General features: G+C 53.0%; 1 protein-coding gene across 1 annotated transcript; it reads right to left on the reverse strand.

Annotated features, from left to right (window-relative positions):
• Positions 1–23578: 23578 nt before the first annotated feature.
• bbs1 (Bardet-Biedl syndrome 1) lies at positions 23579–31182 on the reverse strand. The gene is made up of 7 exons (XM_079260876.1): positions 30972–31182; positions 28793–29226; positions 27437–27619; positions 27035–27166; positions 26816–26922; positions 26608–26728; positions 23579–24765 (listed from the first exon to the last, which is right to left on the reverse strand). Exons 2-7 carry the CDS (start codon positions 29168–29170, stop codon positions 23935–23937), a joined length of 1752 nt encoding a protein of 583 aa, XP_079117002.1. The 5' UTR covers positions 29171–29226; positions 30972–31182; the 3' UTR covers positions 23579–23934.
• Positions 31183–72089: the final 40907 nt, after the last annotated feature.

The following is a 72089-nucleotide window of genomic DNA, read 5'->3' on the forward strand; positions in this document are numbered from 1 at the left end:
ACCAGGTGGAGGTCAGTCTTTCAGGACCCTAGAGACCAGGTGGAGGTCCGACTTTCAGGATTCTAGAGACCAGGTGGAGGTCCGTCTTTCAGGGTCCTAGAGACCAGGTGGAGGTCCGTCTTTCAGGACCCTAGAGACCAGGTGGAGGTCAGTCTTTCAGGATCCTAGAGACCAGGTGGAGGTCCGTCTTTCAGGATCCTAGAGACCAGGTGGAGGTCCTTCTTTCAGGACCCTAGAGACCAGGTGGAGGTCCGTCTTTCAGGATCCTAGAGACCAGGTGGAGGTCCGTCTTTCAGGATCCTAGAGACCAGGTGGAGGTCCGTCTTTCAGGATCCTAGAGACCAGGTGGAGGTCCGTCTTTCAGGATCCTAGAGACCAGGCGGAGGTCCGTCTTTCAGGATCCTAGAGACCAGGTGGAGGTCCGTCTTTCAGGATCCTAGAGACCAGGTGGAGGTCCGTCTTTCAGGATCCTAGAGACCAGGCGGAGGTCCGTCTTTCAGGATCCTAGAGACCAGGCGGAGGTCCGTTTTTCAGGATCCTAGAGACCAGGTGGAGGTCCGTCTTTCAGGATCCTAGAGACCAGGCGGAGGTCCGTCTTTCAGGATCCTAGAGACCAGGTGGAGGTCCGTCTTTCAGGATCCTAGAGACCAGGTGGAGGTCCGTCTTTCAGGATCCTAGAGACCAGGTGGAGGTCCGTCTTTCAGGATCCTAGAGACCAGGTGGAGGTCCGTCTTTCAGGACCCTAGAGACCAGGCGGAGGTCCGTCTTTCAGGATCCTAGAGACCAGGCGGAGGACCGTCTTTCAGGATCCTAGAGACCAGGTGGAGGTCCGTCTTTCAGGATCCTAGAGACCAGGTGGAGGTCCGTCTTTCAGGATCCTAGAGACCAGGTGGAGGTCCGTCTTTCAGGATCCTAGAGACCAGGCGGAGGACCGTCTTTCAGGATCCTAGAGACCAGGTGGAGGTCCGTCTTTCAGGACCCTAGAGACCAGGCGGAGGTCCGTCTTTCAGGATCCTAGAGACCAGGTGGAGGTCCGTCTTTCAGGATCCTAGAGACCAGGCGGAGGTCCGTCTTTCAGGATCCTAGAGACCAGGTGGAGGTCCGTCTTTCAGGACCCTAGAGACCAGGTGGAGGTCCGTCTTTCAGGATCCTAGAGACCAGGTGGAGGTCCGTCTTTCAGGATCCTAGAGACCAGGCGGAGGTCCGTCTTTCAGGATCCTAGAGACCAGGTGGAGGTCCTTCTTTCAGGATCCTAGAGACCAGGTGGAGGTCCGTCTTTCAGGATCCTAGAGACCAGGTGGAGGTCCGTCTTTCAGGACCCTAGAGACCAGGCGGAGGTCCGTCTTTCAGGATCCTAGAGACCAGGCGGAGGACCGTCTTTCAGGATCCTAGAGACCAGGCGGAGGTCCGTCTTTCAGGATCCTAGAGACCAGGCGGAGGTCCGTTTTTCAGGATCCTAGAGACCAGGTGGAGGTCCGTCTTTCAGGACCCTAGAGACCAGGTGGAGGTCCGTCTTTCAGGATCCTAGAGACCAGGTGGAGGTCCGTCTTTCAGGACCCTACAGACCAGGTGGAGGTCCGTCTTTCAGGATCCTAGAGACCAGGTGGAGGTCCGTCTTTCAGGATCCTAGAGACCAGGTGGAGGTCCGTCTTTCAGGACCCTAGAGACCAGGTGGAGGTCCGTCTTTCAGGATCCTAGAGACCAGGTGGAGGTCCGTCTTTCAGGATTCTAGAGACCAGGTGGAGGTCCGTCTTTCAGGACCCTAGAGACCAGGTGGAGGTCCGTCTTTCAGGATCCTAGAGACCAGGTGGAGGTCCGTCTTTCAGGGTCCTAGAGACCAGGTGGAGGTCCGTCTTTCAGGACCCTAGAGACCAGGTGGAGGTCCGTCTTTCAGGATCCCAGAGACCAGGTGGAGGTCCTTCTTTCAGGATCCTAGAGACCAGGTGGAGGTCCGTCTTTCAGGACCCTAGGGACCAGGTGGAGGTCCGTCTTTCAGGATCCTAGAGACCAGGTGGAGGTCCGTCTTTCAGGATCCTAGAGACCAGGTGGAGGTCCGTCTTTCAGGATCCTAGACACCAGGTGGAGGTCCGTCTTTCAGGACCCCAGAGACCAGGCGGAGGTCTGTCTTTCAGGATCCTAGAGACCAGGTGGAGGTCCGTCTTTCAGGATCCTAGAGACCAGGCGGAGGTCCGTCTTTCAGGATCCTAGAGACCAGGCCGAGGTCCGTCTTTCAGGATCCTAGAGACCAGGTGGAGGTCCGTCTTTCAGGATCCTAGAGACCAGGTGGAGGTCAGTCTTTCAGGGTCCTGGAGACCAGGTGGAGGTCCATCTTTCAGGACCCTAGAGACCAGGTGGAGGTCCGTCTTTCAGGATCCTAGAGACCAGGTGGAGGTCCGTCTTTCATGGTCCTAGAGACCAGGTGGAGGTCCGTCTTTCAGGACCCTAGAGACCAGGTGGAGGTCCGTCTTTCAGGATCCCAGAGACCAGGTGGAGGTCCGTCTTTCAGGATCCTAGAGACCAGGTGGAGGTCCGTCTTTCAGGATCCTAGAGACCAGGTGGAGGTCCGTCTTTCAGGACCCCAGAGAACAGGTGGAGGTCCGTCTTTCAGGACCCTAGAGACCAGGTGGAGGTCCGTCTTTCAGGACCCTAGGGACCAGGTGGAGGTCCGTCTTTCAGGATCCTAGAGACCAGGTGGAGGTCCGTCTTTCAGGATCCTAGAGACCAGGTGGAGGTCCGTCTTTCAGGATCCTAGAGACCAGGTGGAGGTCCGTCTTTCAGGATCCTAAAGACCAGGTGGAGGTCCGTCTTTTAGGATCCTAGAGACCAGGCGGAGGTCCGTCTCTCAGGATCCTAGAGACCAGGTGGAGGTCCGTCTTTCAGGATCCTAGAGACCAGGTGGAGGTCCGTCTTTCAGGATCCTAGAGACCAGGTGGAGGTCCGTCTTTCAGGACCCCAGAGACCAGGTGGAGGTCCGTCTTTCAGGACCCTAGAGACCAGGTGGAGGTCCGTCTTTCAGGACCCTAGGGACCAGGTGGAGGTCCGTCTTTCAGGATCCTAGAGACCAGGTGGAGGTCCGTCTTTCAGGATCCTAGAGACCAGGTGGAGGTCCGTCTTTCAGGATCCTAAAGACCAGGTGGAGGTCCGTCTTTCAGGACCCTAGACACCAGGTGGAGGTCCGTCTTTCAGGACCCTAGAGACCAGGTGGAGGTCAGTCTTTCAGGACCCTAGAGACCAGGTGGAGGTCCGACTTTCAGGATTCTAGAGACCAGGTGGAGGTCCGTCTTTCAGGGTCCTAGAGACCAGGTGGAGGTCCGTCTTTCAGGACCCTAGAGACCAGGTGGAGGTCAGTCTTTCAGGATCCTAGAGACCAGGTGGAGGTCCGTCTTTCAGGATCCTAGAGACCAGGTGGAGGTCCTTCTTTCAGGACCCTAGAGACCAGGTGGAGGTCCGTCTTTCAGGATCCTAGAGACCAGGTGGAGGTCCGTCTTTCAGGATCCTAGAGACCAGGTGGAGGTCAGTCTTTCAGGATCCTAGAGACCAGGTGGAGGTCCGTCTTTCAGGATCCTAGAGACCAGGTGGAGGTCCGTCTTTCAGGATCCTAGAGACCAGGTGGAGGTCCGTCTTTCAGGATCCTAGAGACCAGGTGGAGGTCCGTCTTTCAGGACCCTAGAGACCAGGCGGAGGTCCGTCTTTCAGGATCCTAGAGACCAGGCGGAGGACCGTCTTTCAGGATCCTAGAGACCAGGTGGAGGTCCGTCTTTCAGGATCCTAGAGACCAGGTGGAGGTCCGTCTTTCAGGATCCTAGAGACCAGGTGGAGGTCCGTCTTTCAGGATCCTAGAGACCAGGCGGAGGACCGTCTTTCAGGATCCTAGAGACCAGGTGGAGGTCCGTCTTTCAGGACCCTAGAGACCAGGCGGAGGTCCGTCTTTCAGGATCCTAGAGACCAGGTGGAGGTCCGTCTTTCAGGATCCTAGAGACCAGGCGGAGGTCCGTCTTTCAGGATCCTAGAGACCAGGTGGAGGTCCGTCTTTCAGGACCCTAGAGACCAGGTGGAGGTCCGTCTTTCAGGATCCTAGAGACCAGGTGGAGGTCCGTCTTTCAGGATCCTAGAGACCAGGCGGAGGTCCGTCTTTCAGGATCCTAGAGACCAGGTGGAGGTCCATCTTTCAGGATCCTAGAGACCAGGTGGAGGTCCATCTTTCAGGATCCTAGAGACCAGGTGGAGGTCCGTCTTTCAGGACCCTAGAGACCAGGCGGAGGTCCGTCTTTCAGGATCCTAGAGACCAGGCGGAGGACCGTCTTTCAGGATCCTAGAGACCAGGTGGAGGTCCGTCTTTCAGGATCCTAGAGACCAGGTGGAGGTCCGTCTTTCAGGATCCTAGAGACCAGGTGGAGGTCCGTCTTTCAGGATCCTAGAGACCAGGCGGAGGTCCGTCTTTCAGGATCCTAGAGACCAGGTGGAGGTCCGTCTTTCAGGACCCTAGAGACCAGGTGGAGGTCCGTCTTTCAGGATCCTAGAGACCAGGTGGAGGTCCGTCTTTCAGGACCCTAGAGACCAGGCGGAGGTCCGTCTTTCAGGACCCTAGAGACCAGGCGGAGGTCCGTCTTTCAGGATCCTAGAGACCAGGTGGAGGTCAGTCTTTCAGGACCCTAGAGACCAGGTGGAGGTCCGTCTTTCAGGACCCTAGAGACCAGGTGGAGGTCCGTCTTTCAGGATCCTAGAGACCAGGTGGAGGTCCGTCTTTCAGGATCCTAGAGACCAGGTGGAGGTCCGTCTTTCAGGACCCTAGAGACCAGGTGGAGGTCCGTCTTTCAGGACCCTAGAGACCAGGTGGAGGTCCGTCTTTCAGGATTCTAAAGACCAGGTGGAGGTCCGTCTTTCAGGGTCCTAGAGACCAGGTGGAGGTCCGTCTTTCAGGACCCTAGAGACCAGGTGGAGGTCAGTCTTTCAGGATCCTAGAGACCAGGTGGAGGTCCGTCTTTCAGGACCCTAGAGACCAGGTGGAGGTCCGTCTTTCAGGACCCTAGAGACCAGGTGGAGGTCCGTCTTTCAGGACCCTAGAGACCAGGTGGAGGTCCGTCTTTCAGGATTCTAGAGACCAGGTGGAGGTCCGTCTTTCAGGGTCCTAGAGACCAGGTGGAGGTCCGTCTTTCAGGACCCTAGAGACCAGGTGGAGGTCCGTCTTTCAGGACCCTAGAGACCAGGTGGAGGTCCGTCTTTCAGGATCCTAGAGACCAGGTGGAGGTCCGTCTTTCAGGATTCTAGAGACCAGGTGGAGGTCCGTCTTTCAGGGTCCTAGAGACCAGGTGGAGGTCCGTCTTTCAGGATCCTAGAGACCAGGTGGAGGTCCGTCTTTCAGGATCCTAGAGACCAGGTGGAGGTCCGTCTTTCAGGACCCTAGAGACCAGGTGGAGGTCCGTCTTTCAGGACCCTAGGGACCAGGTGGAGGTCCGTCTTTCAGGATCCTAGAGACCAGGTGGAGGTCCGTCTTTCAGGATCCTAGAGACCAGGTGGAGGTCCGTCTTTCAGGATCCTAGAGACCAGGTGGAGGTCCGTCTTTCAGGATCCTAAAGACCAGGTGGAGGTCCGTCTTTTAGGATCCTAGAGACCAGGCGGAGGTCCGTCTCTCAGGATCCTAGAGACCAGGTGGAGGTCCGTCTTTCAGGATCCTAGAGACCAGGTGGAGGTCCGTCTTTCAGGATCCTAGAGACCAGGTGGAGGTCCGTCTTTCAGGACCCCAGAGACCAGGTGGAGGTCCGTCTTTCAGGACCCTAGAGACCAGGTGGAGGTCCGTCTTTCAGGACCCTAGGGACCAGGTGGAGGTCCGTCTTTCAGGATCCTAGAGACCAGGTGGAGGTCCGTCTTTCAGGATCCTAGAGACCAGGTGGAGGTCCGTCTTTCAGGATCCTAAAGACCAGGTGGAGGTCCGTCTTTCAGGACCCTAGACACCAGGTGGAGGTCCGTCTTTCAGGACCCTAGAGACCAGGTGGAGGTCAGTCTTTCAGGACCCTAGAGACCAGGTGGAGGTCCGACTTTCAGGATTCTAGAGACCAGGTGGAGGTCCGTCTTTCAGGGTCCTAGAGACCAGGTGGAGGTCCGTCTTTCAGGACCCTAGAGACCAGGTGGAGGTCAGTCTTTCAGGATCCTAGAGACCAGGTGGAGGTCCGTCTTTCAGGATCCTAGAGACCAGGTGGAGGTCCTTCTTTCAGGACCCTAGAGACCAGGTGGAGGTCCGTCTTTCAGGATCCTAGAGACCAGGTGGAGGTCCGTCTTTCAGGATCCTAGAGACCAGGTGGAGGTCAGTCTTTCAGGATCCTAGAGACCAGGTGGAGGTCCGTCTTTCAGGATCCTAGAGACCAGGTGGAGGTCCGTCTTTCAGGATCCTAGAGACCAGGTGGAGGTCCGTCTTTCAGGATCCTAGAGACCAGGTGGAGGTCCGTCTTTCAGGACCCTAGAGACCAGGCGGAGGTCCGTCTTTCAGGATCCTAGAGACCAGGCGGAGGACCGTCTTTCAGGATCCTAGAGACCAGGTGGAGGTCCGTCTTTCAGGATCCTAGAGACCAGGTGGAGGTCCGTCTTTCAGGATCCTAGAGACCAGGTGGAGGTCCGTCTTTCAGGATCCTAGAGACCAGGCGGAGGACCGTCTTTCAGGATCCTAGAGACCAGGTGGAGGTCCGTCTTTCAGGACCCTAGAGACCAGGCGGAGGTCCGTCTTTCAGGATCCTAGAGACCAGGTGGAGGTCCGTCTTTCAGGATCCTAGAGACCAGGCGGAGGTCCGTCTTTCAGGATCCTAGAGACCAGGTGGAGGTCCGTCTTTCAGGACCCTAGAGACCAGGTGGAGGTCCGTCTTTCAGGATCCTAGAGACCAGGTGGAGGTCCGTCTTTCAGGATCCTAGAGACCAGGCGGAGGTCCGTCTTTCAGGATCCTAGAGACCAGGTGGAGGTCCATCTTTCAGGATCCTAGAGACCAGGTGGAGGTCCATCTTTCAGGATCCTAGAGACCAGGTGGAGGTCCGTCTTTCAGGACCCTAGAGACCAGGCGGAGGTCCGTCTTTCAGGATCCTAGAGACCAGGCGGAGGACCGTCTTTCAGGATCCTAGAGACCAGGTGGAGGTCCGTCTTTCAGGATCCTAGAGACCAGGTGGAGGTCCGTCTTTCAGGATCCTAGAGACCAGGTGGAGGTCCGTCTTTCAGGATCCTAGAGACCAGGCGGAGGTCCGTCTTTCAGGATCCTAGAGACCAGGTGGAGGTCCGTCTTTCAGGACCCTAGAGACCAGGTGGAGGTCCGTCTTTCAGGATCCTAGAGACCAGGTGGAGGTCCGTCTTTCAGGACCCTAGAGACCAGGCGGAGGTCCGTCTTTCAGGACCCTAGAGACCAGGCGGAGGTCCGTCTTTCAGGATCCTAGAGACCAGGTGGAGGTCAGTCTTTCAGGACCCTAGAGACCAGGTGGAGGTCCGTCTTTCAGGACCCTAGAGACCAGGTGGAGGTCCGTCTTTCAGGATCCTAGAGACCAGGTGGAGGTCCGTCTTTCAGGATCCTAGAGACCAGGTGGAGGTCCGTCTTTCAGGACCCTAGAGACCAGGTGGAGGTCCGTCTTTCAGGACCCTAGAGACCAGGTGGAGGTCCGTCTTTCAGGATTCTAAAGACCAGGTGGAGGTCCGTCTTTCAGGGTCCTAGAGACCAGGTGGAGGTCCGTCTTTCAGGACCCTAGAGACCAGGTGGAGGTCAGTCTTTCAGGATCCTAGAGACCAGGTGGAGGTCCGTCTTTCAGGACCCTAGAGACCAGGTGGAGGTCCGTCTTTCAGGACCCTAGAGACCAGGTGGAGGTCCGTCTTTCAGGACCCTAGAGACCAGGTGGAGGTCCGTCTTTCAGGATTCTAGAGACCAGGTGGAGGTCCGTCTTTCAGGGTCCTAGAGACCAGGTGGAGGTCCGTCTTTCAGGACCCTAGAGACCAGGTGGAGGTCCGTCTTTCAGGACCCTAGAGACCAGGTGGAGGTCCGTCTTTCAGGATCCTAGAGACCAGGTGGAGGTCCGTCTTTCAGGATTCTAGAGACCAGGTGGAGGTCCGTCTTTCAGGGTCCTAGAGACCAGGTGGAGGTCCGTCTTTCAGGACCCTAGAGACCAGGTGGAGGTCAGTCTTTCAGGATCCTAGAGACCAGGCGGAGGTCCGTCTTTCAGGATCCTAGAGACCAGGCGGAGGTCCGTCTTTCAGGATCCTAGAGACCAGGTGGAGGTCCGTCTTTCAGGATCCTAGAGACCAGGTGGAGGTCCGTCTTTCAGGATCCTAGAGACCAGGTGGAGGTCCGTCTTTCAGGATCCTAGAGACCAGGTGGAGGTCCTTCTTTCAGGATCCTAGAGACCAGGTGGAGGTCCGTCTTTCAGGATCCTAGAGACCAGGTGGAGGTCCGTCTTTCAGGATCCTAGAGACCAGGCGGAGGTCCGTCTTTCAGGATCCTAGAGACCAGGCGGAGGTCCGTCTTTCAGGATCCTAGAGACCAGGTGGAGGTCCGTCTTTCAGGACCCTAGAGACCAGGCGGAGGTCCGTCTTTCAGGATCCTAGAGACCAGGTGGAGGTCCGTCTTTCAGGATCCTAGAGACCAGGTGGAGGTCCGTCTTTCAGGACCCTAGAGACCAGGTGGAGGTCCGTCTTTCAGGACCCTAGAGACCAGGTGGAGGTCCGTCTTTCAGGATCCTAGAGACCAGGTGGAGGTCCGTCTTTCAGGACCCTTGAGACCAGGCGGAGGTCCGTCTTTCAGGATCCTAGAGACCAGGCGGAGGTCCGTCTTTCAGGATCCTAGAGACCAGGTGGAGGTCCGTCTTTCAGGATCCTAGAGACCAGGTGGAGGTCAGTCTTTCAGGATCCTAGAGACCAGGTGGAGGTCCGTCTTTCAGGACCCTAGAGACCAGGTGGAGGTCCGTCTTTCAGGACCCTAGAGACCAGGTGGAGGTCCGTCTTTCAGGACCCTAGAGACCAGGCGGAGGTCCGTCTTTCAGGATCCTAGAGACCAGGTGGAGGTCCGTCTTTCAGGATCCTAGAGACCAGGTGGAGGTCCGTCTTTCAGGATCCTAGAGACCAGGTGGAGGTCCGTCTTTCAGGATCCTAGAGACCAGGTGGAGGTCCGTCTTTCAGGATCCTAGAGACCAGGTGGAGGTCCGTCTTTCAGGACCCTAGAGACCAGGCGGAGGTCCGTCTTTCAGGACCCTAGAGACCAGGCGGAGGTCCGTCTTTCAGGATCCTAGAGACCAGGTGGAGGTCCGTCTTTCAGGATCCTAGAGACCAGGTGGAAGTCCGTCTTTCAGGATCCTAGAGACCAGGTGGAGGTCCGTCTTTCAGGATCCTAGAGACCAGGTGGAGGTCCGTCTTTCAGGACCCTAGAGACCAGGCGGAGGTCCGTCTTTCAGGATCCTAGAGACCAGGCGGAGGTCCGTCTTTCAGGATCCTAGAGACCAGGCGGAGGTCCGTCTTTCAGGATCCTAGAGACCAGGTGGAGGTCCGTCTTTCAGGATCCTAGAGACCAGGTGGAGGTCCGTCTTTCAGGACCCTAGAGACCAGGTGGAGGTCAGTCTTTCAGGACCCTAGAGACCAGGTGGAGGTCCGTCTTTCAGGACCCTAGAGACCAGGTGGAGGTCCGTCTTTCAGGATCCTAGAGACCAGGTGGAGGTCCGTCTTTCAGGATCCTAGAGACCAGGTGGAGGTCCGTCTTTCAGGACCCTAGAGACCAGGTGGAGGTCCGTCTTTCAGGACCCTAGAGACCAGGTGGAGGTCCGTCTTTCAGGATTCTAGAGACCAGGTGGAGGTCCGTCTTTCAGGGTCCTAGAGACCAGGTGGAGGTCCGTCTTTCAGGACCCTAGAGACCAGGTGGAGGTCAGTCTTTCAGGATCCTAGAGACCAGGCGGAGGTCCGTCTTTCAGGATCCTAGAGACCAGGCGGAGGTCCGTCTTTCAGGATCCTAGAGACCAGGTGGAGGTCCGTCTTTCAGGATCCTAGAGACCAGGTGGAGGTCCGTCTTTCAGGATCCTAGAGACCAGGTGGAGGTCCGTCTTTCAGGATCCTAGAGACCAGGTGGAGGTCCTTCTTTCAGGATCCTAGAGACCAGGTGGAGGTCCGTCTTTCAGGATCCTAGAGACCAGGTGGAGGTCCGTCTTTCAGGATCCTAGAGACCAGGCGGAGGTCCGTCTTTCAGGACCCTAGAGACCAGGTGGAGGTCCGTCTTTCAGGACCCTAGAGACCAGGTGGAGGTCCGTCTTTCAGGACCCTAGAGACCAGGCGGAGGTCCGTCTTTCAGGATCCTAGAGACCAGGCGGAGGTCCGTCTTTCAGGATCCTAGAGACCAGGCGGAGGTCCGTCTTTCAGGATCCTAGAGACCAGGTGGAGGTCCGTCTTTCAGGACCCTAGAGACCAGGTGGAGGTCCGTCTTTCAGGACCCTAGAGACCAGGCGGAGGTCCGTCTTTCAGGATCCTAGAGACCAGGTGGAGGTCCGTCTTTCAGGATCCTAGAGACCAGGTGGAGGTCCGTCTTTCAGGATCCTAGAGACCAGGTGGAGGTCCGTCTTTCAGGATCCTAGAGACCAGGTGGAGGTCCGTCTTTCAGGATCCTAGAGACCAGGTGGAGGTCCGTCTTTCAGGACCCTAGAGACCAGGCGGAGGTCCGTCTTTCAGGATCCTAGAGACCAGGTGGAGGTCCGTCTTTCAGGATCCTAGAGACCAGGTGGAAGTCCGTCTTTCAGGATCCTAGAGACCAGGTGGAGGTCCGTCTTTCAGGATCCTAGAGACCAGGTGGAGGTCCGTCTTTCAGGACCCTAGAGACCAGGCGGAGGTCCGTCTTTCAGGATCCTAGAGACCAGGCGGAGGTCCGTCTTTCAGGATCCTAGAGACCAGGTGGAGGTCCGTCTTTCAGGATCCTAGAGACCAGGTGGAGGTCCGTCTTTCAGGATCCTAGAGACCAGGTGGAGGTCCGTCTTTCAGGACCCTAGAGACCAGGCGGAGGTCCGTCTTTCAGGATCCTAGAGACCAGGTGGAGGTCCGTCTTTCAGGATCCCAGAGACCAGGTGGAGGTCCGTCTTTCAGGACCCTAGAGACCAGGTGGAGGTCCGTCTTTCAGGATCCTAGAGACCAGGTGGAGGTCCGTCTTTCAGGATCCTAGAGACCAGGTGGAGGTCCGTCTTTCAGGATCCTAGAGACCAGGCGGAGGTCCGTCTTCCTAAAGGCTCTGGAAGGAGGTGACGTACGTCCACCATCCCCCACAACATCTGCATGAGCAGCGGTGACCTTCTGGAGCCAGATGATGATGATGATGAAGATGATGATGATGATGATGATGATGAAGATGATGATGATGATGATGATGAAGATGTCAGGAGGGCAGCTGGGGAACAACCAGCAGGAGAACCAGCAGCATCTCCAGGAACCGTCTGTGAGGCTGATGAGAGGCAGAGGATGGTAATGATGTGTTACTCCCCAGATCATGACTGCATTTATATCTAAACAATAAATAATTTGGCGAATGGGAAACAAATTGTGTGTCTCTATATGATGAAGATCTACAATGAACTTCTCTTTACATTTTTCTAATATAATTATATATTTTGTAATAATTAATTTATTACCATACACAAAACACACGAAACATTCAGTAAATGTTACATGACACCAACTACAACGTAAACTAAACACACACACACACACACACACACACTCGATGGATTTTCAATCAGGGACAGACGAGGTGGAGCCATGCAGAAGAAAGTTACACACTTTGCACTCTAATAATCAAACCAACTAAATTCACTACTATGTTTATTTTATATCTATATTTTCTCGTTCAGTCTCAGCAGTTCAGATCTGACGATACGATGCAGATTTATGGCATCAGTGGTAACCATAGTAACGGCGCTATATCGGTATTAATAGTTTAGGTTATAAACACCACAATGCTTCATCTGGACGTTCAGCAAGGATGAATGAACATACAGAACCTATAACATTCATCATTTATAACACACATAACCTGTATACGTCCACTACAGCGGATAAAAACTGCTAACAGTGTGCTAACCTACGGTGCTAACTACCGAGTCTGACAAATGGTCAGATCCATAACTGTCGTCAGGCTGCAGTATACATCACAATCATAACGGAATCATTTAATACTTACATTTATACAAATGAATCCCCGCCTGGACCGGCGTTAAACTCCGCCATTATTTACCTGGTAAACTGATGGAAAGTCCATCCTCTTCCGCTACGTCAGCATAATGGCGTCCATTTAGTGTCCATCGTTCCACACTGCATTTGTGGGCGGGGTTAGGGCAGCATCCGGGTACTTTCAGTTTTTGCACAAAAGTCAGTGTAAACGCACTGAAACATAGTGCGCAAAGTAGTGTCAGTGCGCTGATTGAGACACAGCCAATGTTTAGTCTCAAGATCTCACTGATAAAAATATTTATTACAGGAATTCCACAGTTTATTTCAATAACCAGTAGTGGTAAATATTTGATGTATTATTTATTGTTGCAACGTAAATGTGGTTTCATATTTGATACTTGTTACCTGGCTTCTATATGTTACCTGTTGCTTTGGCATCCAGACATTTGGATCAGATATTACAGTAATATTTTACCTTAGTCTCTGAGCAGAATAGTTAGACACAGACCTTCACTAATAAACCTGATCTTTCACTTTTTTTTCCATCAGACAGTAAAACATGGCTCCACTTATAAAACTAATCTTTTGTATAATCCTCGCAGAGACGTCTTGATGACATAAAGGTGAAGAATCAAAGAATGCTCACATCCCAGCTCCTCAGAAGGCAACCAGACCCGGTTCCCGGTCGCCGTGTGGCTACTGGAGACCAGACCCGGTTCCCGGTCGCCGTGTGGCTACTGGAGACCAGACCCGGTTCCCGGTCGCCGTGTGGCTACTGGAGACCAGACCCGGTTCCCGGTCGCCGTGTGGCTACTGGAGACCAGACCCGGTTCCCGGTCGCCGTGTGGCTACTGGAGACCAGGCCCGGGTTCCCGGTCGCCGTGTGGCTACTGGAGAAAAGACCCTGTTCCCGGTCGCCGTGTGGCTACTGGAGACCAGGCCCGGTTCCCGGTCGCCGTGTGGCTACTGGAGACCAGGCCCGGTTCCCGGTCGCCGTGTGGCTACTGGAGACCAGACCCGGTTCCCGGTCGCCGTGTGGCTACTGGAGACCAGGCCCGGTTCCCGGTCGCCGTGTGGCTACTGGAGACCAGACCCGGTTCCCGGTCGCCGTGTGGCTACTGGAGACCAGGCCCGGGTTCCCGGTCGCCGTGTGGCTACTGGAGACCAGGCCCGGTTCCCGGTCGCCGTGTGGCTACTGGAGACCAGGCCCGGTTCCCGGTCGCCGTGTGGCTACTGGAGACCAGACCCGGTTCCCAGTACCCGTGTGGCTACTGGAGACCAGACCCGGTTCCCGGTCGCCGTGTGGCTACTGGAGAAAAGACCCTGTTCCCGGTCGCCGTGTGGCTACTGGAGACCAGACCCGGTTCCCGGTCGCCGTGTGGCTACTGGAGACCAGACCCGGTTCCCGGTCGCCGTGTGGCTACTGGAGACCAGGCCCGGTTCCCGGTCGCCGTGTGGCTACTGGAGACCAGACCCGGTTCCCGGTCGCCGTGTGGCTACTGGAGACCAGGCCCGGTTCCCGGTCGCCGTGTGGCTACTGGAGACCAGACCCGGTTCCCGGTCGCCGTGTGGCTACTGGAGACCAGACCCGGTTCCCGGTCGCCGTGTGGCTACTGGAGACCAGACCCGGTTCCCGGTCGCCGTGTGGCTACTGGAGACCAGACCCGGTTCCCAGTACCCGTGTGGCTACTGGAGACCAGACCCGGTTCCCGGTCGCCGTGTGGCTACTGGAGACCAGACCCGGTTCCCGGTCGCCGTGTGGCTACTGGAGACCAGACCCTGTTCCCGGTCGCCGTGTGGCTACTGGAGACCAGACCCGGTTCCCGGTCGCCGTGTGGCTACTGGAGACCAGACCCGGTTCCCGGTCGCCGTGTGGCTACTGGAGACCAGACCCGGTTCCCGGTCGCCGTATGGCTACTGGAGACCAGGCCCGGTTCCCAGTACCCGTGTGGCTACTGGAGACCAGACCCGGTTCCCAGTACCCGTGTGGCTACTGGAGACCAGACCCGGCTCCCGGTCGCCGTGTGGCTACTGGAGACCAGGCCCGGTTCCCGGTCGCCGTGTGGCTACTGGAGACCAGACCCGGTTCCCGGTCGCCGTGTGGCTACTGGAGACCAGGCCCGGTTCCCGGTCGCCGTGTGGCTACTGGAGACCAGACCCGGTTCCCGGTCGCCGTGTGGCTACTGGAGACCAGACCCGGTTCCCGGTCGCCGTGTGGCTACTGGAGACCAGACCCGGTTCCCGGTCGCCGTGTGGCTACTGGAGACCAGACCCGGTTCCCTGTCGCCGTGTGGCTACTGGAGACCAGACCCGGTTCCCTGTCGCCGTGTGGCTACTGGAGACCAGACCCGGTTCCCGGTCGCCGTGTGGCTACTGGAGACCAGACCCGGTTCCCGGTCGCCGTGTGGCTACTGGAGACCAGACCCTGTTCCCGGTCGCCGTGTGGCTACTGGAGACCAGACCCGGTTCCCGGTCGCCGTGTGGCTACTGGAGACCAGACCCGGTTCCCGGTCGCCGTGTGGCTACTGGAGACCAGGCCCGGTTCCCGGTCGCCGTGTGGCTACTGGAGACCAGACCCGGTTCCCGGTCGCCGTGTGGCTACTGGAGACCAGACCCGGTTCCCGGTCGCCGTGTGGCTACTGGAGACCAGGCCCGGTTCCCAGTACCCGTGTGGCTACTGGAGACCAGACCCGGTTCCCGGTCGCCGTGTGGCTACTGGAGACCAGACCCGGTTCCCGGTCGCCGTGTGGCTACTGGAGACCAGACCCGGTTCCCGGTCGCCGTGTGGCTACTGGAGACCAGACCCGGTTCCCAGTACCCGTGTGGCTACTGAAGACCAGACCCGGTTCCCAGTACCCGTGTGGCTACTGGAGACCAGGCCCGGTTCCCGGTCGCCGTGTGGCTACTGGAGACCAGGCCCGGTTCCCGGTCGCCGTGTGGCTACTGGAGACCAGACCCGGTTCCCGGTCGCCGTGTGGCTACTGGAGACCAGACCCGGTTCCCGGTCGCCGTGTGGCTACTGGAGACCAGACCCTGTTCCCGGTCGCCGTGTGGCTACTGGAGACCAGACCCGGTTCCCGGTCGCCGTGTGGCTACTGGAGACCAGGCCCGGTTCCCGGTCGCCGTGTGGCTACTGGAGACCAGACCCGGTTCCCGGTCGCCGTGTGGCTACTGGAGACCAGACCCGGTTCCCGGTCGCCGTGTGGCTACTGGAGACCAGACCCGGTTCCCGGTCGCCGTGTGGCTACTGGAGACCAGACCCGGTTCCCGGTCGCCGTGTGGCTACTGGAGACCAGACCCGGTTCCCGGTCGCCGTGTGGCTACTGGAGACCAGACCCGGTTCCCAGTACCCGTGTGGCTACTGAAGACCAGACCCGGTTCCCAGTACCCGTGTGGCTACTGGAGACCAGGCCCGGTTCCCGGTCGCCGTGTGGCTACTGGAGACCAGGCCCGGTTCCCGGTCGCCGTGTGGCTACTGGAGACCAGGCCCGGTTCCCGGTCGCCGTGTGGCTACTGGAGACCAGGCCCGGTTCCCGGTCGCCGTGTGGCTACTGGAGACCAGGCCCGGTTCCCGGTCGCCGTGTGGCTACTGGAGACCAGACCCGGTTCCCGGTCGCCGTGTGGCTACTGGAGACCAGGCCCGGTTCCCGGTCGCCGTGTGGCTACTGGAGACCAGACCCGGTTCCCGGTCGCCGTGTGGCTACTGGAGACCAGACCCGGTTCCCGGTCGCCGTGTGGCTACTGGAGACCAGACCCGGTTCCCGGTCGCCGTGTGGCTACTGGAGACCAGACCCGGTTCCCGGTCGCCGTGTGGCTACTGGAGACCAGACCCTGTTCCCGGTCGCCGTGTGGCTACTGGAGACCAGACCCTGTTCCCGGTCGCCGTGTGGCTACTGGAGACCAGACCCGGTTCCCGGTCGCCGTGTGGCTACTGGAGACCAGACCCGGTTCCCGGTCGCCGTGTGGCTACTGGAGACCAGGCCCGGTTCCCGGTCGCCGTGTGGCTACTGGAGACCAGGCCCGGTTCCCGATCGCCGTGTGGCTACTGGAGACCAGGCCCGGTTCCCGGTCGCCGTGTGGCTACTGGAGACCAGGCCCGGTTCCCGGTCGCCGTGTGGCTACTGGAGACCAGACCCGGTTCCCGGTCGCCGTGTGGCTACTGGAGACCAGACCCTGTTCCCGGTCGCCGTGTGGCTACTGGAGACCAGGCCCGGTTCCCGGTCGCCGTGTGGCTACTGGAGACCAGGCCCGGTTCCCGGTCGCCGTGTGGCTACTGGAGACCAGGCCCGGTTCCCGGTCGCCGTGTGGCTACTGGAGACCAGGCCCGGTTCCCGGTCGCCGTGTGGCTACTGGAGACCAGGCCCGGTTCCCGATCGCCGTGTGGCTACTGGAGACCAGGCCCGGTTCCCGGTCGCCGTGTGGCTACTGGAGACCAGACCCGGTTCCCGGTCGCCGTGTGGCTACTGGAGACCAGACCCGGTTCCCGGTCGCCGTGTGGCTACTGGAGACCAGACCCGGTTCCCGGTCGCCGTGTGGCTACTGGAGACCAGACCCGGTTCCCGGTCGCCGTGTGGCTACTGGAGACCAGACCCGGTTCCCAGTACCCGTGTGGCTACTGAAGACCAGACCCGGTTCCCAGTACCCGTGTGGCTACTGGAGACCAGGCCCGGTTCCCGGTCGCCGTGTGGCTACTGGAGACCAGGCCCGGTTCCCGGTCGCCGTGTGGCTACTGGAGACCAGACCCGGGTTCCCGGTCGCCGTGTGGCTACTGGAGACCAGGCCCGGTTCCCAGTACCCGTGTGGCTACTGGAGACCAGACCCGGTTCCCGGTCGCCGTGTGGCTACTGGAGACCAGGCCCGGGTTCCCAGTCGCCGTGTGGCTACTGGAGACCAGGCCCGGTTCCCGGTCGCCGTGTGGCTACTGGAGACCAGGCCCGGTTCCCGGTCGCCGTGTGGCTACTGGAGACCAGGCCCGGTTCCCGGTCGCCGTGTGGCTACTGGAGACCAGACCCGGTTCCCGGTCGCCGTGTGGCTACTGGAGACCAGGCCCGGTTCCCGGTCGCCGTGTGGCTACTGGAGACCAGGCCCGGGTTCCCAGTCGCCGTGTGGCTACTGGAGACCAGGCCCGGTTCCCGGTCGCCGTGTGGCTACTGGAGACCAGGCCCGGTTCCCGGTCGCCGTGTGGCTACTGGAGACCAGACCCGGTTCCCGGTCGCCGTGTGGCTACTGGAGACCAGGCCCGGTTCCCGGTCGCCGTGTGGCTACTGGAGACCAGGCCCGGTTCCCGATCGCCGTGTGGCTACTGGAGACCAGACCCGGTTCCCGGTCGCCGTGTGGCTACTGGAGACCAGGCCCGGTTCCCGGTCGCCGTGTGGCTACTGGAGACCAGACCCGGTTCCCGGTCGCCGTGTGGCTACTGGAGACCAGACCCGGTTCCCGGTCGCCGTGTGGCTACTGGAGAAAAGACCCTGTTCCCGGTCGCCGTGTGGCTACTGGAGACCAGACCCGGTTCCCGGTCGCCGTGTGGCTACTGGAGACCAGGCCCGGTTCCCGGTCGCCGTGTGGCTACTGGAGACCAGGCCCGGTTCCCGGTCGCCGTGTGGCTACTGGAGACCAGACCCGGTTCCCGGTCGCCGTGTGGCTACTGGAGACCAGACCCGGTTCCCGGTCGCCGTGTGGCTACTGGAGACCAGACCCGGTTCCCGGTCGCCGTGTGGCTACTGGAGACCAGACCCGGTTCCCGGTCGCCGTGTGGCTACTGGAGACCAGACCCTGTTCCCGGTCGCCGTGTGGCTACTGGAGACCAGACCCGGTTCCCGGTCGCCGTGTGGCTACTGGAGACCAGGCCCGGTTCCCGGTCGCCGTGTGGCTACTGGAGACCAGGCCCGGTTCCCGGTCGCCGTGTGGCTACTGGAGACCAGGCCCGGTTCCCGATCGCCGTGTGGCTACTGGAGACCAGGCCCGGTTCCCGGTCGCCGTGTGGCTACTGGAGACCAGGCCCGGTTCCCGGTCGCCGTGTGGCTACTGGAGACCAGACCCGGTTCCCGGTCGCCGTGTGGCTACTGGAGACCAGACCCTGTTCCCGGTCGCCGTGTGGCTACTGGAGACCAGGCCCGGTTCCCGGTCGCCGTGTGGCTACTGGAGACCAGGCCCGGTTCCCGGTCGCCGTGTGGCTACTGGAGACCAGGCCCGGTTCCCGGTCGCCGTGTGGCTACTGGAGACCAGGCCCGGTTCCCGGTCGCCGTGTGGCTACTGGAGACCAGGCCCGGTTCCCGATCGCCGTGTGGCTACTGGAGACCAGGCCCGGTTTCCGGTCGCCGTGTGGCTACTGGAGACCAGACCCGGTTCCCGGTCGCCGTGTGGCTACTGGAGACCAGACCCGGTTCCCGGTCGCCGTGTGGCTACTGGAGACCAGACCCGGTTCCCGGTCGCCGTGTGGCTACTGGAGACCAGACCCGGTTCCCGGTCGCCGTGTGGCTACTGGAGACCAGACCCGGTTCCCGGTCGCCGTGTGGCTACTGGAGACCAGACCCGGTTCCCGGTCGCCGTATGGCTACTGGAGACCAGACCCGGTTCCCAGTACCCGTGTGGCTACTGGAGACCAGACCCGGTTCCCGGTCGCCGTGTGGCTACTGGAGACCAGACCCGGTTCCCGGTCGCCGTGTGGCTACTGGAGACCAGACCCGGTTCCCGGTCGCCGTATGGCTACTGGAGACCAGGCCCGGTTCCCAGTACCCGTGTGGCTACTGGAGACCAGACCCGGTTCCCAGTACCCGTGTGGCTACTGGAGACCAGGCCCGGTCTCCTGTCGCCGTGTGGCTACTGGAGACCAGACCCGGTTCCCGGTCGCCGTGTGGCTACTGGAGACCAGACCCGGTTCCCGGTCGCCGTGTGGCTACTGGAGACCAGACCCTGTCGCCGTGTGGCTACTGGAGACCAGACCCGGTTCCCGGTCGCCGTGTGGCTACTGGAGACCAGACCCTGTCGCCGTGTGGCTACTGGAGACCAGACCCGGTTCCCGGTCGCCGTGTGGCTACTGGAGACCAGTTTCCTGATCTGCACAGACACAACACTGCTTTTGTTTCTGGATTTTTATTCTTTTTTTACATCAACTGCCAATTAATAGCTTTTCTGTGGAATTTTATTGTTAACATATGTATTGTATCATTTCTTTCTTCACTTATGACTTTGTTCCTAATGACCTGTCTGAGCTAGTTTGTATATGTGACAGGGGGAAATCAGAATCCACAGGACACAACTTTTTGGGGTCTTTAATCTCAACTGCTCACAAAACCCCAAAACAAGAGCAGCGTTAAATAGATGAGAAGTTACTGAGTTGTCTGTTTCCCAGTCAGCTTTCCTCTTTACTGTATGAGACCATTCAGTCCATCAGGTGGGCATCACCATCCACCGCAGAACTTCTTCAGCACCCTCACGCTGCTGCATAAACTGGCACCACCGACCTGTAGGTGGTCACAGTCACGACCAGGGTACGTGAGTTATTAGGAGTATATAAATAAATGAACCGGCAGTCAGTGACAGGAGTGTACATGAACAATTGTAGCGGTCTCCTGTTAGGTGAAAGCAGAAAAAAAACACAACCGTACAGTCAGTCTCATACGGGGACACAGAATAGTATGAAACAGGAAATACGGAGTACTTTCCAGAAACTAAAAATGGACAGACTGGAACCTACATGTTTAAAACACTCTCTAATTATGATGTTAGTCATCTTTTTAGTTAGATTATATTGAAAATATTGAAAATCCTACGTACACTGCCTTTCTTAATGTGAGGCACATTCACCACTACAGCCACCTGTTGAATCTGTAGCTCCTTGTGAATTAAATTAATTCACAGAAAAACAAGATTAAAGTTATGAACATACAAACTGTCAACTATTTGGGCTAACATGACCTCTATGTTGACCTTAAATATATATACAAATGAATTAGATCTTTGGTGGACAAAATAATCATTGCAATCTAAAGCTAAGGAAGTGTCTGTCTTGTTTGCTCCAGATGCCCTTCCACCAGCTGCTAAGAGAAAGAAGGGGCTCAAAAAGTTGTGACCCTCCAATAAAGGAGCAACTTGTTACTGTGCAGGATGCTAGTTCAGAGGCACAATGCAAGTGTGCTCTGATTGGCTGGCTGGTGGGTGAAGTGCAACTGGAGAGAGACCATTAAGCTGCACTTATCACACGGTCTGGTCACTTTGGGGGTCTTTTCCACAGTGTGGGGCTCCTGTCTTGCTTAGGTGTAAGCGTCAGATCTTTGGTTGGGTCAAGGAGAGACATCTTTGCTTGGCACAGTGATCCTGGTTGTTTGGTTGAGTATAGAACTCTGGTCTTGGATGGGTGTGAGTGTCAGATCTTTGGTTGGGTTTCGGCCTTGGCTCTTGGGTTGGTTGTTGGATTCAGGTCTTTGTCTGGGTGTAGCTGGTCTTCATTCTCAAGGTAAGAACAATCTTCAGTCTTTCTCTTCCTCATGGTTTAAAGGAGAAGGTTCATATTGAAGTCAAATTGCAATGAAACACCCCTGGCCATCTTGTTGATGTGGAATCGCGTACACTGGTTACAAAAAAAGGGAACATTTTGAGCCATTTGTTTATGACGATCTTGTTGTCTAAAAATTTGGCACGATCACACGAGTCTGACATGCATGTTTTGTAATGTTCAGGGACCTCATCTATAAATCTGTGCGTAGCAGTGGTGACTCCAGGTGGCGTACGGACGGAAAACAGGAAATGTGGTTCCGAAAACATCCAGGTTTTTAAAGCAGCACGTCCCACGCCTGTTTCCTTCATAAATCAGGATCAACACAAATGTTGTGCACGTGAGGGAACATCTGGCCACGCCCACATGTTGGCTATAAAAGGTCATGCCGACGCCCTGATAAATATTAATCCATCTCATTTCCATGACGGTTCTGCAGGAAAAAAGAGGAATTTTCTGGAAAATGAGGAAGAACTTCTAACAGATAAAGTTGTAAAATGTAAAAGTATTTTATCTGGTGGAGACGGGATGGACATCAGCACCAGCAGAAAGACAGAGGAGGTCAGCAGGGGACAGATGCTGTCAGCGTCTCATCAGACCACCGGACTTATCCAGAAAGGACAAATAAAGTGGTCAGACAGTAAAATGTAGGGAGAAAGTGCATCTTGGTCCACAGGAGGAGGAAGGGGGGCGCTGCCCACTCCCACAGATTAGAAGCTGGCGGGAAAATGAAGGAGTCCAGAGATCCGCTGGAACAAAATGCTCCAGATGATGCTGGAAGTGCTTCATTCCTTTGTTTCAGATTATAAAATGAACGGACATAAATGAGACGTCTCTGACTCCAGTTTATTTACTGGGAACATACTGGTGTTCCTGTGTGTCCCAGCTGGGTTGCAGCGCTGCAGATGTGGTCGGAGAGGGGGGGGGCAGTGGTTCCACCTTGTCCCCCCAGCAGGCGTGTCCTGGCAGAGGAGGAGGTGCAGGAGACGGAGACATAAAGACAGAAATGAGACTAAACCTGTGAATAAATGAGAATTGTCCACCTCTGATGTGTTGCATCACTTCTAGACGTTTGGCAGCAGTTTGGTTCCAACATGATGGTTGGAGGTCGGAGACAACAGCGCTGGTCGCAGCTGAACGGGACACGTTACCATTTAGTAGCATGTTATGTAGCGTCTCCACTATCTGCACACATCTGCAGCTGTACAACAGGTTTCCTCCTGGGCATGGAGGCACCTCCACCTGCCTCCATCTGCCCGATGGCCGCTACACCACGTCTGGCTGTGGAGAACATCGTTCTGTTCCTCTGCTCTGGGTTGGGAAAAGGAGCGGACCCGACCTGTCAGTCCCTTCCCTTTGGAAGGTGCCGGACTGGAGTCCAGAGTCTCCATGTTCCATGTCCACCAGCAGGGACAGATAAGCCACATTGGGGAGCATTTTATATCCAACCATCACTTCATGTTCTGTATCTGCAGGTGGAGGAAACACCTGAGCAGCCTGATGATGGGCTGTTGTCATGGCGACCGCCTCCTTTTACCTGCAGGTCTTCATGTAGAGCTTTATTAGTACGGCAGCTTCTGTACGACTTATTAACTGTGTGATGTGGCTTTTCTAACATGTAGAACTGCTTGGTTTCAGAACATTTTCCTGCTGGACGTTTTACGTGCTGGAGGAACTTTTTCTCTTCTTCTGCAGATGCTGTTAATGTCCAACATTCTGGGGGAAAGTTTACATTTCATTCGGAACAAATGGCTCAAATTTCTTTTTATTTTCGGCCTTTGGTATCACCGTTTCCCGTTTCTCCAAATGTTGTCATACGCCGGGGTCAGAGTTGGCGTGGAGGTCGGGACGTTTTACCGCCAAGTCGTGTTTTTATTCAATTCAATTCACCAACCCAATCAACAAAAATAAACCCAACCAAAGGTTTAGGACTCAGATCTTTGGTTGGGTTTAGGACTCAGATCTTTGGTTGGGTTTAGGACTCAGATCTTTGGTTGGGTTTAGGACTCAGGTCTTTGGTTGGGTTTAGGACTCAGATCTTTAGTTGGGTTTAGGACTCAGATCTTTGGTTGGGTTCAGGTCTCAGATCTTTGGTTGGGTTTAGGTCTTAGGTCTTTGGTTGGGTTTAGGTCTTAGGTTGGGTTTAGGTCAGAGGTCTTTGGTTGGTTTACGACTCAAATACACTTTGGGGTTTAATGTGCTGGTACAAATATGCCAAAAAATACATTTAAATCTAGACCATGACCCATTTGGTTCAAATAAATGAGACTTCATGTATTATGGAATCAAACAGCTAATAACAATGCTACTGCTAACTGAGTGAACTACTTTTATGTGCTACTTGTAAATCATTTATTTTGCCTGCAAGTCCAAATTTCTGGTATGTACATGCTGATATTATGTCATACTGCATCTGACTGAATAAACTTTACCATAAATGAACTCTCTTGGACACACTGCTGTTGGGATACGACAAAAACATATCTTTCTTTTGATTAAAGCGATTGCAATAACCGTATACCAGCGAATTTAGACAGAAGCAGCTGCATTTACTTCCTGTTCCGGTACTTCCCGTCTGCATTTCATGATGCTGATACAGTTCTTTGTTGACATTGTTTTTATGCAAACAAACATGATTGTTTTGTCTGTAGAAATATTAAACATGTTTATTATGGCTAACAAAAGTCTTGTTATTGTTTACTTAATCTGGACTGGAAAGTTTCAACATCTGTTATTTGTATAACCTGGTATGACCTTGTTTGTCAGAGCCGATGAGAGGCTTTTCATGGTTCCACGGAAATCTAGTGAACACTGAGTATTTTGTCCTGAATAAGGTGATGAGTGGTGAATCATACATGGACACGTCTCAGACACGTCTTGTATCGGACAGGAAGGACAGGAAGAAACACGACTGCAGCAGGAAAATTCTACTTTTATTTACTTCCACAGATGGACCCAGATTGCAGGTCCGGCCTCGCCACGCCGGGACGAAGTTCCATCCGGCGTGGCCACGCCGGGACGACGTTCCCTGATGTAGGGTTGTTATTTACAGCAGAACTGCGAACGACGTTCATCAATGTCTGAATCTGAAGATTATCTGATAATTCCAGAAATTTTCCAGAGTTGATCACGATCAAAGGGCTGATCCGAACCGAAGACGGGGTCTGGATCGGCTCTGTCATCCAGATCAAAAAGCCAAAGTCTTCACCATCCTCTGTGGACTACCAGGGATCGGTTCCCTAAAATCCGGGTTGTCGGGCAGCTCTGTCGATCAGCTGATTGGGGCGCCTCAGTTGAGTGCCAGTCCCTCGCTGACAGGCATGTTGATGTGCGCCGTGAGAAGCGGTGAGCTCCTCCCCTCGTGCAGCACAAAGACTTTGATAATGTCGGAAATGCCCTTGTCGCTGGTGCACTCCACAAAGGTCTGGATGGGGTAGATGATTCCGGGCACCAGCAGTGGGATCCTCATGTACGGGCTCCGCATCCTGTACAGGTTCTGGTCATACCAAAAGGTGACGGCCAGATTCATGACGGGCCGACACGCCGCCGTGTTCTGCACGTTTAGGGTCAGCTTGAAAGATGGACCAAGGCCCTGGACCACGGCGTTCATCTTGAGGGGCTCGGAAAGGCTAGCGGACATGGGGGTCAGGCTGGACTCCAGCGCCTTCACATAAGCCTTGGCGGCGGCCAGGCGCGTGCGGCTCAGGTCCATCTGGAAGGCACGGTGCATGGCCATCCCGTTTTCGCGCTCCCGCAGCGTCTGGTCCACGTATAGCTTGGTCTTCTTGGGGACATTGAGGCGTACATTCTGGGCCGGCGGTGGGCCGGGGGCGTTGTCCCGCTCGTCAAACACCGCCGTCCTCTTCAGGATCTTTACCATCAGGCCGCCTCCCTTTGTGGTCAGAATGAGCGTCCCGTCTTCACGGCCATATCGGCCAAAGCGGATGCTGGTCACTGTGTCCGGTGTTTTGATGACGCTCAGCAGGTTCTTGTCCCGGTACAGATGCACCTCACAGTTGGCCAAACCCACCAGGACCGCTTGGAAGCCCCGGGTGGGGAGGTCCATGGCAGCCATGGTGGTGATGGGAGCAGCGAGGACAGTCTTCCACAGTTTCTTCCCCTGAGGACAACAACCTCATAGAGTATTAAACATATAGTATATACAGGATATGTGTAATGGAGCTTCTTATTTGTAAGTTTTCACACGTTTGCTGTTTATAGAGCTGAAATATGTCTATCATCACTGCGTGTCAGACTGATCACGGAGCAGGGAGACCTGCGCTGCTCAGCTGGAAGAAGTAGGTTCTACCTGTTCTGAAAGTTTATGTCTATGTTATATAAATGTTGGGATGAGGGGAATAGATATTCCTGTATTGATCTGCACATCAATAACCTTTTCAGATGACTACTTAGAGAAAAGTAGACCAGGGGTCTGCAACTTGATCAGGCCTGGGGCCAAATTTCCCTCCCTTGTGAACACTCGTTTTTCTAAGTACATCTATGTAAATATTCTATTAAAAATGTAAACTGTAAAACACACTGTGTGATCTATAGATGAGTGCTTTTTACATCATGTCATGTTTAACATGGTGTGGGCTCTACTGTCCTTTACTGTCCAGCAGTAGATGAGAAAGTGGCTGTGGGAGCTATGGGAACGGAACATTACACCTGCGTGTCAGGAGCAGCTGCTTTACCAGGTGATTTTACGTATTTCTGGTCCTTAAGTGCAACATTTCTTTTACGGTTTAGTCACCGGCTGCTCTGCTGTTGCTTCCACAGTCTGAAAACAGAAACAGCTGATAAACATTCTGCCTCCAAACCAGCTTGGGAGGCTGAGAGGAGCTTTAGCTAGCTTCGGCTGGCTTCGGCTAGCTTTGGCTGGCTTCGGCTAGCTTTGGCTGGCTTCGGCTAGCTTTGGCTAGCTTTGGGTAGCTTTGGCTGGCTTTGGCTCGCTTCGGCTAGCACTGGCTAGCTTCGGCTCGCTTCGACTAGGCTTGGCTCGTTTCAGCTAGCTTCGGCTGGCTTCGGCTAGCTACGGCTCGATTCGACTAGCTTTGGCACGCTTTGGCTTACATTGGCTAGCTTTGGCTACCATTGGCTTCCTTCGGCTAGCTTTGGCTCGCTTCGGCTAGCTTTGACTCACTTCGGCTAGCATTGGCTAGCTTCAGCTAGCGTTGGGTAGCTTTGGCTAACGTTGGCTAGCTTTGGCTAGCTTCAGTCACCAGCTGCTCTGCTGTTGCCTCCACAGTCTGAAAACAGAAACAGCTGATAAACTTTCTGCCTCCAAATCCAGCTTGGGAGGCTGAGAGGAGCTTCAGCTAGCTTCGGCTAGCTTTGGCTACCGTTGGCTAGCTTTGGTTGGCTTTGGCTGGCTTCGGCGAGCTTTTCTAGCTTCGGTTAGCTTTGGCTAGCATTGGCTAGCTTCGGCTAGCATTGGCTAGCATTGGCTAACGTTGGCTAGCTTAGGCTTGTTTCAGCTAGCTTTGGGGTAAGCTCCCTTCCCTTCACCCAGCAGCGGTGAAGCACACTCCACTTTGTGGTGTTTATTACTACAACTAGTAGCAAAACATTCACTGCTAAACAGTTAGCTTCTCAGAGGTAACTTCCTCTGCTGCCAACCAGCTGACATGTTGTACGTCTCTCTCCAGCTCGACCATTATAGTGGCTACACTGTTGTGTTAACTCAGCGCTTAGATTAGCTCCAGATGTTTTCCAGACATGTATACATCCAGGAGATTTACAGTCTTCATCACCATCACGACCATGTTGCTAAGAGACCTCTATTTTCACCCCTGTCAGACTTTCCACCAATCAGAGAGCTTAAATGGACTCTAACATCCAATCAGGAGCAGCCAAAGAGCCTGCCTGTAGCGAGCCGGACCTGTTGGCCGGAGAGGAAACGATGCTCACCAGAACTGTGGCTGACCTGTGCGGCAGCTAACTGTGTGATGTGATGCTTTACCTTCTGGGTGAAGCCCTGCAGGCTCTCATCAGTGCAGCCGACCACCACGTTCTTCCCGATCCTCACCAGACCGACCGGGTGAGACGGCAGCTCGATGCAGTACTTGGGTTTGTCCGACTCCCTGAAGAGCAGCAGGACATCCATCCATCAGCTCTGACTGGTTCCCGCTAACGCCTCCAGGACCAGTTCTCTGCTCAGTGTGTCTCACCTTCGCAGGATGTAGATGTTGCCGTTGCGACATGCCATTGTGATGCGGAACTCCACGTCGAACTGGCCCGTCACATCCATCATGGTGGGAGCAGCAGGAAGGGACATCTGTGACGCCACATCAGATGTCACATGAGCTCTTTCCTTTCTGTTAATAAGTCATGTAAATCACGGCAGGCCCAGTGTGGAGCTTCACCAGTCACACTCGACGCCAGTTTACCTTGGAAAGGATGATGAAAGCTTCGGGGTCGAGGATGAAGACTTGGCAGCTTTCGGTGCCGATGACCAGACAGCTGACGCCGTCCTCGTCCGCTGTGCTCTTCTTCAGAGTCCCGATGCAGGTGATGACGGTCTGCAGGGTCAGAGTCAGAGTCAGGAGCTGAGGGCTGTCCTCCCTTCAGATGGACATGCCGCCGTGTTTCAGCAGCTGCAACTGTACGGAGTCCCACAGGGAACATTTCCAGTGCCCCGTGGAGAACACTAACAACAAGCTGAACGTTACTCTTAATGGCAGAAGAATGAAATGTAAGAATTTACTGCAACAGGAACATTTTCAGGGTTTAAAGTTGCGTTTGGTGGTTGAAGAACTTAGTCGTCACGGACAGCAGGATGTGGGAATTACCTGGCGCCTGATTGGCTGCTGTTTGTGCAGCTGGACAAACTCTCCCATGTCGTCTGCGTCCAGAGACAGGAACCTGAGCGAGCGGACAGACAGCGGGACGTCCGCCTTCTTCCTGATGCTCTCCAGCATCTGTTTGAGGGTCAAGGGGTCGATGTCACCCTCCCTCGCCTGCTGCCACACGTCCTGACCAATCAGATCACAGATACAGTCAGTGTTTACGGTGCTGCCACGCCCACGCGTCAGGACCACGTAGTTTGACTTCAAACACGACCTGAGGACTTCCACTACAAACTCACTGATGTAGAAAGGAGCTAAAGAAGAAAAGGTCCTGCTGCCTGACCTGGAAACGGACCTGTGACTCTGCTTTTCAACACGTCTTAAACTCAGGGTGAAAACCTGCCCGTGCGTTTCAGCTGTCGGTTCGAGCTGCAGTGACTTTACTCTGCTGTTGATGTGCGGCTTCTGGCGCCAGCCTCATGCGCAGGCTGCCGTACTTCGTGCTGCTGCCGTCTGGATGCTTCTAGAAACAAGTTTTCTGACTTCTTTCATCAATAAACAAAGGTAGAGCCCTAAAAATCTGTTTTATTCCTCAATTCTGTTTTTTTCCATTTTAATTTTTGGGAATCCGTCTTGTCTTTCTTTCTTTTACGTTTTACTCCTACGTTACGCTCTAAAACATTGTTTTTTATTTAAATAACTATAATGTACACAAATGAAATGCACTTTAAATGTATTGAGGTGACAGACGTGTCCTCAGTCCATCACAGTGAAAAACAGCAGGAAGTTATGGAGCTGTCTGCTGTGAGAAACTGTTGAGCCGCTCCATGGAGACAACGTCCTTCTGGTTTTTAACTCCTGAGATAAAAGATGAAAACATTCATTTACACTTGTAATACTAAATGTCTTTTAGTTATTGATGTTAATTATTAATGATATCAGTTCTATGGCTGCAGAGATGATTTTTATTTGATTATAAATTTTATTTTAATGCTTAGATTTCCATGCTCAGAAAGTGATGCCTTTTATTCTTAGTGATGTGCATGTCAGCCAGATGTCGGGGGGGGGGGGGGGGGGCCTCCGTCAGGGGACGCGGCTGTTTCTGCCACCATCTTTTCTCCAGACATTCCTTCTCCACACCATAACGGCTCCGCCGCCACATGAAGCCAACCTCCGCCATGTTCCACGTTAAAACTATATGTTCTGTTTTAATCAGCCGATTCAACCGTTCTGTGGAACGTATCGACCAGACAGAGGTCCAGCAGCTGGTCAAACGGGGCGCAGCAGCTACACACACACACACACACACACACACACACACACACACACACACACACACACACACACACACACACACACCTGCTCCAGCGTGTTGACCTCCAGAGTGGGCAGTGTGAACTTGAAGTAGGGACGCAGGTTCTTGTAGACGTAGATGCAGGGTCCGGAGGCCACGGCCACGGCGGGGATGCGGGGCTCGTGCAGGTCCATGAAGAAGGCCACCAGGCCGGCAGGCAGGTCCAGCAGCGTGCTCTCACTAGTCAGCGCCGTGCCGCGGTACACCTTCAGCTTCATGCCCGACGACCCGGTGCCCAGGTCTCCCACCACCAGCCGGCTCTCCCCGTCCCCGCTCAGGTCCGCCAGGTCCACGCAGGATGAGAAGGTGTAGAGACCCGCCACCGGGTCATAGTGAGCATCGAGCCACCTCGCCCCGTCTCCGCTGGACTCGGCAGAAGACATGACGGCAGGACAGGACAGGTGGGGACGTCTGATAGGAAGAGCCGCTCAGGTGAGTCCTGCAAGAAGACAGAAGGACACCAGTCGCCATTTAGAGCTGCACAATGCATCGTCTGAGCATCGCCGCCGCCATGTACGACGTCGCAGCAGGGGGAGACACGTTTGTCCAGGTGTTTGGGACCTGCGTCCAGGTGTCGGGGACCTGGGTCCAGGTGTCTGGGACCTGGGTCCAGGTGTCTGGGACCTGCGTCCAGGTGTCTGGGACCTGCGTCCAGGTGTCTGGGACCTGCGTCCAGGTGTCTGGGACCTGCGTCCAGGTGTCTGGGACCTGCGTCCAGGTGTCGGGGACCTGGGTCCAGGTGTCTGGGACCTGGGTCCAGGTGTCGGGGACCTGCGTCCAGGTGTCTGGGACCTGGGTCCAGGTGTCTGGGACCTGGGTCCAGGTGTCTGGGACCTGCGTCCAGGTGTCGGGGACCTGGGTCCAGGTGTCTGGGACCTGCGTCCAGGTGTCGGGGACCTGGGTCCAGGTGTCGGGGACCTGGGTCCAGGTGTCTGGGACCTGGGTCCAGGTGTCTGGGACCTGCGTCCAGGTGTCGGGGACCTGCGTCCAGGTGTCGGGGACCTGCGTCCAGGTGTCGGGGACCTGCGTCCAGGTGTCGGGGACCTGCGTCCAGGTGTCGGGGACCTGGGTCCAGGTGTCTGGGACCTGGGTCCAGGTGTCTGGGACCTGCGTCCAGGTGTCGGGGACCTGCGTCCAGGTGTCTGGGACCTGCGTCCAGGTGTCGGGGACCTGCGTCCAGGTGTCGGGGACCTGGGTCCAGGTGTCGGGGACCTGGGTCCAGGTGTCGGGGACCTGCGTCCAGGTGTCGGGGACCTGCGTCCAGGTGTGTGGGACCTGCGTCCAGGTGTCGGGGACCTGCGTCCAGGTGTCGGGGACCTGCGTCCAGGTGTCTGGGACCTGCGTCCAGGTGTCTGGGACCTGCGTCCAGGTGTCGGGGACCTGGGTCCAGGTGTCGGGGACCTGGGTCCAGGTGTCGGGGACCTGCGTCCAGGTGTCGGGGACCTGGGTCCAGGTGTCGGGGACCTGCGTCCAGGTGTCAGGGGACCTGCGTCCAGGTGTCAGGGGACCTGCGTCCAGGTGTCGGGGACCTGGGTCCAGGTGTCTGGGACCTGCGTCCAGGTGTCGGGGACCTGGGTCCAGGTGTCGGGGACCTGCGTCCAGGTGTCTGGGACCTGGGTCCAGGTGTCGGGGACCTGGGTCCAGGTGTCGGGGACCTGGGTCCAGGTGTCGGGGACCTGCGTCCAGGTGTCAGGGGACCTGCGTCCAGGTGTCTGGGACCTGGGTCCAGGTGTCTGGAACCTGCGTCCAGGTGTCGGGGACCTGGGTCCAGGTGTCGGGGACCTGCGTCCAGGTGTCGGGGACCTGCGTCCAGGTGTCTGGGACCTGCGTCCAGGTGTCGGGGACTTGCGTCCAGGTGTCCGGGGACCTGGAACTTCTGCAGACAGTACTGTATGGAGGTTTTTATCACCAAAGCGCGTCTGAAGCAGCGCATCAAATCCAAACATTGTCGCAGACATGTTTCATAATCTGTCTGTCTTTATCTGCAGCGGAACGCCCGGAGGCGGGCGGGTCTTAAGCCGGCAGAAGGGCCGCTGCAGCCCCGGGAGACGCCGCTGTGGAGAGGCTGGACAGGCTGCTAGAAATGTGCAACATGAACTGGGGAAAACACGTCTTAATGAGCAGAGACGTGACGAATGCAGCTGTCAATCCAGCAGAATTGAATCCCCGCCCCCTGCTTCTCACCGTTGCCAAGGATACCGGCTGTCCGCGTCTCTCCGCAGCCGCGATTTTCAGCCTTTTCTTTCTCTTTTCTGGGTAGTTCTGCAACGCTGCTTCCGGAAATAGCTTTAAAAATGGTCCACAGAGTCCGACTGACCAGGATCTAACACGAACCCCGCGCTGGTCTCTACGTCTGAGGCTTTAATCCGCTTTAATCCGCCTCCAGCCGCGCACCTTTTCCTCCTCCTGCCGTCGCCTGATGATGACGTCACTACCACCGCTTTTCTTTTTGACTTATTTTTATGCCTTCATTTTAAGCTTTCAGTTTGAGAATTAACAATACCTTCTCCCCAACATGATCTGTTATCAGAGTATATTACAAGCTGCATGATATTTATGTAAATCTGAATAATTTTTCCTTTGCCACCCGTCCCGTTAAATACGGAATCGTCCTTTAATCAACAGACAAACGTTGCGTCCCGGATTGAACCAATAAGGGACGCACTTTGTTCGGTATTTTCATAACTTTCCAGCAGCATACACACACATCAACACTAAAACTAAAAATTATTAACTAAATTATTAACAGTAATACAACAGTCAGTTAAAATGTTCTTTTAGTGCAGAATCTGAGCGGGTGCAGCCTCCTCCCCTCTGCGCCTGCGTGTTGGACAGTCACGGTTGCCTAGAGACAGACATGACTCATGCACGCGCCTCAGAAGACATTTTTTTTTCTTTTTAAATTAATACACAATTGAACAAAAATTACAGAACATAAACTGATAAGTCAGGGGGTGAAGAATTAAATGAAAATATGTAAGAGAAAAAAAAAGATATTCAGACCATGGACAATAAATAGAAACAAAAAATAACAAAATATACAAAAATAGAAATTTCTTCACCTGTGTATACCTCGATACATACATATACAAAATATCAGTGAGACTTGATCAGTGAAATAAGAATTTGTCCTATATGCTCATAGTTTTTAAGGCCTTAGGATATTCAAGATCTTTAATGATGGTTCTGTATTGAAAAAGTTCTTGGAGAAACATTGCAAAGCTCGGCTTGCCGTCAGCCCATTTCCTTTTATGAATATGAAACTTTCCCATGAGTCTAACAAGTTGTACAAAAAATGTCAAGTCCTTTTACACTTTTTTATCTTCAAAGTAAAAGAAAAAGTCCTTCTCTTTTAAATGTATACAATGTTCTGTTTTCTTTTGAATAAAACTTTGTGCATTTGCTGAACAAACAGTGGTAAAACCAATGATCAATAGTTTCTACCTGCAGGCTGCAAAAGGTACAAGACTAATCCATCTCCAAATGAAATCTCCTTAAAGTGTTTTTTGCTGGATAAACTTTGTGTATAACTTTGTAAGAAACCTCTTTAATTTTATTGTTAAGAAGAAATTTCTCATTCAACAACCACGCCTTTTTCCAGTCAATATCATTAAAGAGAGATGTCCAAACACATTTACCAGAAGGAACTGTTACATCTACCAAAAGATTTCTAATGTATTTGTTCCAACATTTGTCCTTGGTAATATCTATATTTCCAAGAAAAATATTCCTGACAGGAACCGTTATATAACACTCAGATCCAGATCCTATGAGTAGCTGTAAAACATTCCTTGGGATAGCAGTAAAAACAACATCATATTCCTTTAGCGAGACTGTTGTGTCAAATTTAGAAGTAAGTTCTTCATAAAGTAACAGTTTACCATCTGCTTTCATAAGTTGTGGGGCCAGGACTATTCCATTATTTACCCAGTTTTTGTTATATAAAGATTTATTTTTATTAAGAATGCAGCTGTTATTCCAAATGTAATAGTTTGTAGGTGAGAAATGATGTTTGTACAGTAACTTCCATGCTAGCAGAGCTTGCTTGTGGAAACTGGCTAATTTTATAGGCAGTTTATCAGGATTATAATCACATTTTAAAAAGAAATTGAGTCCTCCAACTGAATTAAAACTGAATTTAGGGAAAGCATTCCACATGTCATCTTCCTCTTGAATCAATTTAGTCAGACATTTAACTTTAAATGTATCATTTAGGGTTTGGAAACTTCAGACCTCCGTTTTGTCTTGTGTTACATAATATCTCTTTTTTTAGATAATGATATTTATTTCTCCAGATGAAGTTGAATAGAATCTTATCTAGTTTCTTATACGTAGTAGTCGGCATTCCTAGAGCCAGAGACACATAAACAGCTCGTAATATTCCTTCAGACTTGGACAATAAGACTGCCATTTAAGGAAAGATCCCTCATTAACCACATGTTACATTTTTTTGTTATTTGTTCAACTATTGGGTCATAATTTAAATTGTTGCAGGAGTTTTCATTTTTGTTAATAACAATACCTAGATATGTGAAGGTATTCTTAACAGGAATACCATTTATCTCCAACATGTCACCTTCCTTTAGTGGCAACAACACCGATTTGTTTCAGTTCATTTTCAGTCCTGATACTTTGGAAAATATCTCCACACACTGGACCAGTCTGGCAACCTCCTTTTTATTAGATAAGAATATAGTTATGTCATCGGCAAGTTGTGATATTTTAAATTCTTTGTCTGCTGCCATGCTGCCATTAAATGAACTAGATTTTATATGTACAGCCATAACTTCTGTAACAAGGAGGAATAAGAAGGGACTGAGAGGACAACCTTGTCTTATACCTCCATGGATGTTAAATCTCGGGGTTGTGCCATGGGCCAATCCAACAGAGCTATTACAATTTTTATAAAGTGCACTGACTGCTCTCAAAAATTTGTCTCCAAAACCAAAACTATGTATAGCCTTCAGCATAAATTTATGACTTACTGTGTCGAAAGCTTTATAAAAATCAACAAAAAGAATAAAACTATCATCTAAAATATACTCGCTATGGTCAATCATGTCCAAAACCAGACGGATGTTGTTACAAATATTTCTACCAGGCATAAAACCTGATCGTGCCTCATCAATAATTTTGTCTAAACCTAATTTTAATCTTTTGGCAAAAATCATGGCGAATATCTTTGCATCACTATTTAGTAACTAATTGGTCTCCAATTTTCAATACTCAGTTTGTATTTTTTTGGTTTGGGGATCAATTTAATCAGGCCTTGTGGAAGGGTGGGTGGTAATTCTCCATTGTCTATGGCTTCTTGAAAAACCGCCACAAAGAACGGGGCGAAATGTTTTCCCAATGTCTGATAAAATTCATTAATGAAACCATCACTACCAGGCGGCTTGTTGTCTTTAAGGGAGACAATACACTTTTGAACCTCTGTTAAACTGATTTTCTGATCACAAACTAATTTAAATCCTTCATCAATACCTCTAATATTCGTTTTGATACCTTTAATAAACGCATCAATGCTTTCGTCACTTTCAGAATCAGCGGCATATAGCTTCTTATAGAAGTCAGTAACATGCTGGGATATGAACATTTGCTCTTCACATAAATGGTCATCAGTTTTGAGTTTAGAGAGGGAAGATAATTCATAATTCCTTTTTGTCCAAATTAAAAGAGTGTTTTGTACATTTTTCTCCTTGTTCCAACCATTTCCTTCTGGACCTGATAAAGGCCCCTCTGGCTTTTTCTTAATAAATTCTGTCTAATTAGGGTCCGAGCCATACGAAGTATGGCAGAGCCCTATTGTTGTTGAAATGTTTATTATTATTCTCAGCACAACTCGGCCATTTTTTTAACCCCTTAGACCCCGTGAAAAGTTGCAAAACTTGGCACACACCTCATGCCCGGCGAAAGTAGCAATATTCTAGTCCGCATGCACGCCAATGAAAAAATGGCTCGACAGCGCCCCCTAGAAACGCCAAAGATGGTCCGTAGAATGGGGTGTAAAAAGTTTAGTTTGACATAGAACGACGAAATTTGGTACACATGTCTACCACCTCAAGACGACCAAAGAAGCCAATCGTAAACCTGCTGTCATGGCAACGGGATGTCCACCATCTTGGCGTTTGCGGCCATTTTTTTGCCCGTTTTTTCAATTTGGGCGCATCGTATTTGAACGAACTAGTCTGAGGCGATTCATGCTATTGGCTCCACATTTGCCATGGAGCTTCGTGACAAGATGGGGACCAAAATTTATTCAAATCTTTCTAATAGGAGAAAGCGTGTTACCGTGGCAACCCATGGAAAAAAGCGTTCTCGCCATGAAACACGGTTCACTTATATCTTCGCAGAAATACATGCCATCTGCACCAAAATTAAAATAATTCATATTTGGTAGGTCCTTAACACATTGTAATATGTATTGTGGGGGGGGCGCATTTTGGAGGAGGCCCCTAGGGGCCCGATTGTCTACTTTGAGCTAGGGCTACGAAATCCGGTACACATGTGTATCAACCCTAGACAAGCAAAAAACTCAATTAAGCACCTGTTACCATGGCAACGGGGTGTCCACCATCTTGGCATTTATGCCCTTTTAATCACTTTAAGCGCATTGCATTTGAACGAACTAGTCTGAGGGGATTCATGCGATTGACTCCATATTCACCAGGGAGCTTCATGACAAGATGGGGACCAAAAGTTAGTGAAAGCTTTCTGATAGGACAAAGTTTGTTACCGTGGCAACCCATGGAAAAAAGCGTTCTCGCCATGAAACACAGTTCACTCATATCTTCGCAGAAATACACGCCATCTGCCACCTGGGGGGGGGGGGGGGGGGGGGGTGCCTAGGGTCCCAAACATCTACTTTGAGCTAGGACTACGAAATCCGGCATACATGTGTAACATCCCAAGAGAAGCTAAAAAGTGTATTAAGCACCTGTTACCATGGCAACAGGATGTCCGCCATCTTGGCGTTTATGCCCATTTAGCACTGTATGTGCATTGTTTTTGAACAAACTAGTTTTGGATTCATGCCTTTCTCTTCACATCCACCCGGAAGCTTTGTGGCGAGTTCGGGTGGAGGTTTCGGCATGAAGCGAGGACCCGATGGATGCCGCTTGCGGCTTTAATTCAAGTTGTGATGCTGCCAGTTCTCTAAGTTCCTCTTCAGAAAAATGTATTTTATCAGACAGTTCTAATATTTTGGTAATTATTTGAGATTCCTTTTCTCTTTTAGTTTTGGAAATTCTTTTTCCAGTTAAAATAGCTAACTTCCTAATTTCGAATTTCATTAGCTCCCAATGAGTACCATAATCATTCATTGCTTTAGCTTGTTGCCAATATTTTTCAATGATAACCTGGGTTTCCTTCTTAAATTGTTTATTTTGTAACAGCATTTTATTTAACTTCCAATAATCTCTACTGAAATTGTTTTCAGTTGAGCCATGTTGATTTTGATAATAACGACTTGGTGGTCAGTAAAAACTGCAGGCTCTATTAGAACTGAGTCCAGACTATTCTCAATGTCTGAGGAGAGTAACCAGAAGTCTATCCGAGATTGCCTAGATTTATCCTTGTTTGACCAGGTGTATGAATTTTCATTTGGGTTTTTGTGTCTCCAGATATCAATGAGGTCCATTCTACGACAGATATTATTCAGTTCACACATTTGGGCTTAGGCGGCCATCTGTCCACCGAATCATCCAAAACTGTGTTAAAATCCCCGCCCCATAAAATCTTTGCAGTCGGAAATGATAGTAACAGCTGATTTATTTTATCTTCAATTGTAGAAAATAGAATTTTGTTGTTTAGTTTAATATTGGAGGCATAAATATTAATGATGATAAATTGGGATTGATCAATATCGACTACAAGAATTATCCACCTTTCATTATCATCTGAGAGATGCTTAATGATATTACCTTTAAATTTCCCTTGTAATATAGCTACCCCTGCCGATCTGTTACTCCCAAATGAGAACCATACGTTCTTCCCCGCTGACTTCTCCAAAATGAAACATCTTCTTCTGAAGCATGGCTTTCCTGGATAAAATAGAAATCAGCACCTTTGTTTTGACAATACAAAAAAAGACATTTTCTCTTTAACAGGTTTTTCACACCCCTGACATTAACAGTAAGAACGGAAACTGACATTATGAACACAAACAACCAAAAACAATCCTCTCTTTGATCAAATAGAAGTTTCTGTACTCCAATGTTAATTGAACTGTATTAATGTACTTCCCATGCCAGAATACTGTGTGCTATATAACCTGAACATAAACTCCAGAGTTTAACAGGACACTAACAGTTCCCATTACACTTCATCTCATTTTTCATTTGACTTCTTTGCCATTCACAAAAGCCCTATTTTCCACAAAGGAAGCCTTATCACCCTTCTTCCTGGCTGCTTCCACCGCTGGCCACAGGCGAATGCGAGACGCTCGCTCTGCTGCGGTTTGATCCTCTTCAAAGTGGAGCCGGTTGTTCTTCAGGTAGATGTTTGCCTTGGATGCTTCCCACAGTACATCCCTTTCCTATTGAGACAAACCTGATGATCACTGGTCTCTAGGGTCACTGGGGGCTGATCCTGGCCTCCTTCCTTGGGCCTCCCGGTTCTGTGACCTGTATCCACTGCAGAAAGAACCGACTCAGCCTCCCCGACAGGAAGCACAGCTCCACAGATATCCTTGACTTGTGATCTGATCTTATAGTCACCTTTTCCAGGGACACCGTGCAGACGCAGGTTTTCCCGTTTCATTTACCTTCTGCTCCATCTCGTCTACTTTCTTCTGAAGCACTTCACACGTCTTTTTAAGAGCTACGTTTTGGGTTTTTAAGTCAACGTTTTCCTGGTGGCAGAAGTCCAGAGACTTTTTCAGACGGTGTTGTAATGAACGGCTTTGTCTATTTTATCTGCCCTCTCATGTATCTTCTCAGTGACGGCTGAAATGATTGTTTTGGAGCTCGTATAGAAAAAGCTCAGTTTGTGAGTCAGTTTCCCCACCTTTGCTTTGACTTTTTTTAGCTGGGTGCTTCACGGGTATGTTTGGCGAGGAAATGCAGTCTTCACCAGAGTTCATCTGACAGGCATAAGAATGCATATCTTGGATATTACGCTTTTCCTTGAGGGTTGTAGTTTCCATTTGTGACGACTCATTTTTGTCTGAGTTTTCCATCGTTAGCTTGTTGCTAAATATTTATCCACGAGTGGGGATGGAAATAGCAATAAAGTGTTTTTCTTCTTTCTATTCCTCTTATTACAGTTACTTTAGTTTTTCAGAAGTGTTATGTCACCTTGGAAGGCAGTAAAAGGTTATCTAAAATGAAATTGGTGCAGCAATTCATACAATAATCGACGGATACTTTAACGTACGTCTGAACCTGTCGCCATCTTGAATCCACCTCGCGCCTTTTAAACATGTCTCCTGTAGCCTACCTGGTCCTGTACCTGCTGGAAATAATAAAACACATGTAAAACAGACGTGAAGAGACACGGCTGCAGTGAAGAAGTCAGATTGTACAACGTGTCAGTGACTGTTCAGTCTCACACGGTGGGCGGTCTGACATCTAACAGCATAAGGAGAGCAGGATGATGTATTAGCCAATATGAATACCATATATACCCATTAAAAATGTATTTTTGATAGATGAAAAATTAATAAATACAAGCTATACATATATATATATATATATATATATATATATATATATATATATATATATAGCCAAGCTAATTTTTACATGCATTTCCTGCATTAAAATATGTAGTAAAGTGATCATTAAATAAATTAGCCTTTTTCATTAGTGTTAAACTGGTATGACATGACTTTCCTTCAAGTCACGAAGCAGCAAACAGAAATAGTCCAATATGTAGGATTAAACAACGAGGAGCCGCATTTCACGCCACAACGTGAGGCATGGCTTCGTCATCATGGTCACACACAGTAAACAATTTATAACAAATGTTTAGTTCTGTTCCTTTTTTTTCTTTTCTTTTTTTTATTACAAAACTTCCTAAATAGACTAAAGTAGGCTGTAGGAACTATTTTATGTTGGCCTCTATAGATCTAATGCCAACAACTGTTGTCAAGTAGCACGTTCTCTCATTCACCTGTCAAAAATCAGCTGATCTGAACCAGCTGATTAACATGTTGCTATAGTAACGCCCGTAAGGGAATGATAAGACAGTAACTGAACTTACCCAGCTACCAGTGACCACGGTAGATGATATGAATGTGTCATGCCATTCCTCCCCTCTTACCGCATGCAGGTGAAGTGACAGGTGTAATTAATTATGAAGTTCAATGTTGCACACTCTACACACAGAAGCCTTCTTTAAGGTTAATTAATTACACAACAGCTAAGTATTTTGCATACTGCACTTTATTATATAAAGTATTTTCCTCACGTTAGTTCAGATCCATGTAATCTCTGGTTTATGTTGCCTAATGAGCAAAACTTTATATGCAATGTTGCATTGCCCCCCACCCCCAGCAGCTGTAAGTCCCTTATTCTAAATTATGAAAGGTGGAACCCTAGCAATACCCCGACCCTAACACACACACCGTGTTTTTACATTTATTTATGTAACAGAGGGTCTAGTTCACAGATAAGACTGTATTTTTATTATTTATTTTATTATTTATTTATATTTATTATTTTTGTCAGCACTGTCAAACTTTCACCAACAACCCAGCACAGACTTCCGGTCTGGCCTTTTCAAAAAACCGTGCTCAGTGTGAACCTGCTTCCGTCTGTGAAGAGCTCAGGGCGCCAGTGGAGAATTTACCAATCTTGGTGTTCTCTGGCAAACGGAAAACATCCTGCACGGTGTTGGGCTGGAAGCACAACCCCCACCTGTGGACGTCAGACCCTCATACCACCCTCATGGAGTCTGTTTCTGACAGTTGGAGCAGACACATGCACATTTGTGTCCTGCTGGAGCTCATTCTGCAGGGCTCTGGCAGTGCTCCTCCTGTTCCTCCTTGCACAAAGAAGGAGGTAGCGGTCCTGCTGCTGGGTTGTTGTCCTCCCACGGCCTCCTCCACGTCTCCTGATGTACTGGCCTGTCTCCTGGTAGCGCCTCCATGCTCTGGACACTACGCTGACAGACACAGCAAACCTTCTTGCCACAGCTGGTATTGATGTGCCATCCTGGATGAGCTGCACTACCTGAGCCACTTGTGTGGGTTGTAGACTCCGTCTCATGCTACCACTAGAGTGAAAGCACCGCCAGCATTCAGACCAAAACATCATCCAGAAAGCATCGGAACTGAGAAGTGGTCTGTGGTCACCACCTGCAGAACCACTCCTTTATTGGGTGTGTCTTGCCAGTTGCCTATAATTTCCACCTGTTGTCTATTCCATTTGCACAACAGCAGGTGGAACTGATTGTCAATCAGTGTTGCTTCCTACGTGGACAGTTCCATTTCACAGAAGTCTGGTTGACTTGGAGTTACATCGTGTTGTTTAGGTGTTCCCTTTAGTGTTTTAGCAGTGTGTGTTTTTATCTAAGCACTATTTTATGATATCAATAGAGATTTATAATAAATGCAGCTAATTTTTCATTGAGACTGAGTTTCCATCCAAGAGAGGATGTAAACATAAACTAGAACCAGCTATTATTGAAATAATAGCGACTGTGAATGTCCATTTATTTACCAATGCTGAATGATTGAAATGAAATCGCATACGTATAAGAAACTGAAAAAAAAAGTCACAAGTGGAACTTATACTAGTTAACTTACATCAGGATATGAACCCATGAACTTTGACATTGAAACACACTGACTTAACCCATTACACCACAAGCTCTCTTGATTACCTCTAGTGAAAAAGTGTTGAACATTTTTCCAATTAGCATGGGAATGTTTTTTTTTCCACGTCCAGCAGGGTGTAATTAGTGGGATTGCAGAAACATGTGCGAGGTTGAACTAAACTCCAGTAAAGATGTGACAGACTTTATTGTTCAATGTGAAAAGCTTTTTTTTTAAGTTGATTAAGATTTATCAAAGTGTTGAAATGTTGCAGGGAGCATTGTTGGAACAAATCTACCATATTTAACTGGGACATTTGCAAATAAATTCCTTTGCTCCTTGAAGTGCACAGCTGAGACCAACAGTTTACAGTGAGCAGCCTGCAGAACTGCACGCCATCACACAAGCATCAGCCGACAAACTACAACAGCACTATATGTTAAATGCTGCATTTGAACCCGTGCCTTGTATGTGCACCTGTGTACCGGTGCACAAAATGGACCAATCGCTGAGCTGAATTCTTTTTCGTCCAATCACAGGAATGGATTTCAATACATTGATGAAAACTTGAATAACTTGAAAAGTTTAAATGTTACAAAGACCAAAACTCATAGAACATATCTCCTAAATGGGCTGAAGAGTTTGATACTTTAATGGTTGAAGTGAGACAAAAGGTGTAGGAGGAGTAGCGTGCCAAACATTTTGCATGAAAGACACTGGGGACGGGACTTGATGAGCCGGATACTGCAAACCGGTGCAGAGCTCTGAAACCCAAAAACTAACCAATCGCAGAGCTGAACTTTTGCAACGTCTAATGCACAGTGGGTTTGAAAGACTTTGATCCAATCACAAGGTCGAATAAATTTTTGCAAAATGTTAAATATCTTAAAAACTACAAAGATTTGAAACGACAAAAGTCGTAGCACACATGTCCTGAAGGAGCTGCAGGGTTTAAGATGTGAATGATTGAAGTGACCTGAACGGCGCAGGAGGAATAGCACGGCAAAGTTTGGCGGAATAGTAATAAAAATGGCCGAACAGGATCTCAGTAATGTGAAGGCCCCCATGGGGAACCAGATCTCAACAGATCTCAATGAATACTCTATGGGCATTCACAGTAATGACTGTGAATGTGATTCATCACATTCACACTCATCATAATCTCATCTGTGTGTGCCAACAGAGACGCGGAGAGGAGCGTAAAGAGGAGAGGTGGCATTTCTGACATCATATGGACTGTTCAACACGCAGAGATAAGACTCTAGATCTGCTGTATGCCAACTGGAAGGAAGTATACAGGGCTCTACCCCTTCCACCACTAAGCCGATCTGACCACACATGGTCTATTTTCAACCCATATACAAACCTTGTGCACAAAAACTTCCTTTTACCACCAGAACCTTCAGGAAGTGGTCACCAGAGGCAACGGGTGCACTGAGGGACTGTTTTGACTGCACTGACTGGGATGTACTGCTGGAGGAGCAGGACTTGGACAGGAGTGTTGATACCATCACAGAATACATAAGTTTCTGTTGATTCCTGTGATTGTGATCGTCCAGACTGTGATTCCAGTCAGGACTGGTAGGTGCTATCCTAATTACAAACCATGGATAACCGGTGCCATGAAAGGCCCGCGGCCTCTACAGGGGACTGTTTTAGCTCCCTTTCTTTTCACATTCTACACTTCAGACTTAGATACAACTCAGAGTCCTGCCACATAAAGATGATACAGCTGTTGAGGCATGTGTGAGAGGTGGACAGGAAGGGGAGTACAGGGACCTGGTAGAGGCCTTCACAGACTGGACTAACAAGAACTGTCTTCTCCTGAACATTTCCAACACCAAAGAGCTGGTGGTGGATTCCAGGAGATCTACGTCACCCAGAAAGCCTGTCTGCATTGGCGGAGAGGAAATAGAGAATGTGAAGACCTACAGGTACCTGGTGGTTCTGGACCAGAGGTTGGAATGGTCAGCCAATACAGACAGGAAGGGACAGAGTCACCTTTTCTTCCTCAGGCGGCTCAGGTCCTCTGAGGTCTACAGTGACCTGCTGCAGATGTTCTATCACACCGTCATCACTGATGGGATGTTTTACTCTGGTGTCTGCTGGGGGAGCAGCATTACAAACAAGGACTGTAAAGGTCTGGACAAACTGGTCAGGAGGGCTGGTTCTGTCCTCGGCAGAAGTCTGGACCCTGTCAGAGCTGTGGTGGAGCCGAGGATGAAACTTCAGGATGGTAAAAACCATCCCCTCCATAAAACCTATCAGGACAGAGGAGCAGCTGCAGGGAGAGACGGATCTCTCTTTCATGCAGGTCTGAGAGGTTCAGAAGGTCCTTCATCTATCCCTCTGTCTATTTGTCTGTCTATCTATCTGTCAATGTGTTGAAGGAGGATTATGTACATACATAAATTCTGATATGAAAGCTTGATTTTTTATGTCACTATTATGGGACCAAATAGCTGACTCTTATTTACTTTTGTATTACTAAAGATGGAGAAGAAATGCTTATAAGGCTTGACCTCTTCTCTCTCTCTCTCTCTCTCTCTCTCTCTCTCTCTCTCTCTCTCAAAGATTTCCATGTCTGTCTAAACTTTCTCTGCAGCAACTGAATATGGAAGAATACAGAGCATTGTGTCGCACAAGACTCAGTTAGAATAACAGGAGATAGATAACGCTAAGACCTTGAAGATAACAGGAGTAAGGATACAATTGACCATTGAATTGATTCAGTGTTACAGGGGAAAAGAAGACAATTCCATAAATGGTCATGCGGTGTGTGTGTATGTAGAGAACTTTTCGTGGGAACATTTATCCAACTGTATGTATCGCTCCACCTATGATGATTTAATAAAAACAGCCTGTTGAAGGCTGTTGTTGAGGGGGACATTGAGTCCGAATGGGCTGTGTTCCGACTCGTTGGTGGACACCAGCAGTGAGGGATGCCGTCAAGCTGAAGAAGGAGTCCTATCGGGCCTTCTTGGCCTGTGGGACTCTGGAGGCAGCTGATGGGTACCGGCGGGCTAAGCGGCATGCGGCTTCGGCTGTTGCCGAGGTAAAAAATGCGGGCATGGGAGGAGTTCGGCGAGGCCATGGAGAAAGACTTCCGGACGGCTTCGAGGAGATTCTGGTCCACCATCCGGCGGCTCAGGAGGGGGAAGCAGTGCTCCATCAATACTGTGTACAGTGGAGGTGGGGAGCTGCTGACCTCAACTCGGGACATTGTGGGTCGGTGGAAGGAATACTTCGAAGACCTCCTCAATCCTACCAACACGTCTTCCAATGAGGAAGCAGAGCTGGTGGACTCAGGGGTGGACTCTCCTATCTCTGGGGCTGAAGTCGCTGAGGTGGTCAAAAAGCTCCTTGGCGGCAAGGCCCCGGGGGTGGATGAGATCCGCCCGGAGTTCCTTAAGGCTCTGGATGCTGTGGGGCTGTCCTGGCTGACACGCCTCTGCAGCATCGCGTGGACATCGGGGGCAGTACCGCTGGACTGGCAGAATGGGGTGGTGGTCCCCCTTTTTAAGAAGGGGGACCGGAGGGTGTGTTCCAATTACAGGGGAATCACACTCCTCAGCCTCCCTGGTAAGGTCTATTCAGGGGTCCTGGAGAGGAGGGTCCGCCGGATAGTCGAATCCCGGATTGAGGAGGAGCAGTGTGGTTTTCGTCCTGGTCGCGGAACAGTGGACCAGCTCTATACCCTCTTTGGGGTCCTGGAGGGGGCATGGGAGTTTGCCCAACCAGTCTACATGTGCTTTGTGGACCTGGAGAAGGCGTTCGACCATGTCCCCCGGGGGCTCCTGTGGGGGTTACTCTGGGAGTATGGGGTACCGGACCCCCTTTGTACGAGCTGTCCGGTCCCTGTACGACAGGTGTCAGAGCTTGGTCCGCATTGCCGGTAGTAAGTCAGATTCGTTTCCGGTGAGGGTTGGACTCCACCAAGGCTGCCCTTCATCACCGATTCTGTTCATAACTTATATGGACAGAATTTCTAGGTGCAGCCGAGGTGTTGAGGGGATCCGGCTTGGTGGCCTCAGGATTGGGTCCCTGCTTTTTGCAGATGACGTGGTCCTGTTGGCTTCATCTGGTCGTGATCTCCAGCTCTCACTTGAGCAATTCGCGGCCGAGTGTGAAGCGGCTGGGATGAGAATCAGCACCTCGAAATCTGAGACCATGGTCCTCAGCCGGAATAGGGTGGATTGTCCTCTCCGGGTCGGGAGTCAGGTCCTGCCTCAAGTGGAGGAGTTTAAATATCTCGGGGTCTTGTTCACGAGTGAGGGAAGGATGGAGCGTGAGATCAACAGATGGATCGGTGCGGCGTCTGCAGTAATGCGGACTCTGCGCCGGTCTGTCGTGGTGAAGAAGGAGCTGAGCCAGAAGGCGAAGCTCTCGATTTACCAGTCGATCTACGTTCCGATCGTCACCTATGGTCATGAGCTGTGGGTCGTGACCGAAAGAACGAGATCTCGTATACAGGCGGCTGAAATGAGTTTCCTCCGCAGGGTGGCCGGGCTCTCCCTTAGAGATAGGGTGAGGAGCTCGGTCATCCGGGAGGGGCTCAGAGTAGAGCCGCTGCTCCTCTGCATTGAGAGGAACCAGTTGAGGTGGCTCGGGCATCTGGTCAGGATGCCTCCTGGACGCCTCCCTGGTGAGGTGTTCCAGGCACGTCCCTCTGGGAGGAGACCCCGGGGAAGACCCAGGACACGCTGGAGGGATTATATCTCTCGGCTGGCCTGGGAACGCCTCTGGATCCCCCCTGCAGAGTTGGCAAATGTGGCTGGAGAGAGGGAAGTCTGGGTTTCCCTGCTTAGGCTGCTGCCCCCGCGACCCGACCCCGGATAAGCGGCAGAAAATGGATGGATGGATGGAGCCTGTTGAAGAGAGAAGGCAGAGTCCTGCTGCAGATCCTGGGGTGTAGGGAGCTGCACGGTGCTCTCCCTTTGCAAAGGCGAAATTTACCAAAGGTACCGTCTGATTTTTTTCGTCCAGCATCCAGCGAGCCCTGAACCTTGGAGAAGGCTGAGGATTGATTTCAGCGCTTCAACAATTTGGCCCCCGAACAGGGACTCGCAAAAACGGATGAATGATTGGCTTTGACCGGTGTGAAAGGACGAAGGGACACAGGCCGGCCACTCAAAGGTGAGCAAAACCTGTTTTATCGAATCCGCATTTGAAAAATCTAAATTGAACGTGTCCCGAGTCCGAGTAATATCGTGTTGCAAAATTTACGATGGCAGTCTGAGAAATAGTGACAGGGGTCAGGGACCCTGGCAGTCTATGTCCTCGAGTGTGGTGACTCCCACGTGGTTCGGACGCGGTTTTAACTGGGTTAGAGGCCCGAGGCATTGAGGACCCTCGAATTCTACAGTGACAGGCATCAAGGACCCTGGCAGTCTGAGAAATGGTGACGGGGGTCAGGGACCCTGGCAGTCTGAGAAATGGTGACGGGGATCAGGGACCCTGGCAGTCTGAGAAATGGTGACGGGGATCAGGGACCCTGGCAGTCTGAGAAATAGTGACGGGGGTCAGGGACCCTGGCAGTCTGAGAAATAGTGACGGGGGTCTGGGACCCTGGCAGTCTGAGAAATAGTGACGGGGGTCAGGGACCCTGGCAGTCTGAGAAATGGTGACGGGGATCAGGGACCCTGGCAGTCTGAGAAATAGTGATGGGGGTCAGGGACCCTGGCAGTCTATGTGTGGGCAGGTGAGACCTGTCCCACAGTCCTAGAGTGTGGGTGGTTACATGAACTGGATACACCGCTCCAGGCGAAGGTAAAGATAATACATAAAACGGTGATGAGCTGATGAGCCCATATCAGACATATAAAGTTGAAAACACCAAAAATATACACACTAATGTGAATGTGTGTGAAAGGGGAGAAAGAGTGAGTGACTGTCAGATCGGAGAGTCGAAGCAGCAGCACGGCCTGAAACTTAACTGGTGACAACGTACAGCTGTGGTCTGTTGAAGTAGACCTCTGGAATCTGAATATTGTGGATTTATGGTGGACCAGGACAGATTCATTTTGTTACCCTTAAGGAATCCAGGACCATATGTTTTATGGGTAATAGAAAACAGAGGGTACATACTATTGTGTCAAGTACAGGGAAAATTAACCCTCGAAGATTGGGAAGTAAGGGGGCCTTGACAGCTCTTGGAAAACTACCACAGAGCAGATGGATAAATTAGAAGGAATAATCACCCGGGTGCATTCCGGGAAAGAGAGAAAAGAAAAAGTAGATAAAATGAGAATATTTTTAAGTGTAAGAACACATTGGAAGAAGTAAAGAATAAACCGAAAGATGAGGGATGTGATTTGTGGCATTGGGAGCTGATTCTGTTGGGTTGGTGTGCATTGCGTGGACTGGATGGACTTCTGTTTAATCCCTTTCAGACATTTAAATTGTGACTTTTGTTTCCTTAAGATTACAGTTATTTTATGTTTATGTCTTGTATGACTAAATGAATTGACGTTGACTGAAAAAAAACGGAGGAAGACTTTGGCCTGTGCTTCTTAAATACCCAGCTGAAAGATGATGAAAATAAGCGTAATGTTATCGGGGGAACAAGAGGAAATATCTCAGGCTTTAAAACAGGAACAGCACACCAACATCGTCTTCATGTGTTAAAGCTGCGTTATCTTCTTGGCGAGGTCATGTTTACCTTTCCCAGGGAAACACTGAGTTATGGATCCACTGCCACTATAGTCTCATACAGATACAGTTATGATCCAGAGTCCAGGATCTTCACAGCACAGAACATGGTCCACATGACATGTTTGCAACAGTATTCAGCAGAAGAACATTATAATTATGAGACTATAATCACATGACCAAATGATTCAGATGCAGCCTCAGAAGCTCGTCTGCTGCACAGCGTCGACCACGGCAGCTCACCGTCCCTTTAACCCTTGTCAGCATGCACCATGGTCTCCACAGGGACCTCAAAGTGTCTATCATGCCCGAGGGGGATTCAGGGGGTGGACTGGGGAAGGGGGAGTTTTTGGTCTGGGTCACTGCAGAGTTCTGTTTGTCACACATGCTGTCAGTCAGGACACTGGAGCAGAAACGGTCCCTACAACATGCTGCAACACTCCACCTCCCTCCTGTGTCAGCTCTGAGTCCTGGAGCAGGACCTGATATGCAGATGTGACTGCAGGGACCCGGCCACTGCTGATGGGGCCTGGGGATCCCAGAACCAGAGGGTCTGGCAGAGCCCTGCTGGTTGTGACTGTGAACAGTGTGGATATGGATTTTATGGTTGACACGTATCCACGGTTTTCACCTTTGACCTCTAAAGGTGATGGATCCTCCTTGTCCTCAGACTGGTTGTGGGATTTTCTGGAAGTAAAAGACTAACGGATGTGGCCGGCAGGCAGCACAAATCCCACCCCGACTACAGAGTCAGAGGATGTTTTCTGGAATAAGCTGCACCCTGATTCTGTCAGAAAGACTGTTGTGTTCACTCAGTTCTCTGTGGAAAACCTGGATCTGCTTCCTGGAACCTTTTGCCCCCCTCTCTGATCCTTTACATGTCACTCTTTATTAATTACACATATGAACCTGATTTATCTACCAGGAAGCTTTAATAGACATGTGTTGGGCACTTCCTGGCATGAATTTCTGCTTGTATGCTGATTGGTGGGGGGGGGGGTGGGGGGGGGCGTGGTGACTGTAGTGGATCTGATTCCTGAGCAGACCGAGTGGTCTGAGCTGAATGATTATACACACCTACATATATTCCTGGCATTGTATCCACATGACCAGGCCACACAATAAAGCCAAGGACCAAATATTTTCTCATTATTTCTGCTTAGCTTCATGCCACACACATGAACATGCATAAAAGTTCTATAGTCCTGCAGATTTTTGCAACTGAACACGGTCCCAGTATTTTCTCTGCTCTGCTGCTGTGAAACTAAACATTAGTTCATACAGACAAAACAACTTCTGGCACGCTCTACATCTCTAGCTGTGCCTTATCACAAAACATTTATCTTTAGCATCTCTGACAAAAAATGCAACAGGCAAGCCGTTAGGGTGGCAAACCCGTTTTAAAGACAGCACACAGATGATCTCTGAGTATTCCCGGCTCGTGTACATTTCTAAATTTTCAGCTCAAACATCATAAGGCTGCATTAACTGTATGACAACAAGTAAGAAGGTAATATGACCAATCGAAGAAGAATATTAGGAAAGGATGGAATCCTCCATGTTTTTATTTGCTGACAGCCCGGTGTTTTAGCTGTATATAAAGAGATGGACGGAGTCTCCGTGACGTCACCCGTAGGTTTCTGAAGAGCTGAATTGAAGCTCGGTGGGTGGTTCCTACCGTCGCCATGTTGGCAGCGTCATGCACATCGTCTCACCCGGAAAATACAAATATGGGCAAAGAGGTGGCGCTGAGAGGGCAGTCGTGAGCATCATGGTGGATGATTGACATCACGCGAACTCCAAGCTTTCTGTAGCTAAGAGCTAACCCGGAGATAACAGGAGCTACCCAGCTAACGGAGGTAAGTGGGCTAAAGCTAAGTCACGTTGTTAATAGGCTAAAAACCGCAGTTATTCTGCATTCCTCTCACTTGAAGCGGGAGATCTGGTACCTGTCAATCAAAAGGACACGCCCCTAAATTTGCCAAACTTTGAGATTAAAATTACTTTAAAACGGGTGAGTTAGAAAAAATTCACTCCCCCCACAGTTGTCATGAAGGTAAACCTGACCTATAAACCAAAAATGAATTTTTGAACCAAGCTGTAAACATGTTTATTTCTGCTGTAAACATGTTTATTTCTGCTGTAAACATCTTTATTCCTGCTGTAAACATGTTTATTCCTGCTGTAAACATGTTTATTTCTGCTGTGAAGTTGGTCTTTTTTAACATGGGAGTCTATGGGGATTTGTTCTGTTTTGCAGCCCCTAGTGAATGAAGGGGGAACTGCAGTTTTATGCATTTCCGGATAGGCTTCACTTTTAACCACCAGAGGTTGCCGCTTGGATAATGTTGATCTTTCCAAGGTTAGGCTATGTTAAACCGTTAGCCTTGGCCTTTTCTATCATTCACATTTGCATTGAGTCCAGTGGAGAAGTGTGTGTAACATTGGAAAACATTCTCAAGAAGGAGGTGTTGCTGTGTGTGAGTGTTAGTATGCACGTGCGCACGCGCGCGTGTGTGTGTGTGTGTGTGTGTGTGTGTGTGTGTGTGTGTGTGTGTGTGTGTGTGTGAATGAATCTTGTAGTAGATGAAATCATCTTTAACATCAGTGTTGGATGATTTGTTCCCGATTTGACTGTCAATCGATGCTCAGTCCTACATCCAGCCTCTCTACTCCCCACTGCTGTTGATGGCATGCTCTATGACTGTGTAGCTGGACTGGTCATCCTCTTCACCCCCAGACCTAACCTCTCTGACCAACCTCTACTTTGACCCTGACTTGATTTTTACATTGACGGCTCCACTCTCAGAACCCAGACTCAGGTGTGGGTTTTGGAGCGCTGTGGAAACACCCTGGTTTCCTGACATCTGAAGCTGAACCAGTTCGTCACCGTCGCCTTATTGACTCCCTTCTTTCTGCCATTTTGCTCCCTGGACAGGTTGCTATATGCACATGTGAACTAACTTTTCTGACCCTGTCTCTACAGATGGCTCTTCTGCAGATGAAGGCTGCATCTCTGACCCACCCTCCTTTTGCAGCCTCTCACTCCCTCTTTTCTCTCACGGCCCACAGATGGAGAGATTTCCTCCTCGGTCTCTCTCAGGCCTTCCTTGGACCAATGCACTTCCTCTCATGCTGTTGTCCATGTGCATGGGTAAAAAGGGGAGGACCCATCAGGTCCCCTTGTAGATTCTTTTCACAGGTCCACCCGAATGGGCATGGGCCCCTCTGAGGCTCCTCCTCCTGACACGGCCCTGTGTGATAGTAATGTTTTAACATACTGTGCTGATCTCATGTGAACCTTTTCAGGCATTTGCTCTCAGGTTGCTGCAGACCTTCCTGAACCAGCATCTAAACAACTCTATTTACTTCAGCCTGGAGACTTTGTGTTGATGAGAAGCTTCAAACGTCAGTGCTGGGACCACCCGTTTCAAACTCTTCTGACAACCCAGACAGAGGACCGTGCTACTTGGGTGCCCATAGTGTCCAACTGCCGTGTCATCGCTGCAAGAAGCTTCCTGCACCGACCGTGGCTCCCCGGCTTGCTGCTACACATGACGCAGCAGAATAACGCACCACCCGACAGAGGGCAGAATAATCTCTGTGGTAGTGTGGGTAGTGAGACAGTCTACCCTCACACCTGAAGACCAGCCGCCGTTCTTAAGCAAGACCAGTGAGAAAGACATGACTGCTACACCTACGACAGGGGCAGAATAATCCCCAGGTGTAGCATTAGCTGTCAAGGTAGTCCACCCTTGACAGCCGAAGTCACAGACAACGCACTCAAGCAAGATCAGTGGGAGGTGAAAAAAGCGCTCCACTGCACCAGTAGCGTGCCAAGCTCCTCCTCTTCAACACCATGCGGGAAACAGGACCATGGCATCCATTTAGGATGCATGGGTGGCCACTGGGAAGGTCAATGTTTATTCTGGGGGTTGTTTCAGTAGCAATAGTACTGCTTATTCGCACGCTCCATATGGATTTTGACAAAAGGGGACATCTTAATCCTACCAACGCGTCATCCAATTCCACCATACGTCGCCCTCGTTCCTATCGGAGGACTAAAATTCGTGGTTACAAATCACACAGGCCCACCGCCGTCAGCTCAACATTTACACTTTAGGATTAGCCCAGATATGTGACATCCTCCGTGGTGGTGTAACGCATTCCCTCTATATGATGTCATTACTCGGAATCACGGGCCTATGCGCGTTAGTGACCCTCCTTCTACCAGTGACCATGACAGACATTGATGCACAGCAGGGGCGGCTGGCCAATAGAGGGCGCTAGGGCGTTCTCTCTTTCAAAACCCATTTGAGAGGAGAACTTTGATGGAGAAGATTCAGATAAAAGAGCTGCGCCCGGATCAACCTGACCTCACCATCAAACAGTCGGCAAGCAAGAAGGGAAAACCTTATGTGAGAGGATTCTCCCGTAACTGGTCACCAGAAAGGCTTGGCTAGCTGGATGCAGCTATGCTAACGCTTTATTTTGTTTCCCATGTTTGCTTTTTAAAACGTCTGGAACAGATCCCACCTGGACCGTTACGGGAGTGAGGGATGTGAAGCATCTGTCTGAGGAAATTAAAAACAGGAAAATACCAGAGCACACATGGATAACTCTGTGAAACTAGCCATGTTGGGAAGGCAGAACATAGCTACGGTCACAGACTGGCGGTGAGGAAACACAATGAGGACGTGGATAAAAACAGACATGTTTTATCCAAAATAATTGACTGTGTTAAGTTTTGTGGCGCCTTTTAGTTGGCCTTACGTGGACATGACGAGACAGACTCGTCTGAAAACCCCAGGGTTTTTCGGGGGAGGATAATGTGCTTGAGGAGCACCTGAAGATGGCGACTGTGTTTAAAGGGACATGGAAGACGGTCCAGAAGGAGCTGCTGGGCTGCATGTTGTCCGTGGTGAGGAGTTACATCGTGGAGGAAGTGAAGAACGCAGATTTAGTTGCCATTCAGGCGGATGAAACGACTGACATTTCCACCCACTGTCAGCTGGTGCTTGTACTGCGCTACATAGCTGGCAGCAAAATACAGGAGCGGTTCTTCGAGTTCATTAACATCCAGAATGCCTCCGCGTACACCATGAGCTCAGCGCTCCTGCAGAGGCTACACACCGTCCTCCAGAGGCTACACACCGTCCTCCAGAGGTTACACACCGTCCTCCAGAGGTTACACACCGTCCTCCAGAGGCTACACACCGTCCTCCAGAGGCTACACACCGTCCTCCAGAGGTTACACACCGTCCTCCAGAGGCTACACACCGTCCTCCAGAGGTTACACACCGTCCTCCAGAGGCTACACACCGTCCTCCAGAGGCTACACACCGTCCTCCAGAGGTTACACACCGTCCTCCAGAGGCTACACACCGTCCTCCAGAGGCTACACACCGTCCTCCAGAGGTTACACACCGTCCTCCAGAGGCTACACACCGTCCTCCAGAGGCTACACACCGTCCTCCAGAGGTTACACACCGTCCTCCAGAGGTTACACACCGTCCTCCAGAGGCTACACACCGTCCTCCAGAGGCTACACACCGTCCTCCAGAGGTTACACACCGTCCTCCAGAGGCTACACACCGTCCTCCAGAGGCTACACACCGTCCTCCAGAGGTTACACACCGTCCTCCAGAGGTTACACACCGTCCTCCAGAGGCTACACACCGTCCTCCAGAGGTTACACACCGTCCTCCAGAGGTTACACACCATCCTCCAGAGGCTACACACCGTCCTCCAGAGGCTACACACCGTCCTCCAGAGGCTACACACCGTCCTCCAGAGGTTACACACCGTCCTCCAGAGGCTACACACCGTCCTCCAGAGGTTACACACCGTCCTCCAGAGGCTACACACCGTCCTCCAGAGGCTACACACCGTCCTCCAGAGGTTACACACCGTCCTCCAGAGGCTACACACCGTCCTCCAGAGGCTACACACCGTCCTCCAGAGGTTACACACCGTCCTCCAGAGGTTACACACCGTCCTCCAGAGGCTACACACCGTCCTCCAGAGGTTACACACCGTCCTCCAGAGGTTACACACCGTCCTCCAGAGGCTACACACCGTCCTCCAGAGGTTACACACCATCCTCCAGAGGCTACACACCGTCCTCCAGAGGTTACACACCGTCCTCCAGAGGCTACACACCGTCCTCCAGAGGTTACACACCATCCTCCAGAGGTTACACAGCGTCCTCCAGAGGTTACCCACCGTCCTCCAGACGTTACACACCGTCCTCCAGACGTTACACACCATCCTCCAGAGGTTACACACCGTCCTCAAGACGTTACACACCGTCCTCCAGAGGTTACACACCGTCCTCCAGACGTTACACACCGTCCTCCAGACGTTACACACCGTCCTCCAGAGGTTACACACCGTCCTCCAGAGGTTACACACCGTCCTCCAGACGTTACACACCGTCCTCCAGAGGTTACACACCATCCTCCAGAGGTTACACACCGTCCTCCAGACGTTACACACCGTCCTCCAGAGGTTACACACCGTCCTCCAGACGTTACACACCGTCCTCCAGAGGTTACCCACCGTCCTCCAGACCTTACACACCGTCCTCCAGACGTTACACACCGTCCTCCAGAGGTTACACACCATCCTCCAGAGGTTACACACCATCCTCCAGAGGCTACACACCATCCTCCAGACGTTACACACCGTCCTCCAGACGTTACACACCGTCCTCCAGAGGCTACACACCGTCCTCCAGAGGTTACCCACCGTCCTCCAGACGTTACACACCGTCCTCCAGACGTTACACACCGTCCTCCAGTGGTTACACACCGTCCTCCAGACGTTACACACCGTCCTCCAGAGGTTACACACCGTCCTCCAGACGTTACACACCGTCCTCCAGAGGTTACACACCGTCCTCCAGACGTTACACACCGTCCTCCAGACGTTACACACCGTCCTCCAGAGGCTACACACCTTCCTCCAGAGGTTCCACACCGTCCTCCAGAGGCTATACACCGTCCTCCAGAGGCTACACACCATCCTCCAGAGGTTACACACCGTCCTCCAGAGGCTACACACCGTCCTCCAGAGGCTACACACCGTCCTCCAGAGGCTACACACCATCCTCCAGAGGTTACACACCATCCTCCAGAGGTTACACACCATCCTCCAGAGGTTACACACCGTCCTCCAGAGGCTACACACCATCCTCCAGAGGCTACACACCATCCTCCAGAGGTTACACACCATCCTCCAGAAGCTACACACCGACCTCCAGAGGTTACACACCATCCTCCAGAGGTTACACACCGTCATCCAGAGGTTACACACCGTCCTCCAGAGGTTACACACCGACCTCCAGAGGTTACACACCATCCTCCAGAGGTTACACACCGTCCTCCAGACGTTACACACCGTACTCCAGACGTTACACACCGTCCTCCAGAGGTTACACACCGTCCTCCAGACGTTACACACCGTCCTCCAGAGGCTACACACCTTCCTCCAGAGGTTCCACACTGTCCTCCAGAGGTTCCACACCGTCCTCCAGAGGCTACACACCGTCCTCCAGAGGCTACACACCGTCCTCCAGAGGCTACACACCGTCCTCCAGAGGTTACACACCGTCCTCCAGAGGCTACACACCGTCCTCCAGAGGTTACACACCATCCTCCAGAGGCTACACACCGTCCTCCAGAGGTTACACACCGTCCTCCAGAGGCTACACACCGTCCTCCAGAGGCTACACACCGTCCTCCAGAGGCTACACACCGTCCTCCAGAGGTTACACACCATCCTCCAGAGGTTACACACCGTCCTCCAGAGGTTACACACCGTCCTCCAGAGGTTACACACCATCCTCCAGAGGCTACACACCGTCCTCCAGAGGCTACACACCGTCCTCCAGAGGCTACACACCGTCCTCCAGAGGTTACACACCGTCCTCCAGAGGTTACACACCGTCCTCCAGAGGCTACACACCGTCCTCCAGAGGTTACACACCATCCTCCAGAGGCTACACACCGTCCTCCAGAGGTTACACACCGTCCTCCAGAGGCTACACACCGTCCTCCAGAGGTTACACACCATCCTCCAGAGGTTACACAGCGTCCTCCAGAGGTTACCCACCGTCCTCCAGACGTTACACACCGTCCTCCAGACGTTACACACCATCCTCCAGAGGTTACACACCGTCCTCAAGACGTTACACACCGTCCTCCAGAGGTTACACACCGTCCTCCAGACGTTACACACCGTCCTCCAGACGTTACACACCGTCCTCCAGAGGTTACACACCGTCCTCCAGAGGTTACACACCGTCCTCCAGAGGTTACACACCGTCCTCCAGACGTTACACACCGTCCTCCAGAGGTTACACACCATCCTCCAGAGGTTACACACCGTCCTCCAGACGTTACACACCGTCCTCCAGAGGTTACACACCGTCCTCCAGACGTTACACACCGTCCTCCAGAGGTTACCCACCGTCCTCCAGACCTTACACACCGTCCTCCAGACGTTACACACCGTCCTCCAGAGGTTACACACCATCCTCCAGAGGTTACACACCATCCTCCAGAGGCTACACACCATCCTCCAGACGTTACACACCGTCCTCCAGACGTTACACACCGTCCTCCAGAGGCTACACACCGTCCTCCAGAGGTTACCCACCGTCCTCCAGACGTTACACACCGTCCTCCAGACGTTACACACCGTCCTCCAGTGGTTACACACCGTCCTCCAGACGTTACACACCGTCCTCCAGAGGTTACACACCGTCCTCCAGACGTTACACACCGTCCTCCAGAGGTTACACACCGTCCTCCAGACGTTACACACCGTCCTCCAGACGTTACACACCGTCCTCCAGAGGCTACACACCTTCCTCCAGAGGTTCCACACCGTCCTCCAGAGGCTATACACCGTCCTCCAGAGGCTACACACCATCCTCCAGAGGTTACACACCGTCCTCCAGAGGCTACACACCGTCCTCCAGAGGCTACACACCGTCCTCCAGAGGCTACACACCATCCTCCAGAGGTTACACACCATCCTCCAGAGGTTACACACCGTCCTCCAGAGGCTACACACCATCCTCCAGAGGCTACACACCATCCTCCAGAGGTTACACACCATCCTCCAGAAGCTACACACCGACCTCCAGAGGTTACACACCATCCTCCAGAGGTTACACACCGTCATCCAGAGGTTACACACCGTCCTCCAGAGGTTACACACCGACCTCCAGAGGTTACACACCATCCTCCAGAGGTTACACACCGTCCTCCAGACGTTACACACCGTACTCCAGACGTTACACACCGTCCTCCAGAGGTTACACACCGTCCTCCAGACGTTACACACCGTCCTCCAGAGGCTACACACCTTCCTCCAGAGGTTCCACACTGTCCTCCAGAGGTTCCACACCGTCCTCCAGAGGCTACACACCGTCCTCCAGAGGCTACACACCGTCCTCCAGAGGCTACACACCGTCCTCCAGAGGTTACACACCGTCCTCCAGAGGCTACACACCGTCCTCCAGAGGTTACACACCATCCTCCAGAGGCTACACACCGTCCTCCAGAGGTTACACACCGTCCTCCAGAGGCTACACACCGTCCTCCAGAGGCTACACACCGTCCTCCAGAGGCTACACACCGTCCTCCAGAGGTTACACACCATCCTCCAGAGGTTACACACCGTCCTCCAGAGGTTACACACCGTCCTCCAGAGGTTACACACCATCCTCCAGAGGCTACACACCGTCCTCCAGAGGCTACACACCGTCCTCCAGAGGCTACACACCGTCCTCCAGAGGCTACACACCGTCCTCCAGAGGTTACACACCATCCTCCAGAGGCTACACACCGTCCTCCAGAGGCTACACACCGTCCTCCAGAGGCTACACACCGTCCTCCAGAGGTTACACACCGTCCTCCAGAGGCTACACACCGTCCTCCAGAGGCTATACACCGTCCTCCAGAGGTTACACACCGTCCTCCAGAGGCTACACACCGTCCTCCAGAGGCTACACACCGTCCTCCAGAGGTTACACACCGTCCTCCAGAGGCTACACACCATCCTCCAGAGGCTACACACCGTCCTCCAGACGTTACACACCGTCCTCCAGAGGCTACACACCGTCCTCCAGAGGCTACACACCGTCCTCCAGAGGCTACACACCATCCTCCAGAGGTTACACACCGTCCTCCAGAGGCTACACACCATCCTCCAGAGGTTACACACCGTCCTCCAGAGGTTACACACCGTCCTCCAGAGGCTACACACCATCCTCCAGAGGCTACACACCATCCTCCAGAGGTTACAGACCATCCTCCAGAAGCTACACACCGACCTCCAGAGGTTACACACCATCCTCCAGAGGTTACACAGCGTCCTCCAGAGGTTACCCACCGTCCTCCAGACGTTACACACCGTCCTCCAGACGTTACACACCATCCTCCAGAGGTTACACACCGTCCTCCAGACGTTACACACCGTCCTCCAGAGGTTACACACCGTCCTCCAGACGTTACACACCGTCCTCCAGACGTTACACACCGTCCTCCAGACGTTACACACCGTCCTCCAGAGGTTACACACCGTCCTCCAGACGTTACACACCGTCCTCCAGAGGTTACACACCGTCCTCCAGAGGTTACACACCATCCTCCAGAGGTTACACACCGTCCTCCAGACGTTACACACCGTCCTCCAGAGGTTACACACCGTCCTCCAGACGTTACACACCGTCCACCAGAGGCTACACACCGTCCTCCAGAGGTTACCCACCGTCCTCCAGACCTTACACACCGTCCTCCAGACGTTACACACCGTCCTCCAGAGGTTACACACCATCCTCCAGAGGTTACACACCATCCTCCAGAGGCTACACACCATCCTCCAGAGGTTACACACCGTCCTCCAGACGTTACACACCATCCTCCAGAGGTTACACACCGTCCTCCAGAGGTTACACACCGTCCTCCAGACGTTACACACCGTCCTCCAGAGATTACACACCGTCCTCCAGACGTTACACACCGTCCTCCAGACGTTACACACCGTCCTCCAGACGTTACACACCGTCCTCCAGAGGCTACACACCGTCCTCCAGAGGTTACACACCGTCCTCCAGACGTTACACACCGTCCTCCAGAGGTTACACACCGTCCTCCAGAGGTTACACACCGTCCTCCAGAGGTTACACACCGTCCTCCAGACGTTACACACCGTCCTCCAGACGTTACACACCATCCTCCAGAGGCTACACACCGTCCTCCAGAGGCTACACACCATCCTCCAGAGGTTACACACCGTCCTCCAGAGGCTACACACCGTCCTCCAGAGGTTACACACCGTCCTCCAGACGTTACACACCGTCCTCCAGACGTTACACACCATCCTCCAGAGGCTACACACCGTCCTCCAGAGGCTACACACCATCCTCCAGAGGTTACACACCATCCTCCAGAGGTTACACACCGTCCTCCAGAGGTTACACACCGTCCTCCAGACGTTACACACCGTCCTCCAGACGTTACACACCGTCCTCCAGACGTTACACACCGTCCTCCAGAGGCTACACACCGTCCTCCAGAGGTTACACACCGTCCTCCAGAGGTTACACACCGTCCTCCAGAGGTTACACACCGTCCTCCAGAGGTTACACACCGTCCTCCAGAGGCTACACACCTTCCTCCAGAGGTTCCACACCGTCCTCCAGAGGTTCCACACCGTCCTCCAGAGGCTACACACCGTCCTCCAGAGGCTACACACCGTCCTCCAGAGGCTACACACCGTCCTCCAGAGGTTACACACCGTCCTCCAGAGGCTACACACCGTCCTCCAGAGGTTACATACCGTCCTCCAGACGTTACACGCCGTCCTCCAGAGGTTACACACCGTCCTCCAGACGTTACACACCGTACTCCAGACGTTACACACCATCCTCCAGAGGTTACACACCGTCCTCCAGAGGTTACACACCGTCCTCCAGAGGCTACACACCGTCCTCCAGAGGCTACACACCGTCCTCCAGAGGCTACACACCGTCCTCCAGAGGTTACACACCATCCTCCAGACGTTACACACCGTACTCCAGACGTTACACACCATCCTCCAGAGGTTACACACCGTCCTCCAGACGTTACACACCGTCCTCCAGACGTTACACACCGTCCTCCAGACGTTACACACCGTACTCCAGACGTTACACACCATCCTCCAGAGGTTACACACCGTCCTCCAGACGTTACACACCGTACTCCAGACGTTACACGCCGTCCTCCAGAGGTTACACACCGTCCTCCAGACGTTACACACCGTACTCCAGACGTTACACACCATCCTCCAGAGGCTACACACCGTCCTCCAGAGGCTACACACCGTCCTCCAGAGGTTACACACCGTCCTCCAGAGGCTACACACCGTCCTCCAGAGGTTACACACCGTCCTCCAGACGTTACACACCGTACTCCAGACGTTACACACCGTCCTCCAGAGGTTACACACCGTCCTCCAGAGGTTACACACCGTCCTCCAGACGTTACACACCGTACTCCAGACGTTACACACCGTCCTCCAGAGGTTACACACCTTCCTCCAGAGGTTACACACCGTCCTCCAGAGGTTACACACCATCCTCCAGAGGTTACACACCATCCTCCAGAGGTTACACACTGTCCTCCAGACGTTACACACCGTCCTCCAGACGTTACACACCGTCCTCCAGAGGTTACACACCATCCTCCAGAGGTTACACACCGTCCTCCAGAGGTTACACACCGTCCTCCAGACGTAACACACCATCCTCCAGACGTTACACACCGTCCTCCAGAGGTTACACACCATCCTCCAGAGGTTACACACCGTCCTCCAGAGGTTACACACCGTCCTCCAGACGTTACACACCGTCCTCCAGAGGTCACACACCGTCCTCCAGACGTTACACACCGTCCTCCAGAGGTTACACACCATCCTCCAGAGGTTACACACCGTCCTCCAGAGGTTACACACCGTCCTCCAGACGTTACACACCGTCCTCCAGACGTTACACACCGTACTCCAGACGTTACACACCGTCCTCCAGAGGTTACACACCGTCCTCCAGAGGTTACACACCGTCCTCCAGAGGTTACACACCGTCCTCCAGAGGCTACACACCTTCCTCCAGAGGTTCCACACCGTCCTCCAGAGGTTCCACACCGTCCTCCAGAGGCTACACACCGTCCTCCAGAGGCTACACACCGTCCTCCAGAGGCTACACACCGTCCTCCAGACGTTACACACCGTCCTCCAGAGGTTACACACCATCCTCCAGAGGTCACACACCGTCCTCCAGAGGTTACACACCGTCCTCCAGACGTTACACACCGTCCTCCAGGGGTTACACACCGTCCACCAGACGTTACACACCGTACTCCAGACGTTACACACCGTCCTCCAGAGGTTACACACCGTCCTCCAGACGTTACACACCGTACTCCAGAGGTTACACACCATCCTCCAGAGGTTACACACCGTCCTCCAGAGGTTACACACCGTCCTCCAGACGTTACACACCGTCCTCCAGAGGTTACACACCGTCCTCCAGACGTTACACACCGTACTCCAGACGTTACACACCGTCCTCCAGAGGTTACACACCGTCCTCCAGAGGTTACACACTGTCCTCCAGAGGTCACACACCGTCCTCCAGACGTTACACACCGTCCTCCAGAGGTTACACACCGTCCTCCAGAGGTTACACACTGTCCTCCAGAGGTCACACACCGTCCTCCAGACGTTACACACCGTCCTCCAGAGGTTACACACCGTCCTCCAGACGTTACACACCGTCCTCCAGAGGTTACACACCATCCTCCAGAGGTTACACACCGTCCTCCAGACGTTACACACCGTCCTCCAGAGGTTACACACCGTCCTCCAGACGTTACACACCGTCCTCCAGAGGTTACACACCTTCCTCCAGAGGTTCCACACCGTCCTCCAGAGGCTACACACCGTCCTCCAGAGGTTACACACCGTCCTCCAGAGGTTCCACACCGTCCTCCAGAGGCTACACACCGTCCTCCAGAGGCTACACACCGTCCTCCAGAGGTTACACACCGTCCTCCAGAGGTTACACACCGTCCTCCAGACGTTACACACCGTACTCCAGACGTTACACACCGTCCTCCAGAGGTTACACACCATCCTCCAGAGGTTACACACCGTCCTCCAGAGGTTACACACCATCCTCCAGAGGTTACACACCATCCTCCAGAGGTTACACACTGTCCTCCAGACGTTACACACCGTCCTCCAGACGTTACACACCGTCCTCCAGAGGTTACACACCATCCTCCAGAGGTTACACACCGTCCTCCAGAGGTTACACACCGTCCTCCAGACGTAACACACCGTCCTCCAGACGTTACACACCGTCCTCCAGAGGTTACACACCATCCTCCAGAGGTTACACACCGTCCTCCAGAGGTTACACACCGTCCTCCAGAGGTTACACACCGTCCTCCAGACGTTACACACCGTACTCCAGACGTTACACACCGTCCTCCAGAGGTTACACACCATCCTCCAGAGGTTACACACCGTCCTCCAGAGGTTACACACCGTCCTCCAGACGTTACACACCGTCCTCCAGAGGTTACACACCGTCCTCCAGACGTTACACACCGTCCTCCAGACGTTACACACCGTCCTCCAGACGTTACACACCGTCCTCCAGAGGTTACACACCGTCCTCCAGAGGTTACACACCGTCCTCCAGAGGTTACACACCGTCCTCCAGAGGTTACACACCGTCCTCCAGAGGCTACACACCTTCCTCCAGAGGTTCCACACCGTCCTCCAGAGGTTCCACACCGTCCTCCAGAGGCTACACACCGTCCTCCAGAGGCTACACACCGTCCTCCAGAGGCTACACACCGTCCTCCAGAGGTTACACACCGTCCTCCAGAGGCTACACACCGTCCTCCAGAGGTTACACACCGTCCTCCAGACGTTACACGCCGTCCTCCAGAGGTTACACACCGTCCTCCAGACGTTACACACCGTACTCCAGACGTTACACACCATCCTCCAGAGGTTACACACCGTCCTCCAGAGGTTACACACCGTCCTCCAGAGGCTACACACCGTCCTCCAGAGGCTACACACCGTCCTCCAGAGGCTACACACCGTCCTCCAGAGGTTACACACCGTCCTCCAGAGGTTACACACCGTCCTCCAGACGTTACACACCGTCCTCCAGACGTTACACACCGTCCTCCAGAGGTTACACACCGTCCTCCAGAGGTTACACACCGTCCTCCAGACGTTACACACCGTCCTCCAGAGGCTACACACCTTCCTCCAGAGGTTCCACACCGTCCTCCAGAGGTTCCACACCGTCCTCCAGAGGCTACACACCGTCCTCCAGAGGCTACACACCGTCCTCCAGAGGCTACACACCGTCCTCCAGAGGTTACACACCGTCCTCCAGAGGCTACACACCGTCCTCCAGAGGTTACACACCGTCCTCCAGACGTTACACGCCGTCCTCCAGAGGTTACACACCGTCCTCCAGACGTTACACACCGTACTCCAGAGGTTACACACCGTCCTCCAGAGGTTACACACCGTCCTCCAGAGGCTACACACCGTCCTCCAGAGGCTACACACCGTCCTCCAGAGGCTACACACCGTCCTCCAGAGGTTACACACCGTCCTCCAGAGGTTACACACCGTCCTCCAGACGTTACACACCGTCCTCCAGACGTTACACACCGTCCTCCAGAGGTTACACACCGTCCTCCAGAGGTTACACACCGTCCTCCAGACGTTACACACCGTCCTCCAGAGGTTACACACCGTCCTCCAGAGGTTACACACCGTCCTCCAGACGTTACACACCGTACTCCAGACGTTACACACCGTCCTCCAGAGGTTACACACCGTCCTCCAGAGGTTACACACCGTCCTCCAGAGGTTACACACCATCCTCCAGAGGTTACACACCGTCCTCCAGAGGTTACACACCGTCCTCCAGACGTTACACACCGTCCTCCAGAGGTTACACACCATCCTCCAGAGGTCACACACCGTCCTCCAGACGTTACACACCGTCCTCCAGAGGTTACACACCATCCTCCAGAGGTTACACACCGTCCTCCAGAGGTTACACACCGTCCTCCAGACGTTACACACCGTCCTCCAGACGTTACACACCGTACTCCAGACGTTACACACCGTCCTCCAGAGGTTACACACCGTCCTCCAGAGGTTACACACCGTCCTCCAGAGGTTACACACCATCCTCCAGAGGTTACACACCGTCCTCCAGAGGTTACACACCGTCCTCCAGACGTTACACACCGTCCTCCAGAGGTTACACACCATCCTCCAGAGGTCACACACCGTCCTCCAGACGTTACACACCGTCCTCCAGAGGTTACACACCATCCTCCAGAGGTTACACACCGTCCTCCAGAGGTTACACACCGTCCTCCAGACGTTACACACCGTCCTCCAGAGGTTACACACCATCCTCCAGAGGTTACACACCGTCCTCCAGACGTTACACACCGTCCTCCAGAGGTTACACACCGTCCTCCAGACGTTACACACCGTCCTCCAGAGGTTACACACCTTCCTCCAGAGGTTCCACACCGTCCTCCAGAGGCTACACACCGTCCTCCAGAGGTTCCACACCGTCCTCCAGACGTTACACACCGTCCTCCAGAGGTTACACACCGTCCTCCAGAGGTTACACACTGTCCTCCAGAGGTCACACACCGTCCTCCAGACGTTACACACCGTCCTCCAGAGGTTACACACCGTCCTCCAGACGTTACACACCGTCCTCCAGAGGTTACACACCATCCTCCAGAGGTTACACACCGTCCTCCAGACGTTACACACCGTCCTCCAGAGGTTACACACCGTCCTCCAGACGTTACACACCGTCCTCCAGACGTTACACACCGTCCTCCAGAGGTTACACACCATCCTCCAGAGGTTACACACCGTCCTCCAGAGGTTACACACCGTCCTCCAGACGTTACACACCGTACTCCAGACGTTACACACCGTCCTCCAGAGTTTACACACCATCCTCCAGAGGTTACACACCGTCCTCCAGAGGTTACACACCGTCCTCCAGACGTTACACACCGTCCTCCAGAGGTTACACACCGTCCTCCAGACGTTACACACCGTCCTCCAGACGTTACACACCGTCCTCCAGACGTTACACACCGTCCTCCAGAGGCTACACACCGTCCTCCAGAGGTTACACACCGTCCTCCAGAGGTTACACACCGTCCTCCAGAGGTTACACACCGTCCTCCAGACGTTACACACCGTCCTCCAGAGGCTACACACCTTCCTCCAGAGGTTCCACACCGTCCTCCAGAGGTTCCACACCGTCCTCCAGAGGCTACACACCGTCCTCCAGAGGCTACACACCGTCCTCCAGAGGATACACACCGTCCTCCAGAGGTTACACACCGTCCTCCAGAGGCTACACACCGTCCTCCAGAGGTTACACACCGTCCTCCAGACGTTACACACCGTCCTCCAGAGGTTACACACCGTCCTCCAGACGTTACACACCGTACTCCAGACGTTACACACCATCCTCCAGAGGTTACACACCGTCCTCCAGAGGTTACACACCGTCCTCCCGAGGTTACACACCGTCCTCCAGACATTACACACCGTCCTCCAGACGTTACACACCGTCCTCCAGAGGTTACACACCGTCCTCCAGACGTTACACACCGTACTCCAGACGTTACACACCGTCCTCCAGAGGTTACACACCGTCCTCCAGAGGTTACACACCGTCCTCCAGAGGTTACACACCGTCCTCCAGAGGTTACACACCATCCTCCAGAGGTTACACACCGTCCTCCAGAGGTTACACACCGTCCTCCAGACGTTACACACCGTCCTCCAGACGTTACACACCGTCCTCCAGACGTTACACACCGTCCTCCAGAGGCTACACACCGTCCTCCAGAGGTTACACACCGTCCTCCGAGGTTACACACCGTCCTCCAGAGGTTACACACCGTCCTCCAGACGTTACACACCGTCCTCCAGAGGCTACACACCTTCCTCCAGAGGTTCCACACCGTCCTCCAGAGGTTCCACACCGTCCTCCAGAGGCTACACACCGTCCTCCAGAGGCTACACACCGTCCTCCAGAGGATACACACCGTCCTCCAGAGGTTACACACCGTCCTCCAGAGGCTACACACCGTCCTCCAGAGGTTACACACCGTCCTCCAGACGTTACACACCGTCCTCCAGAGGTTACACACCGTCCTCCAGACGTTACACACCGTACTCCAGACGTTACACACCATCCTCCAGAGGTTACACACCGTCCTCCAGAGGTTACACACCGTCCTCCAGAGGCTACACACCGTCCTCCAGAGGTTACACACCGTCCTCCAGAGGTTACACACCGTCCTCCAGACATTACACCCCGTCCTCCAGACGTTACACACCGTCCTCCAGAGGTTACACACCGTCCTCCAGACGTTACACACCGTACTCCAGACGTTACACACCGTCCTCCAGAGGTTACACACCGTCCTCCAGAGGTTACACACCGTCCTCCAGAGGTTACACACCGTCCTCCAGAGGTTACACACCATCCTCCAGAGGTTACACACCGTCCTCCAGAGGTTACACACCGTCCTCCAGACGTTACACACCGTCCTCCAGAGGTTACACACCATCCTCCAGAGGTTACACACCGTCCTCCAGACGTAACACACCGTCCTCCAGACGTTACACACCGTCCTCCAGAGGTTACACACCGTCCTCCAGACGTTACACACCGTCCTCCAGAGGTTACACACCGTCCTCCAGAGGTTACACACCGTCCTCCAGAGGTTACACACCGTCCTCCAGACGTTACACACCGTCCTCCAGAGGTTACACACCATCCTCCAGAGGTTACACACCGTCCTCCAGACGTTACACACCGTCCTCCAGAGGTTACACACCGTCCTCCAGACGTTACACACCGTCCTCCAGAGGTTACACACCTTCCTCCAGAGGTTCCACACCGTCCTCCAGAGGCTACACACCGTCCTCCAGAGGTTACACACCGTCCTCCGGAGGTTCCACACCGTCCTCCAGAGGCTACACACCGTCCTCCAGAGGCTACACACCGTCCTCCAGAGGTTACACACCTTCCTCCAGAGGTTCCACACCGTCCTCCAGACGTTACACACCGTCCTCCAGAGGTTACACACCGTCCTCCAGACGTTACACACCGTCCTCCAGAGGTTACACACCGTCCTCCAGAGGTTCCACACCGTCCTCCAGAGGCTACACACCGTCCTCCAGAGGTTACACACCGTCCTCCAGAGGCTACACACCGTCCTCCAGAGGTTACACACCGTCCTCCGGAGGTTCCACACCGTCCTCCAGAGGCTACACACCGTCCTCCAGAGGCTACACACCGTCCTCCAGAGGTTACACACCTTCCTCCAGAGGTTCCACACCGTCCTCCAGAGGTTCCACACCGTCCTCCAGGGGCTACACACCGTCCTCCAGAGGCTACACACCGTCCTCCAGAGGTTACACACCGTCCTCCAGAGGCTACACACCGTCCTCCAGAGGTTACACACCGTCCTCCAGACGTTACACACCGTCCTCCAGAGGTTACACACCGTCCTCCAGACGTTACACACCGTACTCCAGACGTTACACACCGTACTCCAGACGTTACACACCATCCTCCAGAGGTTACACACCGTCCTCCAGAGGTTACACACCGTCCTCCAGAGGTTACACACCGTCCTCCAGACGTTACACACCGTCCTCCAGACGTTACACACCGTCCTCCAGAGGTTACACACCGTCCTCCAGACGTTACACACCGTCCTCCAGAGGTTACACACCATCCTCCAGAGGTTACACACCGTCCTCCAGACGTTACACACCGTCCTCCAGAGGTTACACACCGTCCTCCAGACGTTACACACCGTCCTCCAGAGGTTACACACCTTCCTCCAGAGGTTCCACACCGTCCTCCAGAGGCTACACACCGTCCTCCAGAGGTTACACACCGTCCTCCAGACGTTACACACCGTCCTCCAGAGGTTACACACCGTCCTCCAGACGTTACACACCGTACTCCAGACGTTACACACCGTACTCCAGACGTTACACACCATCCTCCAGAGGTTACACACCGTCCTCCAGAGGTTACACACCGTCCTCCAGAGGTTACACACCGTCCTCCAGACGTTACACACCGTCCTCCAGACGTTACACACCGTCCTCCAGAGGTTACACACCGTCCTCCAGACGTTACACACCGTCCTCCAGAGGTTACACACCATCCTCCAGAGGTTACACACCGTCCTCCAGACGTTACACACCGTCCTCCAGAGGTTACACACCGTCCTCCAGACGTTACACACCGTCCTCCAGAGGTTACACACCTTCCTCCAGAGGTTCCACACCGTCCTCCAGAGGCTACACACCGTCCTCCAGAGGTTACACACCGTCCTCCGGAGGTTCCACACCGTCCTCCAGAGGCTACACACCGTCCTCCAGAGGCTACACACCGTCCTCCAGAGGTTACACACCTTCCTCCAGAGGTTCCACACCGTCCTCCAGAGGTTCCACACCGTCCTCCAGAGGCTACACACCGTCCACCAGAGGCTACACACCGTCCTCCAGAGGTTACACACCGTCCTCCAGAGGCTACACACCGTCCTCCAGAGGTTACACACCGTCCTCCAGACGTTACACACCGTCCTCCAGAGGTTACACACCGTCCTCCAGACGTTACACACCGTACTCCAGAGGCTACACACCATCCTCCAGAGGTTACACACCATCCTCCAGATGCTACACACCGACCTCCAGAGGTTACACACCGTCCTCCAGAGGCTACACACCGTCCTCCAGAGGCTACACACCATCCTCCAGAGGCAACACACCGTCCTCCAGACGTTACACACCGTCCTCCAGAGGTTACACACCGTCCTCCAGAGGCTACACACCGTCCTCCAGAGGTTACACACCGTCCTCCAGAGGTTACACACCATCCTCCAGAGGCTACACACCGTCCTCCAGACGTTACACACCGTCCTCCAGAGGTTACACACCGTCCTCCAGAGGCTACACACCGTCCTCCAGAGGTTACACACCGTCCTCCAGAGGTTACACACCATCCTCCAGAGGTTACACACCGTCCTCCAGACGTTACACACCGTCCTCCAGAGGTTACACACCGTCCTCCAGAGGCTACACACCGTCCTCCAGACGTTACACACCGTCCTCCAGACGTTACACACCGTCCTCCAGAGGTTACACACCATCCTCCAGAGGTTACACACCGTCCTCCAGAGGTTACACACCGTCCTCCAGACGTTACACACCGTCCTCCAGAGGTTACACACCGTCCTCCAGACGTTACACACCGTCCTCCAGAGGCTACACACCTTCCTCCAGAGGTTCCACACTGTCCTCCAGAGGATCCACACCCTCCTCCAGAGGCTACACACCGTCCTCCAGAGGCTAAACACCGTCCTCCAGAGTTTACACACCGTCCTCCAGAGGTTACACACCGTCCTCCAGAGGCTACACACCGTCCTCCAGAGGTTACACACCGTCCTCCAGAGGCTACACACCGTCCTCCAGAGGTTACACACCATCCTCCAGAGGCTACACACCGACCTCCAGAGGTTACACACCGTCCTCCAGAGGCTACACACCGTCCTCCAGAGGCTACACACCATCCTCCAGAGGTTACACACCATCCTCCAGAGGCTACACACCGTCCTCCATACGTTACACACCGTCCTCCATACGTTACACACCGTCCTCCAGACGTTACACACCGTCCTCCAGAGGTTACACACCATCCTCCAGAGGTTACACACCGTCCTCCAGACGTTACACACCGTCCTCCAGAGGTTACACACCGTCCTCCAGACGTTACACACCGTCCTCCAGAGGTTACACACCTTCCTCCAGAGGTTCCACACCGTCCTCCAGAGGCTACACACCGTCCTCCAGAGGTTACACACCGTCCTCCAGAGGTTCCACACCGTCCTCCAGAGGCTACACACCGTCCTCCAGAGGCTACACACCGTCCTCCAGAGGTTACACACCGTCCTCCAGAGGTTACACACCGTCCTCCAGACGTTACACACCGTACTCCAGACGTTACACACCGTCCTCCAGAGGTTACACACCATCCTCCAGAGGTTACACACCGTCCTCCAGAGGTTACACACCATCCTCCAGAGGTTACACACCATCCTCCAGAGGTTACACACTGTCCTCCAGATTTTACACACCGTCCTCCAGACGTTACACACCGTCCTCCAGAGGTTACACACCATCCTCCAGAGGTTACACACCGTCCTCCAGACGTTACACACCGTCCTCCAGACGTTGCACACCGTCCTCCAGAGGTTACACACCGTCCTCCAGAGGTTACACACCGTCCTCCAGAGGTTACACACCGTCCTCCAGAGGTTACACACCGTCCTCCAGACGTTACACACCGTACTCCAGACGTTACACACCGTCCTCCAGAGGTTACACACCGTCCTCCAGAGGTTACACACCGTCCTCCAGAGGTTACACACCATCCTCCAGAGGTTACACACCGTACTCCAGACGTTACACACCGTCCTCCAGAGGTTACACACCGTCCTCCAGAGGTTACACACCGTCCTCCAGAGGTTACAAACCATCCTCCAGAGGTTACACACCGTCCTCCAGAGGTTACACACCGTCCTCCAGACGTTACACACCGTCCTCCAGAGGTTACACACCGTCCTCCAGACGTTACACACGGTCCTCCAGACGTTACACACCGTCCTCCAGACGTTACACACCGTCCTCCAGAGGCTACACACCGTCCTCCAGAGGTTACACACCGTCCTCCAGAGGTTACACACCGTCCTCCAGAGGTTACACACCGTCCTCCAGAGGTTACACACCGTCCTCCAGAGGCTACACACCTTCCTCCAGAGGTTCCACACCGTCCTCCAGAGGTTCCACACCGTCCTCCAGAGGCTACACACCGTCCTCCAGAGGCTACACACCGTCCTCCAGAGGCTACACACCGTCCTCCAGAGGTTACACACCGTCCTCCAGAGGCTACACACCGTCCTCCAGAGGTTACACACCGTCCTCCAGACGTTACACGCCGTCCTCCAGAGGTTACACACCGTCCTCCAGACGTTACACACCGTACTCCAGACGTTACACACCATCCTCCAGAGGTTACACACCGTCCTCCAGAGGTTACACACCGTCCTCCAGAGGTTACACACCATCCTCCAGAGGTTACACACCGTCCTCCAGAGGTTACACACCGTACTCCAGACGTTACACACCATCCTCCAGAGGCTACACACCGTCCTCCAGAGGTTACACACCGTCCTCCAGACGTTACACGCCGTCCTCCAGAGGTTACACACCGTCCTCCAGACGTTACACACCGTCCTCCAGAGGCTACACACCGTCCACCAGACGTTACACACCGTACTCCAGACGTTACACACCGTCCTCCAGAGGTTACACACCGTCCTCCAGACGTTACACACCGTACTCCAGACGTTACACACCATCCTCCAGAGGTTACACACCGTCCTCCAGAGGTTACACACCGTCCTCCAGAGGTTACACACCGTCCTCCAGACGTTACACACCGTCCTCCAGAGGTTACACACCGTCCTCCAGAGGTTACACACCGTCCTCCAGACGTTACACACCGTCCTCCAGAGGTTACACACCGTCCTCCAGAGGTTACACACCGTCCTCCAGACGTTACACACCGTACTCCAGACGTTACACACCGTCCTCCAGAGGTTACACACCGTCCTCCAGAGGTTACACACTGTCCTCCAGAGGTCACACACCGTCCTCCAGACGTTACACACCGTCCTCCAGAGGTTACACACCATCCTCCAGAGGTTACACACCGTCCTCCAGAGGTTACACACCGTCCTCCAGACGTTACACACCGTCCTCCAGAGGTTACACACCATCCTCCAGAGGTTACACACCGTCCTCCAGACGTTACACACCGTCCTCCAGAGGTTACACACCGTCCTCCAGACGTTACACACCGTCCTCCAGAGGTTACACACCTTCCTCCAGAGGTTCCACACCGTCCTCCAGAGGTTCCACACCGTCCTCCAGAGGCTACACACCGTCCTCCATACGTTACACACCGTCCTCCATACGTTACACACCGTCCTCCAGACGTTACACACCGTCCTCCAGAGGTTACACACCATCCTCCAGAGGTTACACACCGTCCTCCAGACGTTACACACCGTCCTCCAGAGGTTACACACCGTCCTCCAGACGTTACACACCGTCCTCCAGAGGTTACACACCTTCCTCCAGAGGTTCCACACCGTCCTCCAGAGGCTACACACCGTCCTCCAGAGGTTACACACCGTCCTCCAGAGGTTCCACACCGTCCTCCAGAGGCTACACACCGTCCTCCAGAGGCTACACACCGTCCTCCAGAGGTTACACACCGTCCTCCAGAGGTTACACACCGTCCTCCAGACGTTACACACCGTCCTCCAGAGGTTACACACCTTCCTCCAGAGGTTCCACACCGTCCTCCAGAGGCTACACACCGTCCTCCAGAGGTTACACACCGTCCTCCAGACGTTACACACCGTCCTCCAGACGTTACACACCGTCCTCCAGACTTTACACACCGTCCTCCAGACGTTACACACCGTACTCCAGACGTTACACACCGTCCTCCAGAGGTTACACACCGTCCTCCAGAGGTTACACACCGTCCTCCAGAGGTTACACACCGTCCTCCAGAGGTTACACACCGTCCTCCAGAGGTTACACACCATCCTCCAGAGGTTACACACCGTACTCCAGACGTTACACAC

Source organism: Telmatherina bonti (assembly GCF_933228915.1).
Source record: "Telmatherina bonti genome assembly, chromosome: 21".
NCBI lineage: Eukaryota > Metazoa > Chordata > Actinopteri > Atheriniformes > Telmatherinidae > Telmatherina > Telmatherina bonti.

Excerpts from the sequence above, each read along its gene's own strand:
- bbs1 (XM_079260876.1), bottom strand. The coding sequence starts at position 29,170 with ATGTCTTCTGCCGAGTCCAGCGGAGACGGGGCGAGGTGGCTCGATGCT. Across the intron at positions 26,923-27,034 it reads CTTTCATCATCCTTTCCAAG|ATGTCCCTTCCTGCTGCTCC; the intron begins GTAAACTGGCGT and ends GTGGCGTCACAG. Across the intron at positions 24,766-26,607 it reads TGCAGGGCTTCACCCAGAAG|GGGAAGAAACTGTGGAAGAC; the intron begins GTAAAGCATCAC and ends TGTTGTCCTCAG.